General features: G+C 39.6%; 4 protein-coding genes across 4 annotated transcripts; 1 reads left to right on the top strand and 3 right to left on the bottom strand.

The window, feature by feature from the left end:
• Positions 1–31,053: 31,053 nt before the first annotated feature.
• On the bottom strand, positions 31,054–32,227 carry LOC109612631 (mucin-2-like). The gene is made up of 2 exons (XM_020036826.2): positions 31,856–32,227; positions 31,054–31,797 (listed from the first exon to the last, which is right to left on the bottom strand). Exons 1-2 carry the CDS (start codon positions 32,223–32,225, stop codon positions 31,193–31,195), a joined length of 975 nt encoding a protein of 324 aa, XP_019892385.2. The 5' UTR covers positions 32,226–32,227; the 3' UTR covers positions 31,054–31,192.
• Positions 32,228–36,288: 4,061 nt separating this feature from the next.
• On the bottom strand, positions 36,289–63,663 carry LOC101901695 (mucin-12-like). The gene is made up of 8 exons (XM_059127559.1): positions 63,366–63,663; positions 63,160–63,306; positions 47,161–63,099; positions 46,443–47,098; positions 43,705–44,095; positions 43,071–43,640; positions 37,497–38,039; positions 36,289–37,436 (listed from the first exon to the last, which is right to left on the bottom strand). The coding sequence occupies exons 1-8, from the start codon at positions 63,661–63,663 to the stop codon at positions 36,289–36,291; spliced, it is 19,692 nt and encodes a 6,563-aa protein (XP_058983542.1).
• On the bottom strand, positions 42,949–44,211 carry LOC105262532 (integumentary mucin C.1-like). The gene is made up of 2 exons (XM_011297809.3): positions 43,705–44,211; positions 42,949–43,640 (listed from the first exon to the last, which is right to left on the bottom strand). The coding sequence occupies exons 1-2, from the start codon at positions 44,063–44,065 to the stop codon at positions 43,054–43,056; spliced, it is 948 nt and encodes a 315-aa protein (XP_011296111.2). The 5' UTR covers positions 44,066–44,211; the 3' UTR covers positions 42,949–43,053.
• Positions 63,664–67,614: 3,951 nt separating the features above from the next.
• Positions 67,615–71,654, top strand: LOC109613014 (uncharacterized). The gene is made up of 3 exons (XM_020037578.2): positions 67,615–67,850; positions 67,912–68,061; positions 71,064–71,654. The coding sequence occupies exons 1-3, from the start codon at positions 67,679–67,681 to the stop codon at positions 71,567–71,569; spliced, it is 828 nt and encodes a 275-aa protein (XP_019893137.2). The 5' UTR covers positions 67,615–67,678; the 3' UTR covers positions 71,570–71,654.
• Positions 71,655–71,859: the final 205 nt, after the last annotated feature.

The raw sequence follows: 71,859 nt of genomic DNA, 5'->3' as shown, positions 1-71,859 counted from the left end.
ATACCCATAAATTTGATAAGTTCTCCATAATTTAAATCACGTAAAAGCAATCCAATCAACTCTTTACTCTAGCTACGATTATTTAATTCCTTTCACCCCAGTTTAATGTTGTAACTAATCAGCCAAGAACAACAAACAAGACAACATCATCGAAACAGAAGCAACATACGATTGGCACCACAGAAATTAGGTCATTGTCTCGAGGAGGCATTGAAAAATGAGAAAAACAAAAACACAACGAAGTTGCTGTCACAGATTTCAAAGTGATCAACAGAACCAAAATGAGGTTATTATGACAACAGAGAACCAAGAACAACAACTGCAAGCAGCAGCAGTAGCATCAAAACAAGCCACACTAGCAGCAGAAGCTACAGCAACCAGTCTACAATCCAGCTTAAGACTTTACGGCTTAAACCACAAAACTTATTACGGATTGGTGTAAGGCCTTACGTCGTTGCTGTTGTCATACAATTGCTTACATATGTTGGTTGGTTGGCTGGTCGGTCGGTCGGCCTGTCGGTAGGTTGGTTGGTTGTTCAGTAGATCTTCCAGCTATGAATGGTTAAATAATTGACCCGCTTTTTATATGCAGTTCTGTAGAAAGACAACTTCTTTTACTACAGCGACAGTAGTATAAAAAGGGGCATCTTCGTTTGTTATGAAATGAGCGGGGTAAAAAAGTGATTTGGAAAGGAAATTGGCCAAAGGATCAACTGGTTTTTGCCATCATTAAAATATGGAGCAAACGTGAAGGAAATGCTAATAATAACTGGCGGGAAAATGTGCAACTTAGTTTCCATTGATTAAAATTAATTGCATAACATTAAAATATGTGTATGGGATGTTGATATCCTCATAAAAAAGGGGGAAATTTGACTTGGGAAGATACTAAAGGATGGTATGGGAGTATGGTGAGATGTAAAAATCGACAAAAACAAGCAATAATTATAAAAGGGATTTTATTGACCGATCTAGATTGTTTCAAAAGTCTCTGTATATAATATGCATCGCTGTTGTGGTTCTAAGTTCCGAACGGAACCATAAACTTGGCGGTTTTAAAATTATTTTCGGCGATAAAAGGCCTTGGTTTCTATACCAATAAGTTCGACGGACGGATTTGCTGAAAGACCAACTATTGTTTCTTGGCAAATATTCTAAAAAACTTTAATAAAATGCCTGCTCTAAAGATCAATGAAAAAATATTTCAAAATCAATTAAATATATTCTTAAAGCAATAGTGGCTAAAATCTAAAGAAAAGTGGCTAAAATCATCAAAATACCGAACATAGGGGAGTACCGTTATATGGGGGATATACGATATTGTAGACCTATATAGAAAATTCAGTTTCAGGGGTAAAGTGCTCACAAAGAACTCCGTGTGTGGATTTTCAGACAAATCGATTGGAAAATGTGGCCAAAATCATCAAAATACTGAATATCTCGGGGTACCGTTATATGGGAGCTATACGTTATCGTTAACCTATATAGAGAATTCTCTGTCGGGGGGTAAAGTGCTCAAAAAGAACCCCTTGTGACTATTCCGTTAAAAAATATGGCTAAAAACATCAAAATTCCGAATATCGGGGGTACCGTTATATGAGGGCTATACGATATCGTGGACCTATATAGATAATTCTCTGCCGAGGTATAAAGTACCCACAAGGAACTCCTTGTGTGGATTTTCAGACAATTCCGATGAAAAATGTGGGTAAAATCATAAAAATACCGAATATCGGGGGTACCGTTATATGGGGGATATACGATATCGTGGACCTGTATAGACAATTCTCTCTCAGGGGGTAAAGTACTCACAAGGAACTACTTGTGTGGATTTTAAGACAATTCCATTGAAAAATGTGGCTAAAATCATCAAAATACCGAATACCGAATGGGGGTACCGTTATATGGGGGCTATACGATATTGTGGACCTATATAGATAATTCTCTGCCGAGGTATAAAGTACCCACAAGGAACTACTTGTGTGGATTTTCAGACAATTCCATTGAAAAATGTGGCTAAAATCATCAAAATTCCGAATATCGGGGGTACCGTTATATGGGGGCTATACGATATCGTGGACCCATATAGCCCATCTTCGAACTTGACCTGCCTGCAGACAAAAGAGAGATCTGTGCATAATTTTAGCTTCCTATCATAATTCGTTTAGACTGTAGCGTGATTACAACAGACGGACAGACGGACAGACGGACGGACAGACGGACAGACGGACGGACGGACAGGACTAAATCGTCTTAGAATTTTACGCTGATCAAGGAAATATATACTTTGTTGGGTCCAAAATGATTATTTCGATGAGTTACAAACGGAATGACGAACTTAATATACCCCCCATACTTTTTTTGGTGGAGGGTATAAAAAAAACCTTTAAAAACTCCGTGTATGTTACTCTGAAAAACCCTTCGTTTGAAAAGGGGTTTGAAATCCATTAAAAAATCCACGTCGTTTCTTATGCGGATTCTTTAAAAATCTATGAAAAATAATTCTATGGAAAGGTTCTTGAAAATAAATCTATAAAAATCTAATATTTTTGTTTTAAATGATCTTGAAAAAAATTTATATGCCGGTGCTATTGGGATTATTGACAAATAATCTTATCAAAACAATCAAATATCAAATTCTTTAGAGAGGTCCCTGAAATTCCAAACTTTTCGTTTTAAGGTCCTTGCAAAAAACATTTTTAGAAAAGTCCTGTAAAAAAATTGTTATAAAGGCTTTTTAAAAAATCATACAAAACGTCCTGGACAAAAATCTGTTAAAAATCCCGTCCCGTTGCTATGAAGATCCTAGAAAAATAAACTTGAACAATTTTAAGAAGGACTTTAAAAAAAATTCAAATTCCGAGAGACATGTTTTGCTTTTTCTAAAAAAATAAAATTTAAAAAAGTAAAATTTTTCTTCAAAAAATCTTTCGAAAGGCCTTTAAACTCTGCAATTAAAGAAGCAGCTAAGTTCGGCCAGGCCGTACTTTTAATACCCTCCGCCATTGGGAAGAAACTTTTAAATTTTTAAAAAACTTCCGGAAACTATCACTTAAACGAAAACTGTTATATGGAGACTATAGGAAGACGTGGACCTGCTTGAGAAATTTTTTGTCATAGGCTGTAGTACCCATTACGACCATCGCTAAAATCATCAATATACCGAATATCGAGATGTATCGTTATATTGAATTTTAAATACAAATTTTAAATTTGTTACAATTCCAGTGAATAATGTCGCACAAATCATAAAAACACCGTGTATCGGACGAGGACCTGCATACAAAAAATTTTGTCATAGGCTGTAGCACTCACTACGAACTTTAAATACCAAAAATGAAGCAGTTTCAGTGAATAATGTCGCTAAAATCATTAAAATACCAAATATCGGGAGGATCGTCTTAGAATATTACGCTGATCCAGAATATATATACTTTGTAGGGTCTATTATAAATATTTCGGGAGGGGGGGGTTATGATAAAAAATTCTAAAATCACTGAAGATTACTTTTATAAATCCAATTTTTTTTTAAATTTATTAAAAAAAATCTATAATAAAATTTTTCTGAAGATAATTAAACAAATAAAGTCCAGATTTATTATTCACGCCTATTTCTCTGAAGATTTTTGAAAGAAATCTTTAAGATATCCCAAATTGTTCTTGTAGGATTAATGGAAAAAAATGTAAAAAACTGCTCTGAAAATCTTTGGGAAAACATATTTCTAGAGTTCAAATGAAAAGGCAATCATAAAACATACGCCTATTACTCGAAGGTCTTTGAAAAAAAAAAAAAAAAAAAAACAAAAAACAAGTAGTTTTTGCAAAGAAAATCTCAAAAATATCGGTTTTTGTTGCTCTGAGGCCCTTGTCAAGGACTTATTCACTATTAAATAATTTAAATAAATCTATGACTTGGAGTTCCTAAAATTTAATGAACAACACTTTTTGAACAGTTTGATCTCGAAACATCTCTTCCAATAAAAAATATCCACAAAAAAGTCCATAAAAGAATTGCAAAAATACCATAGAATTTCTTATTAAGCTCATTCTCAACTACTTTGCTATCTAAGCCACAAGTCAGTCAGCCAATCGCCTTTGATGTACGCCTTGTCGAATGGACGATGTCAAGTTCTCAAGTGATACAAAGAAATATAATGTCGTATCGAACATAAATTTTAAAGCCATGGTAAATGTCTCCATTAAAATGTATGGAAGATAACGACAACGACAGCAACAATGTTAATTTATATTTTGCCAATGACATTAAAAAATGTTGCCAAGTGATACGAAATGAAAAGATTTAACAAACAATTTCGATGCCAGTTTTCCATCCTGTGTTTCCATCCAGCGTTTGAAAGAAAAGTCAACACAGAGATAGGGAACCAGTTTGTTGTTTTTCTCCCAGCCATAAACTATGGAAAAAAAGGCCGGCCTGGACAAATGTTGGGAGTCGTAAGAGGAAGACAAAGACAAAAAATAAAACATTTAGAGCAGTTAGTTCGAAAGCATACGTTGTCGCAAAGAAACGTTTACAAGAAAAGAAGAGATATTCAAGTGAATTATTTTTTTTAAACCATGGTTTAATTAAGATAGGAGAATAATTAAGATTAGATGGAGGGAAAATGAAGCTTCATTAAGACCTAATTTGAAATATGAGAGGAAAAAAATAGTTTGAAAGGGGAAAAATTAATTAAGTGGAGAGGCAAAGCTGGTCTCACGGGAGTAACATTTTGAGAAAATGTATGACATTAAATACCTTACAAATCGAACAGAATAATTCAAAATATGGTCATTTGCAAGAAATTATATGTAGGACCCTTGAAATGAGCCGACACTTCTTTATCGCCAGTGGCCTTTTTTGTCCTGGATCTCAGCGTTTTCTTCTCTTCTCAGACGATTTTTTTAAACCATTTCCTTATCCATCTATAAACCATCTCCTTATCGTCGTGGCACTTCCTTGTCATAATTCATATATTTCCTTGTATTTTTTTCTAGTTCAGTTACCGCTCTTCGTAAATTATCCAGTATTTATCTCAACAACACTCTTAAAGTGAATTCATTTAGAAACCAGTTAATTCGTGTAACATGTTTGACAGAAACATTGCTCACTAATGTTGGCAAATTACAAAGCCAAATGTTACCTAAAGTTGGTAATGAAAAAAACAACTGGTGGGCTGGCAGGTTGGGAAGTAAAATGTTACACATTTTAATGAACCAAGAAGAAAATCTTGTTGTGTATGGGGAAAAACAGAAGTATTAATTAAAGAAACTGACGGAAACAGTGACATAATAGGTACAGCAAATTGGAATAAATGGGTTTTATTGCAGCCACTGTATAGGGAGTGCGGCTGAATTGAAGATTTTCATTGGAAAATATCCAATTTAGAGAAGCTGGACCGGTTTTGAGTAGAGGAACGGGGTTTCAGCACAAAAAGTTAAAGAAGTGGTAAAATTTGTAGATTCCTGCTACAAAATGAACAAAGCTTATGTATGCTCCCTTTCCTAGAATGTAAAACACCCTTGGGCGCCATTTTCAAATAAGATGTTTTTATACTCCTAACCATATCGTAGACATCATTTAATACGACCCAAACGTGCCTAATTGAAATAACTGTTTTAGACCCTAGATCCCTTTGGACCAAATCTGTTTCAGGTCCAAAGGAGTATCCGATTTGATCCAAACTTGGTACATCGTAATATTATTATCAAACTAAGATCGAGTTCGGAGATAGGCAAAATCGGTTATCTCCTTCTGGTATCCCCCTCTCCCAACAAAAGGTCGAAATTTTCCAAAAAAAAAAAAAACAAGTTAAAAAACAGGCCCGGCCGAACTTTAAATACCCTCCACCATTTGGAATGAATTTGGAAATTTTCAAAAAATAAAATCCTTAAAAAATTCTGTTTAAATTTTAAAAATACCGAATATAGCCGTTTTATTGGGGTCTATACGACGTGGACCTACAAAGGCATTGTTTGTCATAAGTCATTACCATATTCAAATTCGATAACTTGGAATATACGGTGAATAATGTAGCTAAAATCACCAAAATATCGTATATAGGGAGGTACCTTTATGTCGGAGCTGTATGAAGACCTGGACCAGCCAGACAATTTTCTGTCAGAGGCTGTAACATCCATTACGAAGTTTAAATACGACATCTCAAACAATATCGGTGGGTACTGTACCTAAACTCGTCAAGATACCGAATAAAGGGAGGTACTGATATATGGGGGCTATACGAAGACGTGGACCTGCACAGACAATTTTCTGTCTTAGGCTGTAGTATCCACTTCGAACTTCAAATACCTAATTTGAGCAATTCCGGTGAATAATGTCGCTAAAATCATCAAAATGCCGAATATTGGGAGGTACCGTTATATGGGGGCTATACGAAGACGTGGACCTGCACAGACAATTTTCTGTCTTAGGCTGTAGTATCCACTTCGAACTTCAAATACCTAATTTAAAACAATTCCGGTGAATAATGTCGCTAAAATCATCAAAATACCGAATATCGGGAGGTACCTTTATACTCTACTGAAACTCTACTGAAAAAATAAACATGTGTGCAAAATATTAGCCTTCTATTTCAATTCGTTCGAAAGATTACAACAGACAGACAGACGGGCATGGCTAATTCGATTTAGAATTTTACGCTGATCAAGAATATATATACTTTGTTGGTTCTGACATGAGTATTTCGAGGAGTTACAAACGGAATGACAAAGTTAATATACCCTCCATAGTATGGTGGAGGGTATAAATATATCAGTCGGTTTTGCCGCCAGATGTATACCCTTAGCCTATGCCAGTTTATTAAAATAAGTTTTGACTTACATTAAGATAATTTAAAATGTTGACCATTTGTGGAGGAGATACCGCGTGAGGCATATTGGACCAAGGCATTCCACTCCATCTAATACTGCTTAAAATATTCTGACTGTCGACAATTTAAAGAAAATCGGAAATATATAACCAAGTTTTTGGGAATCTTGAATCTGTTATGGGGGAGGTACCAGACGGGGTAGACCGATATATCCCATCTCCGGTTCGACCTCAAACATCAGATCTTATATTGATGGAAGTATTGATATGTACCATGTCTGAATGGAATCGGATATTAATTTCGCGTTTTATGAACTTTAGGGATACTCAAAATTTTGAACCTTTGTGGGGGAGGTACCAGAAGGGAGGTAGATGTTGAGTTGGTAGAAATGATGGGATGTGTGAAATATGAAGACAATTGGACTCTTACTTCACATGTTATAAGAGTTAAAATTATTCAAAATTTTGACCCTTTGTGGGGGAGGTATTGGATGGAGTGGACCTATATATCCAATCTTCACACCTTGGACCTTTAGTTATTAAAAATATTGTGATATGTGTAATTTGAAGAGAACCGGATGATTATTTCGGTTTTTATGAGAGTCTTGGTTATTCAAAACTTTGACCCTTTGTGGGGGATGTACCAGAAGGAATGGTCTGATCTCTACCAAATTTATAACATATCTTGTGTTAATAGAAATATTGTGATGTACCAAGTCCGAATGGAATCGGATGATAATTTCGTGCTTTATAAGCTTCATAAATATATTCAAAATTTTGACCTTTTGTAGAGGAGGTACCAGAAGGAGTTGACCGATGTATTCCACCTTTACACCAAGTCCAATTATCTTTGTCTCATATAAAATGTAGAAAGTAGTCGCTATAGTCCAAACCTGGCGCGACACAATAGTTATGTCGTATTTATTTGAGCCCGATACGAAATGAGCAATATTGGCCCATGGCTTCAGAAGAAGTCAACAGAAGTCAAAATATATTGAAATAATCGAACAAAAAATCTTGTTTTTATACCCTCCATCATTCTATGGACGGTATATAAGCTTTGTCATTCCGTTCGTAACTCCTCGAAATATTCATTCTAGACCCAAAAAAGCATATATATTCCTAATTAGCATAAAATTCTAAGATGATCTAGCGATGCCCGTCTGTCCGTCAGTTTGTCTGTCTGTTGTAATCACGCTATCTTTCGAGGCAGGCTCATGTCGTATAGCCCCCAAATAACGGTGACTCCTGAAAATCGGTATTTTCATGATTTTAGCGACATTATTTTCCGGAATTATTTAAAATTTCATATTTAAATTTCGTAACGTGTACTACAGTCTACGACAAAAATTTTTGTATGCAGGTCCACGTCTTCGTATTGCCCCATATAACGGTACCTCCCGATATTCGGTATTTTGATAATTTCAGCAACATTATTCACCGGAATCTTTTAAAATTTCGTATGGGAAGATCTGAATGAATACTACAACCTAGAGCAAAAAAAATCGTATGCAGGGGTACGTTTTCGTATAGGCGGTACCCACCGATATTCGGTATTTTCATGATTTTGGTGACATTAATTACCGGAATTATTTCGAATTTCGTATTTGAAGTTCGTAATTAGTACTACAGCCTATGACAAATGTTTTTGTATGCAGTCCACGTCTACGTATAGGCCCCATATAACGGTATCTCCCGATATTCGGTACTTTAATGATTTTGGAAACATTATTCACAGGAATCCTTTCAAATTTCGTACTTGTATTTCCTAATGGGTACTACAATCTATGGCAAAAAAATTTTTTTTGCAGGTCCACGTCTTCGTATAGCCCCCATATGCCGGTAGCTACCTATACTCGGTATTTTCATGATTTTTGCGACATTCACCGTAGTTGTAACAAATTTCGTATTTTTTATTCGTAATGGCTGTAGTACAGCTTGTGACTAAAAAATTCGTATACAGGTCCACGTCTTCGTATAGTCCATATGTAACGGTTTTCATTTAAGTGGTAGTTTTCGATTTTTTTTTTTTGAAAATGTTCAAGTTCCTTCCAAATGGTGGAAGGTATTAAAAGTTCGACCCAGCCGAACTTAGCTTCTTTTTCACTTGTTTAGCTTGTCAACAATTTTTATCCATTGGGCGCCACTACGATTTTATCACTTTTAACTACTACGTCTTCTTTCAAAATTAAAGAACTTTGTGAGTTTTGTTGGAAACTACATCCCAGACCTCGAATTATAAATATGTCTTTCATCCTTTGGCTTTTGAATTGAGAATTTTTATGGAAAAACACCCAATTTAGCCGGGCAAAATTAACAATTTCCAATCGAAAACCTAAATTGGCAGGGTTGGATTTTCAAATTTGAAATTTTAATTTGGTATATATTAAATATACAAACATACAAGTTTATCTAAAGTTCTTCTTCTTGCACTAGATTTTAAAATTGGTAAAAATGTTACTTGTCTTTTTTTTGGTTTGCTCATAATTTTGTTTGCCATCCCGATGTGGCCATAACATATCGGGAGCAATTTTCCAGCCGCAGCAACGGGAAATTGTTATAGTATGCCAGCCATGTTTGAACAATAATGTGTAAACATGAAACCAAAATTGGCCAAAAATTCAATAGCCGTTGGTGGCTCACAAGAGCCATAATTCAACATCGGCCATTGGAAGTAGATCATAAATGGGCAACACGAAACGGTATGACGTTAAAGGCGCGAATCGATGGAAATCTCTTGTTTTGTTTCTTTTTATTTTTGCTTCAGACCAGTTCCAGGGGGAATGAATCTGTGAAGCTGAGGCAAAATAAACATGTTGGCTGTCTACCGGGCCAGGCAAGTTCAAGAAATTGCTGCATTTTGTTATAATTTTCTTTACATATGTTACACTTAGGCTCTGCTCTGCTCGCAGTTTCAGATGCTGTTGGGAAGGTTTGTTGCAAGTTTTGGTTTTTTTTTTCGTTACAACTTCCATGAGGCCGAAGATTTGCAAGTGAATGGCGAACATATTTTGCCTTGATTTTCACGATCAATCACCTCTTGCATTTGTTTGGTTTTTCTTTAAAGACATTTTCATTATTTTCGTTATTTTTGTTACATGTTGGACGGAGGTGTTTTTTTTTTTCTTTTCATTTGGTTAATGGAGGAGCTTGTAGAGTTTCTTTGTTGGGCGTTTTTTTTTTTTTTTTTTTTGTAAAATAGTCGTTGTCCATGGTACGGAATGATGATCGGCTATTAGTTGCAAAAACATATTGATTGACAATTGTCGCTATGGCTTCATCAATGTCCAATGTCATTGATATTTAATCCATGGATCAATGATCCCTTATTGGGTATCGGCATGTGATTTGGATGTGTTTTTTTGTCGGGTATTTTAAGTACCAATGACATTTGGTTGGACTTTGAATTGGTATTTGATTTAAATTATTGTTGTTATCAGGAAAATAAAGAAAATCCAGTAGATAATGAAGGAAGAGATAAAAATAGGAACATCTGTATTAGCGTTTTGAATGATTACATCGTTAAGTTACTTAAATAAGGGGACTAAGTTCCGTCCTCTTCCACATTTTTTGAAATTTTCGGATTAAAATTTCTTGAAATCTGCACATTTTTGATGTATAGTTTTATTGGCAATATTATTGATAACAAAACGAAGATTATTTGGGTTATACATTTTGACCCTCAAACTGGTCAGCAAAAGAGCTATTTTTGGCCCTTTTTTGAATACCTGGTTAAATACTCCCTTTAGACGGGATCGAAGCAAGACAAAATATTATACAAAATAATTTTTTCACAAAAATCTGCTATACAGGGTGAGATAAAACAAGTTAAAAATCAGTGAGGCCGGGCCGAACTTTGAATACCCTCCACCATTTGGAAAAATTTTGTTAAATTTTGTTTAAATTCTGTTAACATTTTAAAAATACCGAATATAGCAGTTGTATTGGGGTCTGTACGACATGGACCTACATAGGTATTGTTTGTCATAAGCCATTACCATATTCAAATTCGAAACTTGAAATAAACGGTGAATAATGCAGCTAAAATGATCAAAATATCGTATATAGGGAGATACCTTTATATCGGAGCTGTGCGAAGACCTGGATCAGTATAGACAATTTTCTGTCACAGGCTAAAGCATCCATTACGAACTTCAAATACGACATCTCAAACAATTTCGGTAGGTATTGTACCTAAAATCGTCAAAATGCCGAATATAGGGAGGTACTGATATATGGGGCCTATACGAAGACCTGGATCTGCATAGACAGTTTTCTGTCCCAGACTGTAGTTTCCATTATGAACTCTAAATACGTAATTTGAAACAATTCCGTTAAATAATGACGTTAAAATCATCAAAATACCGAATATTGGGAGGTACCGTTATATGGGGCCTCTACGAAGACGTAGATCTGCAGAGACAATTTTCTGTCATAGGCTATAGTATCCATTACGAACTTCAAATACCAAATTTGAAACATTTCCGGTTAATAATGTCGCTAAAATCATCAAAATACCGAATATAGGGAGGTACCGTTATAGGGGGGCTATACAAAGACGTGGGCCTGCACAGACAATTTTCTGTCATAGGCTATAGTATCCATTTCGAACTTCAAATGCCAAATTTGAAGCAATTCTGGTGAATAATGTCGGTAAAATCATCAAAATACCGAATATTTGGAAGTACCGTTATATGGGGGCTATAAGAAAACGGCCCATTTACGAACTTAACCTGCCTACTGGAAAAATAAACATGTGGGCAGAATTTTAACCTTCTATCCCAATTAATTCGAAAGAAAGAAATTAATTCGTGATTACTACAGACAAACGGGCAGACAGACAGAGAGACAGACGGACATCGCTAAATCGACTTAGAATTTTACGCTGATCAAGAATATATATACTTTGTTGGGTCTGACATGGGTATTTCGAGGAGTTACAAACGGAATACCAAAGTTAATATACCCTCCATAGTATGGTGGAGGGTATAAAAACTGCAACGAAGTCAAGCGCCATAATTTTGAAATTATTTTTAAATTTTATTGAATGAAAGCAAAAAAAAAAAAATCCGGAAATAGCATCAAATTGTAGAATAAGTTAAGATTTGTTTGAATTGGTCACCTTTGGTACGAATTATGGCTTTCAAGCGGCCAATGAAACCGTCACACGCTGCCCGAATGTTGCTCTGCGATATTTTGGTCCAATCCCTGCGAAGCGATCGACACTTTGGTATTTTTTAGTGCCAACCTTGCTTTCCAAAATACTCCAGAGACAATAGTCCAACGGATTGGTATCCGGAGATTTTGGTTGCCATTGTGTGTTGGAAATGAAGCGAGGAACCTCATTTTGTAACCATTCTTGGATGGCGCGTGCTGAGAGCGATGGAATGTCCAAGGTCTGCAGCCAAAATGTTTGCGTGCCCAAGACTTTAATACATCTCCAGGATATTTTCGCGATAATATTCGGCATTTATTCTGCCACGGACGATTAATACGAGCGTAGAGTGACCATCGGCTGTTATGGCGGCCCACACCATCACCATGGCCGGCGCTTGAGTTCTGATGGCCAACAGAAGGTGCACATTTTCTGCTGATCTCTTTGGCAAGTAAACACGATCATTTTGTTTGTTTGCAAACTGCTGGACAACGAATGTTTTCTCATCGGAGAAAATCAAATTCGGCAGTTCACCACTTTCGGCCAAAGCAGTTTGGTGAGAATTTTGCAGAAAAAAAGTTATTCGTGATGGAATTCAAGCGTGGTTGATTGGGGTCAGAATAAATGCCGAGTATTACCGCGAAAATATTCTGGAGGTTGGACAGACCTTGGACATTCCAAAAGGACTTAGTACGCGCCCACAGAATGGTTACAAAATGAGGGGTTTCGCATCATTTCCAGCGCACAATGGCCACCAAAATCTCTGGATATCAATTCGTTAGACTATTGTGTCTGGAGTATTTTGGAAAGCAAGATTGGCATTAAAAAATCACAAAGTGTTGATCACCTCAGGCAAGCTGTTCTCCGGCATTGGACCAAAATACCGCAGAGCAACATTCGGGCAGCATGGCCGCTTGAAAGTCATAATTCGTTCCAAAAGTGTAGGGAGTTTTTATATACCATACCAGCCAAAATTATCCTCCTTTTTTATCAGTAATATTGCCGACGACAATAAAGAGGGGTCAAACTTCCTCCTCTATTTCAATTAATTTCCGATTTAGACTTCCAAATCTCCAATACACGTGTCTTCTATTTTTATAATCTACCAGGTTTTTCTGAAATTAGTGAGATAAACGATTTTTCGCACAATTTAAATAAATTTCTAGATAATTCTAATATTTTCACCAACTCATATTCAACCTCGATTTTCTTTTCAAAATTTCCCTACATTATTCAAATAAAATAAAGCAAAATTATTCTAATAACATATTTCAATTTCTGTTGTTGTAGAACAATTGTGGTTGACATATTTTCCATCATCAACGGCAGCGTCACCACCATTCTCCCCGTCATCTCTTTCATCATCATCATCACAATTATCATGGGCAATACAATAAACCGACGAAAGTCTCGCAACAACTTTTCCTCATCGTTTACCCCCTCCCTGTTTGGGGGGAAACAATCGTTGGAACGTAAGGGGCACAAACAACGTTATGAACTGCGCTCGAAGACATTACCGGCACGCAATCGCAAAACAAAAACCAACAAATCAGCCAAGAATGCAGCACAGACATTGCCAAATCACCGGCTGCACTATGGAGTAGCATCAGATCTAGAGCCCGGGGGAGCTAACCCAGCAACGACTCCTCCTCCCCCAAATGGAGAAACCTCCAGGGTATTATTTCTATTATATTTGATACATCGTACATGGAACGTGATAACCGATACGAAAAGCAAAAGGTGAGTTGTGGTGGCGCCAAACTTCATTGGCCTCTAATGTTCTTTTCCTTTTTTTATGGTTTTGCTGTAGTTCTTCTTCGTCACACGCCAAAGTCTCGGAGAAACCCTCTAATCATGATTCGTTTTACGAAACTGAAAGTAATTTTTCATTGTCACTCAGTGATTTGTATGAGGGGGGTGTTGGTGGGGGTGGAGGTGCTGCCACCACCATGGGAGCCACTGACTCCCAATGCTGTTCACAATATTCTCTATGCAGCTGCAGTTCCTGCTACAATGCTGTTGATAAAAATCCAACAGATCTCGATAATTTGGCAGTGCAGAATGTCTACAATTCCATTGATGAAGAATATTCACAGGACTCCATTGCGGAGAAGAGGGGATCAATATTTAAAAGGTAAGTGAAATGTTTCGTTAAAACTGAATGATTTTTAGAGCTCCATAATTGTCATCGTTAAATATTAACAATTTTGAGTTGCCAACAGAGAGTAATTTGATATATAAATTGCCATGCGAACTAATTTTATGAATTTTTCGACATTTTTGGCTCTTCCGTCAAAAAAAAAAGCTTCTCGCACCATTCGAATTTGTTGGTATATTTACCGTAATATCGGATAAAGATGTAAGTAGCGAAGCTGCATAAAAATTTGAACTGATCTCGATAACATATGACAGAGGTATTTTCAAGCAGTATCTATATTATGCATGTGGGGGACTTAAACACCAAATCGGATAAATCATACAGGGTGAAATAAAAAAAAAACTGAGACAAAGTCAAACGCCATAATTTTTAATTGTTATACCCTCCACCATAGTATGGAGGGTATATTAAGTTTGTCATTCCGTTTGTAACACCTCGAAATATACATTTTAGACCCCACAAAGTATATATATTCTTGATCGGCATAAAATTCTATGTCGATTTATCAACGTCCGTCCGTCTGTCCGTCTGTGGAAATCACTCTAGCTTCAGAACGAAATGAAGTAGGTTGATAAAATTTTACTCAAATGTGTATTATGTCTGCAGGACTTTTGGTATTGAAAATGGGCCATGTAGGTCCACGTCTTCGTATAGCCCCCATATAACGGTACCCACGATATTCGGTATTCTGATGATTTTAGCGACTTTATTTAGCGGAATTGTTTCAAATTTGGTATTTGAAGTTCGTAATACACTACAGCATACGACACTACACTACAGCATAAAACAGAAAATGGGCCATGTAGGTCCACTTCTTCGTACAGCTCCCATATAACGGTACCCCCCGATATTCGGTATTCTGATGATTTTAGCGACATTATTTACCGGAATTGTTTGAAATTTGGTGTTTGAAGTTCGTAATGGATTCTATAGCATATGTCTGTGGAAGTCCACGTTTTACAACTCCCATGATTCCTCCCTATATTCGGAATTTCGATGATTTTAGCTACATTACAGATTTTTTTTTCAAGTTTCGCATTTGACTATTGTAATAGCTTGTGACAAAAGTTGCCTATGCAGGTCCACGTCGTCGTACAGACACAATTATACGGCTAAGTTTTTTAAGATTTTAACAGAATTTTAAACGGATTTTATTTTTCTGAAAATTGCCCAAAATACCAAATGGTGGAGGGTATTCAAAGTTCGGCCCGGCCGAACTTACAGCTTTTTTACTTGTTTATACTATATTGTTACATGTTTGTTTTTTGCTTGTTGTTCATATTCGTAACATCGTTGCATTTAATTAGAAATATCTTTAGCGTTATGCCATATTTCACTTTGTTTATTTTTTTATCGTTCAATACACGTGTTATTTTTCATTACACTATACTCCAAAGATATTCTTTGTAGTTTATACAATTGTGAATAGCGCCTAAAAGAATGTTGTAAAATTCTAAATGTAAATATGGTTAAACTTCGTACCCTTTGTATACAAAATTTCAAAAATTAGCCAATTTTTGGCAATCTTACTCTAAAAGATCCTATCAACTGAAATAAGTAATTACAATTTGGCGACAAAACAAAAAAAAAAAAACCAGTAAGGAAAGCTCAAAAGTCGGGCGGGGCCGACTATATGATACCCCACACCACTATGCATATTTAGTAGAGCTCTCGTAAAAAGGTTTATACAGGGCATTTCAGAGCTCTATGAGATATTTGGTACAAAATCAAAATCTATCTAATTCTATCGTGCATTTTACGAACTGTAGCTATCTCTGAACCGGGTTTCTCCAAATTTTACGTATTCTTCTTCTTCTTCTAGACTGGTGATTTGGGCTGATATTGACCATTTTGTGCACATTTAACCCGAAATCGGATGAAGATATATATGAGAGATATATCCAAATCTGAACCGATTTCGATAAAATTTAAAACAGCTATTCCTGTGCTCCATCTAATACCTGGTACCAAATATCACGGTTGTGGAGTGAATATTACGAATGTATGGGACTAAAATTCTAAATCGGATGAAACATATATATGGTTGCTATATTTATATCTGAACCGATTTTCACTAAATTTGATATACTTGCTTCTAGGCTGAATTTGGTCCGATGTACTAAAATTCAGTCCATTTGGACTTATATCGGCCATTTGGTGCACAATTAACCCGAAATCGGATGAAGATATATATGGGAGCTATATCCAAATCTGAACCGATTTCGATAAAATTACAAACATCTATTTCTGGGCTGCATCTTATATCTGGTACCAAATATCATTCTTGTGGAGTGCATATTACGAATGTGAGAGGCTTAAACACCAAATCGGATGAAAGATATATATGGGAGCTATAGCTATATCTGAACCGATTTTCTCCAAATTTGATATACTTGCTTCTAGGCCGAACTCGGTTGGGTGTGCCAAAATTCAGGTAATTTGGACTGATAGTGGATATTTGGTGCACATTTAACCCGAAATCGGATGAAGATATATATGGGAGCTATAGCTGTTTCTGAACCGATTTTCTACAAATTTGTTGTATTTGCTTTAAGGCTAATCTCGGTCACATGTGCCAAAATTCGGGCCATTTGGGCTGATATTGGCCATTTGGTGGTCAATTAACCCGAAATCGGATGAAGATATATATGGGAGCTATATCCAAATCTGAACCGATTTCAATAAAATTTAAAACAGCTATTTCTGTGCTCCATCTAATACCTGGTACCAAATATCACGGTTGTGGAGTGCATAGTAGGAATGTGAGGAACTTAAAGATCAAATCGGATGAAAGATATATATGGGAGCTATAGCTATATCTGAACCGATTTTCTCCAAATTTGATATACTTGCTTCTAGGCCGAACTCGGTTGGGTGTGCCAAAATTCAGGTAATTTGGACTGATAGTGGATATTTGGTGCACATTTAACCCGAAATCGGATGAAGATATATATGGGAGCTATATCTAACTTTGATCCGATTCTCACCAATTTGAAAATATTGTTTAGAAAATTTCATCTCAATCGGATAATAAATGCGACCTGCATTTTGTTCACATGAATACATGGACAGACGGACGGACGGACGGACGGACGGACGGACGGACGGACGGACGGACGGACGGACAGACGGACGGACGGACGGACGGACAGACGGACGGACATGCATAAATCGACTCAGAAAGTGATTCTATGAAGGTTCTCAAAAGTAACTATGGGTCTATCTCGTTTCCTTCTCCATGTTACAAACAAATGCACAAAGACATGATACCCTTACCACTATGTGGTGTAGGGTATAAAAAACAGTAAAATAAGTTGAAAGGGTATTTAGGGTATATATTAAATCTACTTTTCCACTTTTTTCTTTTGTCCGGTGTTGGTATTGAACTCACATCATAATGATTTAACGCGCGTTTATAATTTGGAAGATTTGTCATTTACTTATATATTTATCTTTGCAATTTATTTATAAAAAAAATTTATTTTTTTAAACAAGGATGGATAACTTAGAAAAAGAAGAATTGATTGAGGAAATATAAGATTTAACAGAATTTGCTGTGGACCATTTAGATATGGAAGATCAGGAAGATTTGGAAATTATCCTTACATTATTTATTATATATTACATTATTACATTATATTTGCTACAGGAAAATTTTTGGAGCTCCTTGACATATTGTGAGCGCAATGTGTGTATTTATACCCTACACCACATAGTGGTAAGGGTATTATGTCTTTGTGCATTTGTTTGTAACATGGAGAAGGAAACGAGATAGACCCATAGTTACTTTTGAGAACCTTCATAGAATCACTTTCTGAGTCGATTTATGCATGTCCGTCCGTCTGTCTGTCCGTCCGTCCGTCCGTCTGTCCATGTATTCTTGTGAACAAAATGCAGGTCGCATTTATTATCCGATTGAGATGAAATTTTCCAAACAATATTTTTTTGGCCCAAGGACGAACCCTATTGAAATTGGTGAGAATCGGATCAAATTTAGATATAGCTCCCATATATATCTTCATCCGATTTCGGGTTAAATGTGCACCAAATGTCCACTATCAGTCCAAATTACCTGAATTTTGGCACACCCAACCGAGTTCGGCCTAGAAGCAAGTATATCAAATTTGGAGAAAATCGGTTCAGATATAGCTATAGCTCCCATATATATCTTTCATCCGATTTGATCTTTAAGTCCCTAACATTCCTACTATGCACTCCACAACCGTGATATTTGGTACCAGGTATTAGATGGAGCACAGGAATAGCTGTTTTAAATTTTATCGAAATCGGTTCAGATTTGAATATAGCTCCCATATATATCTTCATCCGATTTAGGGTTAAATGTGCACTAAATGGTCAATATCAGCCCAAATCACCTGAATTTTCGTACATAAGACCGAATTCAGTCTAGAAGCTAATACGTAAAATTTGGAGAACCCCGGTTCAGAGATAGCTATAGAATTAGATAGAATTAGATAGATTTTGATTTTGTACCAAATATCTCATAGAGCTCTGAAATGCACTGTATAAACCTTTTTACGAGAGCTCTACTAAATATGCATAGTGGTGTAGGGTATCATATAGTCGGCCCCGCCCGACTTTTGAGCTTTCCTTACTGGTTTTTATACATTCCTCTGAATTATTCATATCCACCTCCTTTAATTCCTTGCAGATTTCAAATAAGGCATTTGATCTTTTAACCCTATCTGCATAATGAGGGTGTGAAGTGTTGTATAAAAATTCATATTGTTGATACTTCGTTATCAACAACTCCACTAACTTCTGGGTCCACATTAATTTATTAATTTTTTTAACACACACCTTAGGAATTAAAATTACAATCACAATTATACAATTTTTTCTGAATAAATCAAAACTCACTTGTTCGGCCGCCATTGTCTTCAATTTGCCTGTTGAAAAACGAAAACATGTGAAGCAACACATAAATAACACGAAACACAAGAAAGAGAAATGTCAAAAGTTCGCACCTCAAACTTTCGATCGAGCCTGCTGGTCTACCCCGCAAGCACCTTACATTCTCTTACCTTCAACCTTAGGAAGGCAAAGCGTGGGCACGCGCGTTAGGACGCTTAATGTAATGTGCCTCCAAATGTGAATAACTCATTATTTGGTATCTACTGATTATGCTCATATAGCTCCCAAATTTTAGCTGGAATCAAACACTGTTACTCTTTGCTGTATTACTCTGATCGACACAAATATTCTTGGTGTTATATTTGCAAAAAAGGCATTTAACTCCTTTACAATTCTGTGTATCTAGTTTATTAAAAATTGCTAGTGCCTCAGATATCACATCTCAGGTACATGTTTATGTATCCAAGTTTTCAACCACGTCATATTGTGAGTTATTAGTATAAAAAAGTTGTTACTATGGCACACATCAGATGTCGCTGTACATTATTATGGTTGTGAACTTAACTATGTATTTAAATAGCAAAGACAAACTCCGTATGTTATTGTGAATGGTACAACAGAGACATTTGACGTTTGGTGGTCAATTGAAACATTTTTCACACTAGTCGTTATAGCCAATACATCAACTATGACGACATGTAAAGGTGAATATAAAATAATATTCTTTCAGGATAACTTTGTGCAATCTAAACCAGTAAGTCTTAAAGTCGGGCAGAGCCGACTTTATGATACCCTATGCCACAATGCATATTTAGTAGAACTCTCGTAAAAGAAAGGTTTATATTGCAATTTCTGAGCTCTATGACATATCTGGTACAAAATTTCATAATGGTAGAGTGCATATTCCGAAAGTTAGAAATTTAAAAACCAAATCGGATGAAACATATATTTGAGCAAATTTGAAATTTTTCCTTCTATGCTAAACTCGGTTGAATTTCGAAAATTCACTCCATTTGGGCTAATATTAGCTATTTGGTGCACAACAAACCTGAAATCGAATAATGATATATATGGAGGCTATATCCAACTCTGAGCCGATCTCCATAAAATTGAAATTGGCTATTGGCTGCATCTGATATCTGGTACCAAATATTATTCTTGTATCATGGACCAAATTTGAAGTACTCATTTCTATACTAAATTCGGTCTGAAGAACCTAAATTCACATTAGCCATTTGGTGCACAAGAAACCTCAAATCGGATGAAGATATATATGGGAGCTATATCCAAATCGGAACCGATCTTGATAACATTTGAATCATGAATTGCTAGGCTGTATCTGATATCTGGTGCAAAATATCAGTCTCGTGGAGTGCATATTACGTATGTGAGGGAATTGGATGAAACATATATATGAGAGCTATAGCTATATCTGAACCGATTTTCACGAAATTTGAAGCACATGCTTGTAGGCTGAATTCGGTCAGATGTAGCAAAATTCATACCATTCGGACTGATATTAGCCATTTGGTGCAGAAGAAACCTAAAATCGGATGATGACATATATGGGAGCTATAGCCATATCTCTACCGATTTTCACCAAATTTGAAGCACATGCTTGTAGGCTGAATTCGGTCGGATGTAGCAAATTTCACACCATTTGGACTAATATTATTTGGTGCACAAGAAACCTAAAATCGGATGAAGATATATATGGGAGCTATGTCTAAATTGGGACCGCTTTTCACCAATTTCAATAGGGTTCGTCCTTGAGCCAAATAAATGTTATTTAGAAAATTTCATCTCAATCGAATAATAAATGCGACCTGCATTTTGTTTTCAAAAATACATGGACAGACGGACGGACATGCATAAGTCGACTCAAAACGTGATTCTATGCTGATCACCAAAAGGAACTATGGGTCTATCTCGTTTTCTTCTCCATGTGTGTAGGGTATATGTGGTGTAGGGTATAAAAATATCTAAAATATATAAAAGGCTGAATCCCATTAGGGATCATAATCCTTATGGGAATTATCATAATCCTTTTGAAACCCATATTCTTAATTTTAGGTATACATATCATCTGTAGAGGAACTAAAAAAAATACAGTCGTTTATATTTACATTTTTATTCAAATATTTTATGTAAACGATTCATGTGACGAATCACCATGGCCACCATTATAATTATATCTCGAAGAGTATTGGGTCTTATAATTATTATTTCTATAAACAAATTTATATTTTTGTGTATCAGAACTGTATTCCCCCTGTGAGGGTCTTCTATAGGAACTGGAGTAGCTGGGGTAACTAGGACTGTAAGACTGCTGCTGATAGGAACTTTGAACTTTGGTTTTCTTGCGGTAACTTGGTGGAGCTGCAACGTAAGTTGATAGCTCTTCATAGAGTTCTTTTGGGGCTGGCTTTTTATATGAACTGTCATAGGTTGGAGCAACTTCGTAGGTTTTGATTTCATCTTTGTAGGATTGTTTGTGATACGATGTTGGATAACTGGTAGCATGAGCATAGTAGGTCTCTTTTGTTTTATAAGAGTTACTTTGAGAGCTTTGGACATAGGATCCACTGTAGGTTGGTGCCTTGGTATATGCTTTTTGAGGTTCCCTTTTGTAGGAGTCAGGATTTGTTGGAGTGTATTCTTTTTCGGTTTTCTTTTGATATGACTTCTCACAATTTGAACTGTATTCGGGCTTGGGGGTTGGTTTCTCTTCCGGTTTGTATGGATCACCATAAGAGGCAGGAGCAGCATAAGAGCTTTCCTTTGCATTTCCATAATTATTTGAAGGATACTCCTTTTCAGGCTTCTTTTTGTATGAATTATCATTGTTGGGAGGGTAAGCTGGCTTGGGTGTCGATTTCTCCTCAGGGCTATATGAATAACCATAAGATGATGAGCCACTGCCATATTCCTTCTCGGGTTTCATTTTATATGAATTTTCATAACTCGAACTATATTCCGCTTTGGGAGCTGGTTTCTCTTCAGCCTTATATGAACCATAAGATGAGGGGCCACTATATGATGAACTACCATAAGCTGGTGAGGCATATTCCTTTTCAGGTTTCTTGTTATATGAATTATCATAGTTCGGAGTATACTCCGGTTTGGGAGTAGATATCTCTTCCGCTTTATATGATCCATAATTAGGGGCTGGGCTATAGGATTTCTCATAATCTGTTTTATATGAATCATCCTTACTTGCCGGTTTACTATACGATTTTTCATATTCCTTGGCAGGTTGATAACCCGAATCCTCCTTATATTTCTTATCATTTCCATATTCTCCTGAACTGTCCTTTTTATTTTCATTCCCTTGCTGGCCATAGGGTATAATTTTATTATCCTTGACAATATATACCGGTCGTTGAACTGGTATTGTCACAGTTCCATTGCAAGCAGGAACAGGAATAACATTTACATCACCAGGTGAACCGGAACCAGGCGGTGGCTGTGAGCCGGGTATATCTTCGCCATCACCAGCAGCTCCGCCTTCCGAAGAGTCTTCTGGTAATGGTGGCAATGGTGGTGGTGAGCCTGGATTAGCAGTTGTAGATGTGGTTGTTGAAGTCGTTGTGGGGTTGTCGGTGTTCTCATCACTTCCATCGGTTGAATCATCTCCCTCTGCGGTTGTAGCTGAAGTACTTGTGGAAGTAGTGCTGGATGTTGAACGTTGAGTTGTGGTAGTGGTTGAGGAAGTTGTACCGTTACAGGGAGAGGGTATTAGAGGACATTCACCATAGAATAAAATAGACCAATCTGAAAATATAAGATATTAATAAGTTTTTATAAAGAAGTGAAGGCAAATTTCTTCACATATACAATTGAATACATAGAAAAAATCACTGATTCATACAGTAACATGTAAAAAAGAAGTAAGTTCGGCCGGTCCGAACTTTGAATACCATTTGGAACGAATTTGAAAATTTTCAAAAAAATAAAATCCGTTAAAAATTCTGTTAAAATCTCAAAAATACCGAATAAAGCCGTTGTATTGGGGTATATACGAAGACGTGAACCTGCATAGGCAACTGTTGTCATAAGCCTTTACAATATTCAAATACGAAACTTGAAAAATTTCCGGTGAATAATGTAGCTAAAACATCAAAATACCGAATATAGGGAGGTAGCACTATATTGGAGTTATACGAAGACCTGGACCTGCATTGACAATTTTCTGCCATAGAATGTAGTTCCCATTTCGAACTTTAAATACGAAATTTGTGCAATATTTTAGCTTTCTAAATTTATTCGTATAACATATTTTTTTCTCCTTGGTATGATTGCCATGGGCATTCGGTTCGTATACGTGTGAATATCCGAGAAAGTCGTGTAAAAATAAATAGGATTTTTTGTGTAAGTTTCGTCAAATGTTGGTTTTATTGTAATTTCAAGTTCTAGGCATATAACCGCATTAAAAATATTAGTTTTGATAAATTTTGGTATTATATCGGAGAAAAATATGGGGGCAATGCAATAAACTATCAAATTGTATTAGAACAAATTGACGGATTATTAGATAGTCTAGGACATTCGCCATTAAACAGTATTGACCAATCTGTAAAGAAGAAATATTGATAAAAGGATTGGTATAACTCAAAGACGAAATATATAAGCAGGACACAAAGGAAAAGGGTTTCAAATGTTGTTTTATGTACGTGTCCTTCTCAAAATTTGACCAGAAATCAATAATGTTAAAAATAACGACAAAGACTTCCTGGCCATAGATCGTAACTATTTTCCAGACTTATTAAAAGATAGTCATAAATTGTTTTCGGCTATAAATAAATTTTTGAATTTTTTTAAAATATGTTTGTAATAGTGATTTTTAGCAAAATTTTTTAAATATTTTTCTTCACGAAAATTTTGGATATTTTAGGATTTCATTTAAATTTAAAAAAAAAATACTTCCGGGTGGATTTTTAAACATTTATTGTTTGAAAAAAAAAAATCGCGGATGTTTCAGAATGTTTTCAAGACTATTCTGATGAAAAATACATATTTAACGATTTTCTGCCCAAATGTGGTGAATTTATTATGAAAGACTTCCTGGTACAAAATTAAGAATGAAACAAGTAAGCATAGGCTATAGTCGTGCGGGGCCGACCATGTGATACCCTACAACACCATAATATATCGGAAAACATCCTTAAGTCCAAATACATTTTAGTCGATTATTTGAAATAATGCTATACTGTCCTGCACATATGTTGTCTTTGATTTTTAACTGGGGCTATTTTCCTTATTTTTCCTTTCAAAACAATTTCACATAAAAGTTGTGGTCCATTTTTCCCGCTTACTATAAATGCTACACTTCTGCGCTCTCCTAACCCCAAACTTAATGTAAAATTCCGTGTCGATTTGTTTTTAATTGTGACCTATAGAGCCTCTTCAAGATCAGGAAAGTTTTAATATTTGGTCCATTTGATTCCCTAAATATATATCTTGAAAAACAATAGGCTTCAATTCTGACCCTAATCGTATCCACATGCTAAATTTCTTGAGAATTGTCATAATCCGTCCAGCCTTTCTTGAGTTAAAAGCGGACTAACTAAAATCCTCTACATTATACATGAGATTGTAGATATTTTGCTATATATACGATATCTTGGATATGAGAGACATTTTGGTCAGAAGGGACATTTTTGTGCATTTGTGATCTCGGCAGAATTAAAAATATTCGCAGTTTAGTGGAAAGTTTCTTATTTTTTTCATAAAAGTTATGGGCTATTTTAACCGCCAAATATTGTCCGATGACCATACAAAATGGTAGGCTGATGACCAGCCCTAAACTCTAGTTCCATGCTAAATTCCGCTTCGATTGGTCTATAATTGCGACCCGTGGGGCAACTGCAAAAGCAGGAAATTAAGTTTTTGCCCATTTCAACCACTAAATATTATGCGAACATCTCATAAAATAGGGTTGTAATCCGACCATCCCCCCACCTCCATGCTAAATTTCGTGAGGATCGGACCATAATTGCGACCTGTAAAGTGATTACAAATTAACATGAACAGACAAACAAACGGACGGACATACATAGGTAGATTGACTCAGTTCGGCGAGATAGGAAGACCCAATCAATATAATACCTTCAACACATAGAATTGTAGGGTATAAACATTGTGAACCTCTTAAGAATTTTATTTCAAAATTTTCATTTTCCCAAAAAAAAAAAAATCAAACAATTTCCCTCCAAATATTGGGAGATTTTTAAAATTCAAGGATTTTATACTAGAATATTTTTTTAAGATTTTCCTGGCAAAGATTGTTAGTCTGATGTCAATGTAGAACTTGCTAGTGAAACTTTCGGGCAAAAAAAAGGTTTTTGAATAATTATTATTTATTCTCGGTAAATCTTCACAGACATATATTTTGGATGGTTAACGAAATGTTTTAATACTTTCAGATTTCCTGATCAAAAATTGGGGATTTTTTCATAGACTACCTTATAAAAATCGTGTTATTTTAACAATCTTTTTTCAAAGAAATTTCTGCGGAAAACTAACTTTTTTTAAGAATAGGACTTTGTCCAAAAATTTTTAAATTTTCAAAAAGAACTATGTAGGACTTGCTTGCCAATAATTGTGGATTTTTTTGTAATTTTTCAAAGACTTTATGCAATAATCCTTTTCAACGTAAAGTTATTAAAAATTCTTTTTTTTCGGAACTGTGTTAGCATCTTTTTTCGGCATACTGTAGTATTTTGTTCTTGCAAAATTGTCAGGCTTAATCTCATTATTGTTGTTTTTATAAAACAACTTTTGTTTATTAGTAGAGAATGATGGTTATGTTTACCAGGGGGTAAGGCAGGGAATACCTAGGTTTAGGAATAAGAACTTTCTGGCCACAAATCGTTTAAAAAAATTATTGAAAATATTTGTTAATCTCTTTTAGACAAAACGTACTGTTTCTTAAGAATGGTACAGACGGTGGTCTGAACATTGAAATGTCTTAAATATTTTTCAAGGGATTCCTGGAAAAAATCCCATTTTTTAAAAATGATTTTTTTTTCAAGGACTTCGCTTATACGGATTTCTTTAAAAAAAACGAGAATTTAATTTTTTTAGTATTTTTTGTAGTAATATTGTTTTGTTGTAATATTGTTTATGGACGTAATTGAAAAAGATCCTTGCCAAATTCGTGAAATTTTCTTAAATACATTTTTTAAGGATTTTATAATAAATAAAATAAAAAAATCATGGACTTTCTGGAAAAAACATTCTAATTTTTTAAGAACTTATTTTTCCGATGACTTTGTATGTACGTATGCTTAAGAACTTCTTACCAAAAAATCGTAGATTACTAAGAACTTCATGCTATAATATTTTTTAACAAGTTCCTGGCAAAAATTGTAATTTCGGTGAGTTAAAAAAAGTTCGAAATTTCCATTAAAAATATTTTTTTAAAGCATTCTGACAGATTTTTTTTTGGTATATTCAACATTTTTGTAGGTACAAAGTTAGCTAAAGAAGCATCGTAAAAAATCAAAAATTCTCATCAAAATCTTCGTTACACAAATTTTAATTTGTATAAATATTAGTTTCGATTTTATCTAAATTTCCCTGTAATATGTCGATAATTTTACTTACATGTTGCCGATTGTATGGCGCGCTGAAAGAAGCACTCATTTTGAAATGTCTGCGTGGTACAGTTAATTCTGGCACAAATTGGTTTATAATCCAAAGGGCATGGACAGGGACCCACATTTATGATTTGCCAATCTACATAAAATTAAAAATAAGAAAATAAAATAAATAACTATTTTTTTAAGTTCCTCTTTTCTTGTGGAGAATGCTACACTTACTTCTTCCCGTGGCTTGTATATCATCATAAAAACTATCCAAACTGGAAAATTCTTGAAGATTACTATCATAGATGGCACAGATGGTTTGTTCATTTGAGGGGCAGGAAGTCGAAACACAGGTACCATTCGAGACAAATTGCCAATCTAAAAGGACAGAGAGGTTTTAGTTAATTTAATATTTGAATGACGTTTTACACGTAATTTTAGAGTCATATGTAAAGCGATTTATTTCTATATTCATCTATATTCAAAAAAAAAATTAAGCATACTTTTAGGCTCTTCCCGTCATTTTTCAACTCAAAAATGGGTAATATTATAAATTAATGGTAGTATGAGTATAGTATAAGTATATTTTATAATATTTTCTAGTATATAATAAATATATTATATAAAAATTGTTGAAGTTGCCTAAAAGTATGCCATAAAAATGCTAAATATAAAATGTGAACAAGTCACTTTACATTTGATTCGAACATGATGTGGTGTGAACCAGCAATAATGGGAATTTACAAAAGATTTGCTATGTTCCAGAACTGCAAGAATATACAAGTTTTTACTACTATAACCGATTTTTCCTTTAAGGAATCGAAAAAAAATATAAAACTGTTTTTTGACGTACTGGAGTAGAGCAATTATTCTCTGTTTTTTGAACTCACTTTCTTTTTTCTCACAAATATATTTTCGCATTTCACAAAGATTTGTAAAATTCTTTTGGACATTCTGATATGAGCCGCAAACCGGTTGATTGATATTGTTACAATATTTTGGGCAATATTTGTAGATGTCTTCTTTATTGGGTGGTGGCGGCGGATTGCAGTCACTTAGGCTGGTAACGTTTAGAACTGGAAATTAGAAAATGAAAGAAAACTGAATAATTTAATATCCATACAGCCAAATTACTACTAAATGGACTCTTGAACACAATTTGGGCGCCACCATTTCAAAAACAACTATGAATTCAAATTCTATGAATGAATTCAAATTATTTCATTTCTCAACTCATCACTTTGAACATAATTTTGTCCATCCAAAAACTTTAGTTCACTGTCCAACTTACCAAACTGCCCATCCCTTAGCTGCCTTCCATTGAAATCATTCAATTCACACTGGTTTTCAAATAGGAAATTTTCGAATCCATTTGTTCCGCACACTGGTTCCGTGCCCATTATACATTCTGGCTTTTTGGCACTTTTGTATTCCGATGGTGAGGATTCAGACTTATAGCTATCGCATGCTGTCAGGGCACCCTTGCAGCCACAAAGAAATAAAAGAATAAACCAAAACATGCTGCTCAACTCTTGGCTATAAAATGCCAACCTATTGCATACTCAATTTTGGTTTTATATATTCTGAAATTAAAAAAAAGAAATGCGTATTTATTCTTTGAAAATAATTATCTGCATGAAACGCATACATAAGGTTTGTGCTTCGGTTCAAACAAGGGATTGAAACGTGCATTTTCTAAATTAACTTAAAAACCACCACCACGACGACGAAGAAGAGTCTCATTCGTCTTGTATTACCATTCTTCTACGCTGTATTAAAGAAAAACAAAGAATTCCAAAATTAGTTATTGGTTTTATTTACAATTCTGTATAGCTAAGAAAAGATGACGAAACGTAAATGAATTCTTTAAAATGGAAAAAAATAATGCCAATAGATGTTGACAGCTTTGCCACTTGTGATGAGTAATCGAAAAAAACTCGTGACCTTTTTTTAGGATTTTTCCGGGGAAACCAGAATTTTTTCAAAATAACTTTTTAAAGAAAAATTTTTAAGAAATATTTTTTTTTAAATAGTTTTTATACCCTCCTCTATACTATGGAGGGTATATTAAGATTGTCATTCCCTTTGTAACTCCTCGAAATACTTATGTTAGACCCTTGATTCCTAATCAGCGCACAATTCTAAGTCTATTTAGCGATCTTCGTATGTATGCTTGTTGTAATCACGCAATCTTTCGAACGAATTGAGATTAAAAGCTAATATTTAGCACCTATGTATATTTTGTCAGTAGGAAGGTCAAGTCTGTAAATGGGCTATGTTGGTTCATGTTTTCGTATAGCCCCCATATAACTGTACCTGTCGATACTGGACTTGTTGACGATTTGTATCACATTTTTAAAATAATTTTTATATTATTGTTACTTAGAGTTTGTAATGGGTTCTAGCTCTTGTAGAAGAATATTGTCTATATAGGTCCCTACATAGACCCCACATAATGATACTTCCCGAAAGTCAGTGTTTTAGGTATTTAAGCCACATTTTTAAACGAATTGATACAAATTCGTTTCATAGATTTCATAATGGGATCTACCTCTTGAGGCAAAACATATTCTATAAAGGTTCACATTTTCGCATAGCCTCTATATAACTACTGTACCTCACGATATTCGGTATTCTGACGATTAAAGCCATATTTTCAAATGGAATTGTTTAAAACTCGGTACTTATGGTTTGTACTTATGATCTATCCCCTGTGGTAGATCATTGCACATACAGGTTCACGTTTTGTACCCCATGTTTCAGTTCTTTTCAAAAATCGGTATTTTCATGATTTTAGCCACATTTTTCAAGTTTGTAATAGGTTCTGTCAACTGTGGCAGAGAACTGCTGCAGTAGGCTTATAAATTATTATATCACTCATGAGTAGGTACCTCAGGGTTTTTGGATAATTTGGCGACTATAGCCTCATTTTTAATTTTTTTGGTATTTGAAACTTGCAGTAGATAACAACGATTGAGCTGGAAAACGGTAAAAGTCGTAAAAACGGTCGGTTTTTACGACTTTTTACCAACCGACTCAATGGCAAAAATCGAAGCGGACCCAATATTCAATCCCAATGTTTTTAAATTGAAAAGTTTTCTTTACCTCATGGGGGTGGGCATTAAAATTTCGGCCTGGTCTTTTGACAAATATAATAGCTTAAATTTTTAATACCTTTTAGTCCGCTAAAAGTACTAATTGTTCAAATTTTCAAAAACCCTGACCCTACACACCAACATTGACCTGCATGCAAAAATTCAAGATTTTTCCTTCAATCGTTTCCCAGGCGGGATTCCAACTCTATTCACTCACCCAATACCCAATTGAATACCACTTAGTACTTTTCGAACAATTATAGGACCACAGACACCAACAGTGACGTCTATATGATATTCAGAATTTCAACTCGAACAATTTTAGCACACATTTTCAATACTACTTTTATATTTTAACCGCAGATACCAACAGAGAAATCCATATCAAATTTCAGGATTTAAACTCTTTTCTTTCACCCAATGTCAAATTTGGTACTATTTAGTATTTTAAGTACAATTATAGTACACATTTTCAAAACCACCTCCACATCTCAATTGCATGTACCAATAGAGACATCTACATCAAATTCCAGAATTTCCGCTCAATTCCTTCGCCCAATACCAAATTTCGAACTTCGTACAATTATAGTACACATTTCCAAAATCATCACCATACCTCAATCTCAGATTTCAAAACAACCCTTATGACCAAATTTGAAGAATCCAATGCCAAATTTAGTACTTTTCGTAAAAATATAGGACACTTTTCCAAATCAGAATTATAGAAGAATTTAATTATATTTATATCCTTTCGACCACTACCAAATTTAATACCATTTAGTGCATTTAGCATAATTATGGTGCACATTTCCGAAACCACCAAATTTCAGATTTCAAGCAATATCTTTTCACCCAATATCAAATTGTACCAAATATAGTACAATTTTCGTGCACTTGTAATACATATTTCCAAAACCACCTCCTTATTACAAAACAACTATCAACAGGGACCCCAATACAAAATTTCAAATTTCCAGCTTCATCCGTTCACTCTAAGCCAAACTGTTTCAAATTTAGTACCTTTTAGCACAGTGCAAATATCAAACTTACTTTCCAATCTTGATTCTCATATCAAATTCCAAGTTTTTAGCTCTATCCGTTCACACCATACCAAATGGTACCATTATAGAAGTTATGTACCATTTCATTCCAATTCTAGTTCATTCCGTTTGTTCGATAAAGAAAATTTCATTTTTAGTACAAAATATTTTTCGTACCCTTTAGGCATAAATTTAAAAAACCCAGCATTATTACACGGCTACGCACCAATATTGCAAAGATTCCAGCTTCGGCCGTTCCTTTGGTTTTCAGTTAGCCTATCAGCTATTTCACATCGTTTTTTACAAATTATTGAGTTGATTATTGAATCTTTATTTATTTTGAATTTTTTGTTAATTAAAATCTGAGGAAAAGGTAGTAAAGGGGATTCAAATAAAATTATTAAATAATCCGGATTTTTTTCTGAAAATTAAATTTTTCGGTTACAAAACGTTCTTAAAGCGGCGCATTGTTGAAAACATTTCCTTCGGCATAGATACCATAATCGTTGCCAACATTATTACGATACGAAAGAACCGAACCATTTGGCAAACCTTTGAAGGGTGAACTCTGGAGGGCACTCAAGAATTGAGCGAAATAGAAGGCAGATGAAGGATCGAATTGTGATTCAGGTGGGGTTAAGATTTCATTCAATGCTCCAACAGCAAAGCTTGGATCAGAGGTGTTATTTTCAAGTAGGGAATCGTCAGTTGTTGGGTCGGTGCTGGCCTCTGGAGTTGTGGGTTCAGGTGTTGTGACTTCAGGGGTGGTCACTTCTGGGGTTGTGACCTCTGGGGTTGTATCCTCGGGAGTTGCGGTTTCATCTGTGGAAGGCTCAGGAGTTGTGGTCTCAGGAGTGGTTACCTCGGGAGTTGTGGTTTCCTCTGTTGTAGGCTCAGGAGTTGTGGTCTCAGGCGTAGTTACCTCAGGGGTTGTGACTTCAGGGGTTGTAGCTGGAGCCTCAGTAACTTCCGGGGTGCTAGGAGTTATTACAGGCGCAGCTGTAGAGCTTGTCTCTGGCGGAGGCACATGACAGAAACCAGTCGAAATTTGTATCCACGCTGGAATGGAATAAAAATTAGTCAAATAATCCTTTTGAAAGTTCTTAGTGGATCCTACTTATGCCCGTTCTATAGGTTTCCTCTTGCACAGCACAGGGACTGCTGAAGGTTTTAGTTTCCACCAAATTTGTAGCACACACAGGATCAAATGTCGTTGGGCAGGCATTATGCACAGCCGGTGGACACGGACCGGTACAGTAAAACGTAAAGGCATAACCATTTTTATTGTAATCCAAAAATTGTTGTAAATTGTAAAAGGTTTTATAATATCCATTTAGAACACCACACACGGGACCGGATGGATGGAAGCCACCATGAGGTCGATATAAAAACGATGAAGGATGTTGAGAGGTTGCCCATGGGACAATTGTGGCCCGGGAAGACAATGCCATTAGACAAATAACCGATATTAGAAATATGGCCTTCATAATTGTTGTTTAATTATTGTTGCTGGGTAGTTACTGTAGTCTCATCATCGAATAGCTGCCGTATTTAAATGCCAGGCAAAATATCAAGTTATGTAATACATTCCATTCATAAATAGTTAAGAATTGAGTAACTTTTATTTTGTAGAAGTGGATTTGTAACCTTTGTTTGTTATGCAGGCAAATTTCTTCGAAGTGACTTTGTGTTGCTTTTTTTCGTTACATGCCACGTATTCAGTAGGTTCCATTGATCGTGTGGCTTGACGTTTTTTTTTTGGGTTCCGTATTCGAATATGAATTCCTTGGTTTCGTTTTGCAGGAAATTGTGCACATCATCATATTTTGGTTTTTCTATACTCAAATAAGAATTCGTTTTTGAATGTTTGGAATTTTGGTAGCCTTATTCCGGATGTTCAACAAGCCACCACCAACAATAAAAAATTCATATTTATTTTTAAATTCAATTTTTTTATTTTATTAATTTCTCACGTTCTGACAATAACACATGTCGTAAAACCTTGTAGAGGCTTTCATAATTAGATCACGCATATAAATTGCTTTTTAAATTATTAATAATACTTTAGAGTAATGAAAAAAACATGTCAAAATAGGTCGAGTTTGGCCGAGTCGATCTTTTGATACCCTACAGCATGAGGGAATATATCCCATGAGGGAATATATCCCATGAGGGATAATATTCGTCAATATGTTCGTATTTACCTATTCCAATTTATTTTTAGTTTTTATACCCTACACCACAAGGTGGTCAGAGTATTATGTCTTTGTGCATTTGTGTGTAACAGGCAAAAGGAAACGAGATAGGCCCATAGTTCCTTTTGATGATCTGCATAGAATCACATCCTGAGTCGATTTATGCATGTCCGTCCGTCCGTCTGTCCATGCATTTTTGTAAACAAAGTACAGTTCGCATTTATTGTCCTATCCAGATGAAATTTTGCACAAATAATTTGTTTGACCAAGGACGAACCCTATTGAAATTGGAAATAATCGGTAAAAATTTAGATATAGCTCCCATATATATCTTCGTCCGATTTGCTTTTTATTGTGCACCAAACGTGTAATATCTGCCAGAATAGTATGGAATTTTGCACGTACGATCAAATTAGGCTTGAAAATAAGTATGCCAAATTTGATTCGGTTCAGATATAGCTATAGCTCCCATATATATTGTTCATCCGATTTATTATTTTTGTCCTCCGTAGCCGTAATATGCACTCTGTAACAACAATATTTGGGGAAATATATCAAATATAGTCCAGAAATATATTTGCTAAATTTTATCGAGATCGGTTCAGATTTGGATATAGCTCCCATATATAAGTTCGTCCGATTTACCTTTGATTGTGCACCAAACGTCTAATATTTGCCCAAATGGGATGAAATTTGGCACTTACGACCGAATTGAGTCTAGAAGCTAGTATGTCAAATTTGCTGAAGATCGGTTTAGATATAGCTATAGCTCCCATATATAGTGTTCATCCGATTTGTTATATTTGTTACCCACAGCCGTAATATGCACTCCGTAACAACGATATTCAGGGAAATATATCAAATAAAGCTCAGAAATATCTTTGCCAAATTTTATCTAGATCGGTTTCGATTTGGATATAGCTCCCATATATATTTTTATCCGATTTAAAATTAATTGTGCACCAAATAGGCAATAGAAGTCCGAATTTAAAAGATACAAATGCTTCGGCATATTTAGTCCTTTGAATTTTAAATTATAATTATAATCATAGCGTGTATTATTGAGTTCTCCAATAAAAACTTTTAATTATTATGCGGAGCTCTACTAAATTAGCAAAGTGGTGTAGGGTATCATAAAGTCAGCCCCGCCCGACTTTAAGACTTTCTTTACTGTTTTTTTTTTTCGAGAATGTCTTAAAAACCCTGTAAATATAGAAAATGGGGTACCACCGATATATGGGGGTGCCTCTCAGAGTGCTTTACTGTTCAATTCTAAATTTAAAACAATTCCATTAAAACCAGTAAGGAAAGATCTTGCGGGGCCGACTATATGATACCCTAAACCACTGTGCATATTTGGTAGAGCTTCCGTAACAAAAGAGTTTATTTGAAGTGGATCATACAACCTGTCAGCATTTGACCTTAGAGCAGGTATAATTTGATTTCAGAGGAAACTAATATATGGGGGACATATCCAATTCTTAATCTATTTTGACGGATACACTTTAGTCTTCCATACCAAATAACATTGCTATAGAGTGCATGATATCACTTCGAGAAGGATTATATTATCCAAATCTTAGCCTATCGTAATAAAAATGGGCAAAGGTATTTCCGAGCTCTATAACATATCTGGGACCAAATATCATTCTTGTGGAGTGCATATTACGAATCTGAGGGACTTAAAATTGAATGATACATATATATGGGAACTATAGCTATATCTGAACCGATTTTCACCAAATTTGATGTACTTGCTTCTAAACTGAAGTGCCAAAATTCAGGTCATTTGGACTGATATTGACCGTTTGGTGCACAATTAACCCAAAATAGGTTGAAGATATATACGGGAGCTATATCTAAATTTGGACCGATTCTCGCCAATAAGCTACGTCCATGGGTCAAATCGGATAATATATGTGACCTGCATTTTGTTCACAAAAACACACGAACAGACGGACGGAATGACATGGTGTAGGGTATAAAAACAGAACGCAATTGAAACATGACTAGATTCCCTCAGACAGGTGACCTAAGTGCTATGTGCGAGCATCATTGCAAGTATGACAGTTATGGGATAATATGACCATCTCCCGCCCATATTCGAAGACGGGCCATATAAGAAGGACTAAGGGACCTGTTTACTTTCGTATATCCCCAGCCTTATGTCCACATATAAACGTTTTAAGACCCTATGGGTATATAAACGGTTTAAAACCCTATAAATTATCTGACCGTTTCAGTATATATGGAGTTAATTTTGTTTTGTGAAGCATTAAATCGAAAAAGGTGGAAAAATTGGACGAACAAAAAAAAATTAGAAAATATTTCCGCGTTTTTGTAGCAACATTAATTCATAAATTTTCTGATATAAAATGGAAACATGGAAATTACATATATGTCGGCCTCGTTCGACTTTAAGGCTTTCTTTACTTGTTAATTTGGTGACTTATAGTCAATTTTTTGGTAGAATATTTTTTCTTTTGAGATTTTTTGCCTTAAAATAATTTTATGTTACTTTCATGCATTAAATCGATAAAAGGTTGAAAAAAATTTAATAAAAAAAAATAGAAATAAAATATTTTCTCGTTATTTTTTTTTCCAGCAACGTTGATGTCAATATTTTCTTGATATATAATGGAAGAAGAGTTGTTTTTTATTTGAGTTCTAGTGAAATTAGATTAGGAATATTTTTGTCTTTTACGTCATGCTTTTAAAATGATGTTTTGTAGGAGAAGTTGTCACAAACTCACATTAAGTGCGGATTTAACCCGGATTTAAAATGAATTCTTGGCGCTTAGGTAGGATTTAGACTTTTTATGGCAAATATTTATGGCAAATATTGTGTCTTGCTACAATACCGTTTTAAGGAAGTATTGAAGCATTATTTTCAAAAAGGTGTTCGAGGGTTAAAATTTCCGAACAAAATAATTCTTGTATTGTTATCTGTAAAATTTACAAAGACACTTTCAAAACACCGATACACGTGTCTTCTATTTTTAGCTTTACTTTCATAATCTACTGCACTTTTCCTTAAATTATTTTTTGTGTTGCACAGTGTTATATAGGGGCAATATGACCGATCAAACTCAAAAAAAGAAAAAAAAAGACTGACGGAAGTTCTCTTTGCATCTCGATCGATTCCTGGTTGCAACCTCTTGGCCAAGAAGCCAAGTTCAAACGCCAAAAACATTACTGATCCCAAAAAAAGTCCCAACATTTTGCATGCTGAATAAATTAAAGTTTATTTTATAGAATATATAAATAATTAAATAATTTCGACAGGGACTAAACATAAGAGAAAGAGAGGGAGAGTATTTCCATGAGTATCCTTAATCGCTACATTCTCCACGAATTATTGTAGACACTGTGGATTATTGTAGACACTACCTTCCGAATAAATGCCATATTTGTTGTTGACATTATTTCGGTAGGAAAAGACGGGAGTACCGTTGCTGCCCGGATTTGACTGAACGGCACTAAGCCACTGGGCAAATAATGCGGGAAGTGATGGCGTTGAGGGTGTAGCTTTAGTAGTTTCTTCGCTTGGAAGTACTTCATTAAATGGCAGAGCCGCTAGCTTGAAACCTAGTCTAAATCCAGATTCATTTTCAATTGTAGTATCTTCTGGTGGTGCTGTTTCGGTAGTTGTGGTGTCATCTGGAATGGTTGAGGTTTCAGTGGTGGAGACTTCTTCCGTTGTTGTTGTTTCTAGTGTGGTGGTCTCAGTGGTTGAGACTTCTTCTGTTGTTGATTCCACGGTGGTGGTGTCAGCGTTTGAGAGCTCTTCTGTTGTTGTTTCAAGGGTGGTGGTGTCAGTAGTTGAGGCTTCTTCCGTTGTTGTTGTTTCTAGGGTGGTAGTCTCAGTGGTTGAGACTTCTTCCGTTGTTGTTTCTAGGGTGGTGGTTTCAGTCGTTGTTACTTCTGGAGTTGTGACTTCAGGAGTTGTAACTTCTGGAGTTGTGACTTCTGGCGTTGTGACTTCTGGAGTTGTGACTTCTGGAGTTGTGACTTCTGGAGTTGTGACTTCTGGAGTTGTGACTTCTGGAGTTGTGACTTCTGGAGTTGTGACTTCTGGAGTTGTGACTTCTGGAGTTGTGACTTCTGGAGTTGTGACTTCTGGAGTTGTGACTTCTGGAGTTGTAACTTCTGGAGTTGTAACTTCTGGAGTTGTAACTTCTGGAGTTGTGACTTCTGGAGTTGTGACTTCTGGAGTTGTGACCTCAGGAGTTGTAACTTCTGGAGTTGTGACTTCTGGCGTTGTGACTTCTGGAGTTGTGACTTCTGGAGTTGTGACTTCTGGAGTTGTGACTTCGGGAGTAGTGACTTCTGGGGTGGTGACCTCTGTTGTTTCAGTTGTAGTGGGGGGTTCTGTGACCGATGGCTCAGTTGTTGTTACCTCTGGTGGGTATACTTGGGGTGTCGTGTATTTTGTAGTTGTATACGGCTTGTAAGTTGAGCTAGTTGCCGCGTAGCAAGGACCCTTTGCTACTTGTATCCAAGCTGGCGAAAATAAAAAGATTAGAATCAAGACAATATAAAAGTTCCAATTTCTTTACTTACTTACGCCCGTTTGGGCAGATTCCTGAGCCAACAGGCAATAATTATTGAAAGTTTTTGTGACCAACAGATTTGTGGCACACACTGGATCATATATCTTTGGACAGCCAGCAACAGGTGGCCGAACACTTGGACATGGGCCATTACAATGGAATTTATAGCCCAGACCATTTCTAACAGCATCCAAAAATGCTTGTAAACTGGGAAATGTTCGATAGTAACCATTTAAAACACCGCACACTGGTCCTGTGGGCTGGGAGCTGTAACCCGGTGCCCCAGGCTGGTAGCTATAACCTGGCGCCCCAGGCTGAGAGCCATAACCCGGTCGAAACACTGATGCCCCAGGCTGGGGTCCATAACCCGGTCGAAACACTGTTCCCCCAGTCTGGGAGCCATAACCCGGTCGATACGCTGGTGCCCCAGGTTGTGAACCATAACCCGATCGAAACGAATACGTATTATAAGAATATGGATAATTGGAATAACTTGAAGCTTGACTGTAGGCCACACTTGTTGCACTTGCTGGCAATGCTCCAAGGCAAATGGCTACAAGTAAGAGTATGACTTTCATGATTAGTTTGTTGTTGTTGTTGCAAAATGCTACTGTACCCTGACACTTGAAATTTCGTGGTATTTAAATACTAAACGAAAGAAACGTGCCTTATGCAAGAGTTTAATTTGACTGGATTTTGAACTCAATGTATTTCAAATTAGGCAATTCCAAAACTATTGGTTTTGAACCCCACCAGACATATGTATGCACATCGCCATGTCGTCTTCTGCTGCTTTGTGGGTGGCAGCGGGAATGAGTGGCTTTCTTTGTTTTTGCTATCTGAATTCTAAGCTGTGGTTTTCAAAGAACTGAGTGTTAGTTTCATTTGGACAAACTAAAAATAAAAAAACAGTTCCGTTGAAAACTTTACGAATTTTGGATTCTTTTTCCATCCATGGAGGAATGTAGGAAATGAGAATATGACCACTCAATGTGGCAGATCAAACAAAATTAGTTTTGCTGAAATCTGCCAAATGGCGCCCAAACAAGGACAGAGCCTTTAGTAAGGATAATCATAAGGCTCGTAACATTGTGCAATACAAAACCAGTAAAGAAAGTCCTAAAGTCTGGCGGGACCGATTTTATGATACCCTACACCACTTTCCTAATTTAGTTGAGCTCCACTTAATAATTAAAAGTTTTTATGGGAGAATTCAATCATACACGCTATGATTATAATTATAATTTAAAATTCAAAGGACTAAATATGCCGAAGCATTTGTATCTTTTAAATTCGGACTTGTATTGCCTTGGTGCACAATTAATTTGAAATCAGATAAATATATATATGGGACCTATATCCAAATCTGAACCGATCTCGATAAAATTTAGCAAAGGTATTTCTGAGCTGCATGTGATATATTTCCCCAAATATTGTTGTTACAGAGTGCATATTACGGCTGCGGAAGACAAAAATAACAAATCGGATGCACAATATATATGGGAGCTATAGCTATATCTGAGCCGTTTCGATCAAATTTGGCATACTTATTTTCAGGCCTAATTTGGTTGTATGTGCAAAATTCCATACTATTCGGGCTGATATTACACGTTTGGTGCACAATAAAAGCAAATCGGACGAAGATATATATGGGAGCTATATCTAAATTTTTACAGATTATCTCCAATTTCAATAGGGTTTGTCCTTGGGCCAAACAAATGTTGTTTGCAAAATTTCATCTCAATCGGATAATAAAATAATAATAAATGGACGGACGGACGGACAGACGGACTGACTGCATAAATCAACTCAGAAAGTGATTCTATGCAGATCATAAAAAAGAACTATGGGTCTATCTCGTTTCCTTCTGCCTGTTACAAACAAATGCACAAAGACATAATACCCTGACCACCTTGTGGTGTAGGGTATAAAAATAATTACGGGAAAAATCTAGCAGATTATGAAGGTAGAGCTAAAGACAAGATACGTTTATCGCGGTTATGAAAAGGTAACTTTTTCACACTTTTGTAAAATTTCGGATTAAGATTCCAATCCGTCCATTTTAAGTATATAGTGTCTTCGGCAATATTGCAGAGAAATATGTAAGGGATATTTCGGTTAACAATTTTAACCTTCAGGCGAGTCAACAAAGAGATCTTTTTGGTCCTTTTTTAAATATGGTTAAGAACTCCCTTAAAAGGTGATTGTGGTAAGATAAAATATTCAAGAATATCATTTGTTATAAAATTCTGTAATAGGTCCTGAAAAACATATGGAGGCTACATCTGACCTAAATTCCAGGAATTCTTATATTTTTATACCCTACCCCACATAGTGGTAAGGGTATTATGTCTTTGTGCATTTGTTTGTAACATGGAGAAGAAAACGAGATAGACCCATATTTCCTTTTGGTGATCAGCATAGAATCAAATTTTGAGTCGATTTATGCATGTCCGTCCGTCCGTCCGTCTGTCCATGTATTTTTGTAAACAAAATACATGTCGCATTTATTATTCGATTGAGATAAAATTCACAAAATGCAGGTCGCATTTATTATTGAGATGAAATTCTCTAAATAACATTTGTTTGGCTCAAGGACAAACCCTATTGAAATTGGTGAAAATCGGTCCAAGTTTAGATATAGCTCCCATATATATCTTCATTCGATTTTAGGTTTCTTGTGCACCAAATGGCTAATATCAGTCCAATGGTGTGGATTTTGCTACATCCGACCGAATTCAGCATACAATCATGTGCTGAAAATCAAAAACTGAGAATCGGTTCAGATATAGCTTTAGCTCCCAAATATATGTTTCATCCGATTTGGTGTTTAAGTCCCTCACATTCGTAATATGTACTCCACGAGACTGATATTTTGCACCAGATATCAGATGCAGCCTAGCAATTCATGATTCAAATTTTATAAAATTTTATAAGTCGACAAAGAAAATTAATTTTAGTTTCCAGCCGCTTTTCAAAAAAAATAGTTGAATCAATGTTCCAAAAAAAAAAAAAGAATTATTCATTTTTTTTGGATCGAATTTTCTTTGGACTTTTTTCGAGTTGTCGCCTGAAATTAACATAAAATTCCTTTTTAGGTACTAAAAGTCTTAGTTTTTGATTTTTATACCCTACACCACAGGGTTGTCTGGGTATTATGTCTTTGTGCATTTCTTTGTAACATGGAGAAGGAGGCGAGATAGACCCATGCTAAAGGTCATATTTATTGCCCGATTCAGATGAAATTTTGCACAAATAATGTGTTTGACCAAAGGACGAACCCTAATGAAATTGGAGATAATCGGTGAAAATTTAGATATAGTTCCCATATATATATCTTCGTCCGATTTGCCCTGTATTGTGCACCAAACGTGTAGTATGGAATTTTACACATACAACCAAATTAGAACTGAAAATAAATATGTCATTTTTTTTTCGAAATCGGCTCTGATATAGCTATAGCTCCCATATCTCATCTCATTCTTCATCCGTTGTGTTATTTTTGTGCTCCTCGGCCGTAATATGTACTCTATAACAACTATATTTGGGGAAATATATCAAATACAGATCAAAAAAAAGCTTCGTTAAATTTTATCGAGATCGGTTCAGATTTGGATATAGCTCCCATATATATGTTTATCATATATATCTTCGTCCGATTTACGTTTTATTGTGCACCAACCGTGTAATATCAGTGCCAATGAAATCGTCACAAACTGCCCGAATGTTACTCTGAGATATTTTGGCCCATTCCTGGCGAAGGGCTTGCTTGAGGTGATCGACATTTTGGTATTTTTTAGTGTCAACATTGCTTTTCAAAATATTCCGAACACAATAGTCCAACGGATTGGTATCCGGAGATTTTAGTGGCCATTGTGAGCTGGAAATGAAGCGAGAAATCTCATTTTGTAATCATTCTTGGGTGGCGCGTGCTGAATGCGATGGTGCTGAGTCCTGTTGGAATGTCCAAGGTCTGCGGCCAAAATGTTTGGGTGCCCAAGGCTTTAACACACCCTCCAGAAATATTCCCAATAGCATTTGGCTTTTATTCCGATGCCACGGTCGATTAATACGTGCGGAGAGCGATTATCGGCTGTTAAGGCTGCCCACACCATCACCATGGCCGGCGCTTGAGTTCTGGTGGCTAACCGAAGGTGCACATTTTCAGCTGACATTTTTGGCAAGTGAACACGATCGTTTTGGTCTCTTTAGCTCTTTTGAGTCGATTTTCTTTCTGTTGCGGTGTAAGTTCTTGCCCTTTTTGGAATTTCAATGGTTTTACCCCAAGCTCATTTTTCAATATTTGACGAATGGAATATTGCGATATGTTCAGCTCACGAGCCATTTTTCGGCCACTGCGACGCGGGTCTCGATCAAATCGTTTCTTTACTTTTCGAACCATTTCTGCTGATGTTCCTGTTTTCTTCCGTCCACTTCCTTGATGTAGGGCTACGCTACCAGTATCACGGTAACGAGCAATGTACGAGACATAAAAGATTGATTCACATTTAAATGCTGGAGTGCTCCAACGATAGCCACTTCTGGTTTTCCAGCCAAATTTAAAGAAATCACACTATTTCGCTTGAATTCCATCACGAATAACCTGTTTTCTGGAAAATTCTCACCAAAATGCTTTTGTACGCTTGTAAAAAATATAATGAGCTGTCACTGGAATAATTATAACAGCTGTCGGACGAATGGCTTAGAAATGACAGCAGTCTGAAGTTGGTTACAGTTTTTTCATCTCACCCTGTATGGCCTTCAGGTCGATGTTTGGTTCCCTACACTGAGTATCAAATTCACAACCTTCTTTTTTCTGGCAGATCACACACTCTATCTACCGCTGTTACTAATTACTTGATAATAAGAAAAATAAGGTTCTTTTATTTCTAATTTTTCAAGAAATCGACAACTATTCCATTTTTTTTTAAATATTTTATGGTATAGAAGGGCTTTCTAAGGTCTTCTTTGGAGTAGAAGAGCTTTAAGAGGTCTTCTATTGAATGGAAGAGATTTTAGGGATCTTCTGTAGAATAGATGAGCTTGTAAAGTCCCTCTATAGAATAGAAGAGCTTGTAAAGACTTTCTATGGCTCATAAGAGCTCTTAAAGATCTTCTATGGAAAAGAAGATCTTTTAAATGTGTCCTGAAGAATAGAAGAAATTTTAAAGCTCTTCTACTCCAAAGAAGTCCTTAAAAAGCCCTTCTATACCAGAAAATATATAAAATAAGTTTTTTATGGATTGGAATAGTTGGTTAATTCTTGAAAAATTAGAAATAGAAGAACCTTAATTTTTCTTCTTTAAATAAATATTAAATATCAAAGCTTATAAATACTTCAATAGACCTTCTAAAAGTCTTCTATGGAATATCAAAGCTTTCAGTGGTCTTCTATAAATTAACAGAGCTTTAAAAACAGAAGTAAACTATAAAAGCTTTCAGTATATATATTTTTTTAATTTTTTATTTTGATATTTCGATATTTAATATATTTTTATTTTATATTTTAATTAAAATTTATTGAATTTCATTATCGGATCGTAGGGGTAAGGGGTTGTGTTCGGCTTTTACTGGTTATTTTTACAAGGTTCACTATTGAAGACATTGCCCTCAGCATAAATGGCATAGTTGTTGTCGACATTATTCCTGTATGAAATGACGGTGCCAGATGGTACAGGTGATGCCAACAGTGAAGCTGGGAAGGAATTCAATGATCCACCGCCTGGGACATTCTTTTCTTCTGCAGGGGTTTCATTGAATTCATTTAATGCGGCAAAAGAAAAAATTGGAGGTGTTGAACTCTCACTTTCTGGAGTTGTAGTTTCTGAGTTTTCGTCAGTTGTGGTCTCGGGGGTTGAAGGTTCTAGTGTTGTGGTTTCGGGCGTTGAGGCTTCTGTAGTTGTTGATTCGGCCGTTGTCTCTTCTGGTGTTGTGGATTCAGAGGTTGTGGACTCTGTGGCTTCTGTAGTTGTGGTTTCTGTAGTTGTGGGTTCTGGAGTTGTGGACTCCGGTGTTGTGGGCTCAGGAGTTGTGGGCTCAGGAGTTGTTACCTCAGCAGCTGTGGTTGGTGTTGTTCTCGTAGAGCTGGGTACATAAGGGACGGCTGTTGTGCTGCTCCCCACCGAACAAGGACCATTCGATATTTTGACCCAAGCTATTGGAAAAATTTAAATTAATCGAAATATTCTTTTAAAATCCCCTCATTCTCCAACACTTACTTATTCCAGTTCTTTGAATTTCCTCGGCCAAGGCGCAGGGACTACTGAATGTTTTAGTTGTTACCAAATTTGTGGCACACACCGGATCATAGACGGTCGAGCAGGGATTGTGGGTGGGTGGACAGGGTCCATTGCAATGGAATGTGAAGCTATAACCATTTTTGACGGTATCCAAGAATTCCTGCAAACTTGAAAATGTCTTATAGAACCCGTTTAAAACACCGCATACCGGCTGTGGCCTTGGGAATGGAAATGGCGAGGGTCGGTATGGTGTATGGGGATAACTGAGTGGAAAACTAAATGGCTGAGCCTTGGCCAATGCCACCAAGCAAATTGCTACCAGGATGTAAATGACCTTCATGATTTGCTTTGTTGTTCTTGTTAAATGTAACTGTGCCCTTTTGCAGAATTTGAGGCGTTATTTATTTGCTTTAGCTGAAGCAGGTATTCCCTACACACATTTCCAATACGACTTGATTGTGGTGTCAAATTCCATGGCTACTCTTCAATTGAGCCAATTTCACGTACTAAGGCCTTTGTAATGCGTTTGGCAAATTATGGTGTTCCGCATTGGATTATCAGTCTTCTTTGTTTTTGTAATTGAAAGCCAGCAAAACGTGAGTTTTTTTGTTGTTGCGAAATTTTATACTTATGTTTGTAGAGGCCGTGTTGTAATTGGGCATATGCCCAGCTTAAATGACAGAAACAGAACAACGTGTCAAATTTGAATATTTTACGTCGCAAGCCTTTTCGACTAGGGCCAAAGTATATTGGCCATGAGAATATATGTTGTAATAATAAAATTCAGAAGTCCCTTGGCTGATCCAGAGAAAGCCTTTGAGAGGTCTACAGCAAAACTTTTCTAGAATACGAATTCTTTAAAGGAAAGGGCCTAATAGATGGCGGCTTGTGGATCATATCTAAAATCGGACACCTTTTAGTAATGTTCTCTACAATACAATATCGTTCAAAGGTGTTATGTATTGAGCAAAGCCTCATAAAAGCTTCCTCTGTAAAAGTATTAATTATTTTTTTTTAAATCAAGAAACAGAATATTTTATAAAAATGGCATTCAAATAGCTTCACTACAAAATAAAAGAGCCTTATATTTTCTTCTACAGAATAGCTCTTTAATCTATATTATAATATATAAAAAAGCTTTACAAGAGTAACTTTGCAAAACTCTATTAAAATATAGAAAAGCCTTACAAACAAGGAATTTCTATTCTTATCTATACAATAGCTTATAAAAATATTGTAATCTACAGAGGAACTTTGAAAGCTTATATTTTCTCTAGAAGAGCGTGAAAAGCTCTTCTATTCTATAGAAGAGCGTTAAAAGCTCTTCTCTTCTATAGAATAGCGTTAAAAGCTCTTCTCTTCTATAGAATAGCATTAAAAGCTCTTATCTTCTATAGAAGAGCTTGCAAAGCTCTTCTCTTGTAAAGAAGAGCGTAAATTGCTCTTCTTTTTCATAAAAGAGCTTGCAAAGCTCTCCTCATTTTTATAGAAGATCGTGAAAAACTCTTCTCTTTTATAGAAGAGCATGAAAAGCTCTTCTCATTTATAGAAGAACTTGTAAAGCTTCTCTTTTTTATGAATGAACTTGTAAAGCTTTTTTTTTTTCTATAGAAGAGCTTGTAAACCTCTTCTCTTCTACAGAAAAGTTTTGAAAGCACTTCTTTTATTTAGAAGAGCTTGTAAAGCAGATTTCTTGTATAGAAGAGCTTGTAAATCTCTTCTCTTCTATAACAGAGCTTCTAAAGCTCTTCTCTTCTATAGAAGAGCTTGTACGGCTCCAAAAGAGCTTTTTAAAATCTTCCCTTGTCTTGTAAAGTTCTTATCTTCTATAGAAGACCTTGTTAAGCTCTTCTCTTCTATAGAAGAGCTTTTAAAACTCTTCTCTTCTATAAAAGAGCTTTTAAAGAAGAGCTTGTAATTATCTTCTTTTCTACAGAAGAGGTTTGAAAGCTCTTATTTTCTTTAGAAGAGCTTGTAAAGCTCTTTTCTTCTATAGAAGAGCTTGTAAGGCTCTTCTATAGAAAAGAAGAGCCTGTGAGGCTCTTCTATAGAAAAGAAGAGCTTGAAAGGCTCTTATCTTCTATAGAAGAATTTGTAAAGACACTCTTGCTATGGAAGAGCTTCTGAAGCTCATATTTTTATGGAAACTCTGCTTTTCTATAGAAGAGTTTGTTAGATCTAATTTCCAACTTGTAAAGCTTTATAGAAGAGCTTGTAAATCTCCATCTATAGGCCTAATTCAGAAATTATTAGAATTGCTCGTAAAACTCTTGTGTGGAATAGAAGAACTGTCAAAGATCTTCTATGGAATAGAGAAGCTTTCATTCTTCTATAAAGTTATAGAGCTTTTATATGTCATATTTTGATGAGAAAAGTTTTCAGGGATTTCCTATGTAACAGAGGAACTTTTAAATATCGTTTATAAAACAGAAGTGCATACAAAGTTCTGTTATGGCAAAGAGGAGCTTTCAAAGCTATTCAATGTAGTTGTAATAGCTTACAAGTGTCTTGTATAGATACGCTTTTAAAAAACTTACCTGGAACAGAGAAACTTTATTGGACTCCTATAGAATATAGAATCTTAAATGGTATCCTATAGCAGCTTTCAATGGTCTTCTATAAAATTGAGTTCACAGTCTTTTCAAATTAAAAAAAAAACACAATTTTTAATTTTCGAATATTTTTTTTCTTATAAATTTATTGTAAACCTAAATTTATTGTCGCTTTCTTGAATGCCTACTTTTAAAAAGCTCAAAGAGCTTGGACAAATTCGATGCATGGGGTTTTCGTTTGGCACTATCGGTGGCTGCTCTCGCAGACGCTATCACAATATGGTTGTTGACATCTCCTTCGATGTAGGACCCGTATTTATTGCCTACATTATGTCTAAACGCTACCCGGGGAGAGGGCGTAAGTTTGGACAGCAGTTGCTGGATGGGATAAGGATAAGAAAGTAAACTAGCTGGCGTAGTGGTGCTAGGTTTCGGCGAAGCCGTATCTGGGGGGCAATACGGTCTTGGCGTTGTTGTGTGGATACAGGGCGGCTGCGGAACACCTGTGGACACACTCACTGGAGCTGTGGCTGTTTGTGCACCGGAACCTGACTCAAAGTCAGAGTCGGTCATTGCTGTTGTTGTTTCCGGTGCAATTGTGGGCAAAATGACATTAAAACCAAATGACATCAGCGGAGCAAGAGAGACTGGGAAGAACATTGTTCCTGTTTCAGAAGCTACACCCGAATCGGTCGGAAGATCGGGCTCCGTTGTTGAAAAACTGGAGCGAGTAGTTTCAAAATCACTTGTTGAGTCCTTAGGAGGTGTTGTCACCGACTCGGAAACTGAAGCCGGTGTTGTCAGCTCAGTAGAGCGATCTTCTATTGAAGTAAAGAGAGAACATTAGAGTAGCTTTATATATGGAAAACATTTCTTTGACTACCTGAAGTCGTTGTTTCCGACTCCAAAGAACCATAAGTTTGTGTGGTCTCAAAGCCAGGGCCTGGAGTGGTATCAGAACCATCACTTGGTGTGTTATCAGAACCATCAGTTGGTGTAGTTTCAGAGCCAGGGCCTGGAGTGGTATTAGAACCGTCACTTGGTGTGGTGTCAGATCCATCAGTTGGCGTAGTTTCAGAGTCAGGGCCAGGAGTGGTATCAGAGCCATCAGCTGGTGTAGTTTCAGAGCCAGGGCCTGGAGTGGTATCAGAACCGTCACTTGGTGTGGTGCAAGAGCCATCAGTTGGTGTAGTTTCAGAGCCAGGGCTTGGTGTGGTGTCGGAACCATCAGTTGGTGTGGTCTCAGCGCCATTCGTTGGTGTAGTTTCAGAACCAGGGCCTGGAGTGGTGTCAGAACCATCAGTTGGTGTAGTTTCAAAGCCTTCAGTTGGTGTGGTTTCAGAGCCAGGGCTTGTTGTGGTATCAGAACCATCACTTGGTGTGGTGTCAGAGCCCTCGGTTGGTGTAGTTTCAGAGCCAGGGCTTGGTGTGGTATTAGAACCATCACTTGGTGTAGTTTCAGAGCCATCAGTTGGTGTAGTTGCAGAGCCAGGGCCAGGAGTGGTATCAGAACCATCACTTGGTGTGGTGTCAGAGCCATCAGTTGGTGTAGTTTCAGAGCCAGGGCCAGGAGTGGTATCAGAACCATCACTTGGTGTGGTGTCAGAGCCATCAGTTGGTGTAGTTTCAGAGCCAGGGCTTGGTGTGGTGTCAGAGCCATCAGTTGGCGTAGTTTCAGAGCCAGGGCTAGGAGTGGTATCAGAACCATCACTTGGTGTGGTGTCAGAGCCATCACTTGGTGTAGTTGCAGAGCCAGCGCCTGGAGTGGTATTAGAATCGTCACTTGGTGTGGTGTCAGATCCCTCAGTTGGCGTAGTTGCAGAGCCAGGGCCAGGAGTGGTATCAGAACCATCACTTGGAGTGGTGTCAGAGCCCTCGGTTGGTGTAGTTTCAGAGCCAGGGCTTGGTGTGGTATTAGAACCATCACTTGGTGTAGTTTCAGAGCCATCAGTTGGTGTAGTTGCAGAGCCAGGGCCAGGAGTGGTATCAGAACCATCACTTGGTGTGGTGTCAGAGCCATCAGTTGGTGTAGTTTCAGAGCCAGGGCTTGGTGTGGTGTCAGAGCCATCAGTTGGCGTAATTTCAGAGCCAGGGCTAGGAGTGGTATCAGAACCATCACTTGGTGTGGTGTCAGAGCCATCACTTGGTGTAGTTGCAGAGCCAGCGCCTGGAGTGGTATCAGAACCGTCACTTGGTGTGGTGTCAGAGCCCTCAGTTGGTGTAGTTTCAGAGCCAGGGCCTGGAGTGGTATCAGAACCATCACTTGGTGTGGTGTCAGAGCCCTCATTTGGTGTAGTTTCAGAGCCAGGGCCTGGAGTGGTATCAGAACCGTCACTTGGTGTGGTCTCAGAGCCCTCAGTTGGTGTAGTTTCAGAGCCAGGGCTTGGTGTGGTGTCAGAGCCATCAGTTGGCGTAGTTTCAGAGCCAGGGCTAGGAGTGGTATCAGAACCATCACTTGGTGTGGTGTCAGAGCCATCAGTTGGTGTAGTTTCAGAGCCAGGGCCAGGAGTGGTATCAGAACCATCACTTGGTGTGGTGTCAGAGCCATCAGTTGGTGTAGTTTCAGAGCCAGGGCTTGGTGTGGTGTCAGAGCCATCAGTTGGCGTAGTTTCAGAGCCAGGGCTAGGAGTGGTATCAGAACCATCACTTGGTGTGGTGTCAGAGCCATCACTTGGTGTAGTTGCAGAGCCAGCGCCTGGAGTGGTATTAGAATCGTCACTTGGTGTGGTGTCAGATCCCTCAGTTGGCGTAGTTGCAGAGCCAGGGCCAGGAGTGGTATCAGAACCATCACTTGGAGTGGTGTCAGAGCCCTCGGTTGGTGTAGTTTCAGAGCCAGGGCTTGGTGTGGTATTAGAACCATCACTTGGTGTAGTTTCAGAGCCATCAGTTGGTGTAGTTGCAGAGCCAGGGCCAGGAGTGGTATCAGAACCATCACTTGGTGTGGTGTCAGAGACATCAGTTGGTGTAGTTTCAGAGCCAGGGCTTGGTGTGGCGTCAGAGCCATCAGTTGGCGTAGTTTCAGAGCCAGGGCTAGGAGTGGTATCAGAACCATCACTTGGTGTGGTGTCAGAGCCATCACTTGGTGTAGTTGCAGAGCCAGCGCCTGGAGTGGTATTAGAATCGTCACTTGGTGTGGTGTCAGAGCCCTCAGTTGGTGTAGTTTCAGAGCCAGGGCCTGGAGTGGTATCAGAACCATCACTTGGTGTGGTGTCAGAGCCCTCAGTTGGTGTAGTTTCAGAGCCAGGGCCTGGAGTGGTATCAGAACCGTCACTTGGTGTGGTCTCAGAGCCCTCAGTTGGTGTAGTTTCAGAGCCAGGGCCTGGAGTGGTATCAGAACCGTCACTTGGTGTGGTGTCAGAGCCCTCAGTTGGTGTAGTTTCAGAGCCAGGGCCTGGAGTGGTATCAGAACCATTACTTGGTGTGGTGTCAGAGCCCTCAGTTGGTGTAGTTTCAGAGCCAGGGCCTGGAGTGGTATCAGAACCGTCACTTGGTGTGGTCTCAGAGCCCTCAGTTGGTGTAGTTTCAGAGCCAGGGCCTGGAGTGGAATCAGAACCATCACTTGGTGTGGTGTCAGAACCATCAGTTGGTGTAGTTTCAAAGCCTTCAGTTGGTGTGGTTTCAGAGCCAGGGCTTGGTGTGGTATCAGAACCATCACTTGGTGTGGTGTCAGAGCCCTCGGTTGGTGTAGTTTCAGAGCCAGGGCTTGGTGTGGTATTAGAACCATCACTTGGTGTAGTTTTAGAGCCATCAGTTGGTGTAGTTGCAGAGCCAGGGCCAGGTGTGGTATCAGAACCATCACTTGGTGTGGTGTCAGAGCTATCAGTTGGTGTAGTTTCAGAGCCAGGGCTTGGTGTGGTGTCAGAGCCATCACTTGGTGTAGTTGCAGAGCCAGCGCCTGGAGTGGTGTCAGAATCGTCACTTGGTGTGGTGTCAGATCCCTCAGTTGGCGTAGTTGCAGAGCCAGGGCCAGGAGTGGTATCAGAACCATCACTTGGTGTGGTGTCAGAGCCATCACTTGGTGTAGTTGCAGAGCCAGCGCCTGGAGTGGTATCAGAATCGTCAGTTGGTGTGGTGTCAGATCCCTCAGTTGGTGTAGTTTCAGAGCCAGGGCCTGGAGTGGTATCAGAACCATCACTTGGTGAGGTTTCAGAGCTCTCAGTTGCTGTAGTTTCAGAGCCGGGATCTGGAGTGGTATCAGAACCATCACTTGGTGTGGTGTCAGAGCCCTCAGTTGGTGTAGTTTCAGAGCCAGGGCCTGGAGTGGTATCAGAACCATCACTTGGTGAGGTTTCAGAGCTCTCAGTTGCTGTAGTTTCAGAGCCAGGATCTGGAGTGGTATCAGAACCATCACTTGGTGTGGTGTCAGAGCCATCAGTTGGAGTAGTTTCAGAGCCAGGGCCTGGAGTGGTATCAGAACCATCACTTGGTGAGGTTTCAGAGCTCTCAGTTGCTGTAGTTTCAGAGCCAGGATCTGGAGTGGTATCAGAACCATCACTTGGTGTGGTGTCAGAGCCCTCAGTTGGTGTAGTTTCAGAGCCAGGGCCTGGAGGGGTACCAGAACCATCACTTGGTGTGGTGTCAGAGCCCTTAGTTGGCGTAGGGCTTGGTGTGGTATAAGAACCATCAGTTGGTGTAGTTTCAGAGCCATCAGTTGGTGTAGTTTCAGAGCCCGGGCTTGGTGTGGTATCAGAACCATCACTTGGTGTTGTCTCAGAGCCATCAGTTGGCGTAGTTTCAGAGCCAGGGCTTGGTGTGATATCAGAACCATCACTTGGTGTAGTTTCAGAGCCCGGGCTTGGTGTGGTATCAGAACCATCACTTGGTGTTGTCTCAGAGCCATCAGTTGGCGTAGTTTCAGAGCCAGGGCTTGGTGTGGTATCAGAACCATCAGTTTGTGTAGTTTCAGAGCCAGGGCCTGGAATGGTATCAGAACCATCACTTGGTGTGGTGTCAGAGCCATCACTTGGTGTAGTTGCAGAGCCAGCGCCGGGAGTGGTATCAGAATCGTCACTTGGTGTGGTGTCAGATCCCTCAGTTGGTGTAGTTTCAGAGCCAGGGCCTGGAGTGGTATCAGAACCGTCACCTGGTGTGGTGTCAGAGCCCTCAGTTGGCGTAGTTTCAGAGCCAGGGCCTGGGGTGGTATCAGAACCATCACTTGGTGTGGTGTCAGAGTCCTCAGTTGGCGTAGTTTCAGAGCCAGGGCCTGGAGTGGTATCAGAATCATCACTTGGTGTAGTTTCAGAGCCAGGGCCAGGGCTTGGTGTGGTATCAGAACCATCAGTTGGTGTAGTTTCAGAGCCAGGGCCTGGAGTGGTATCAGAACCATCACTTGGCGTAGTTTCAGAGCCAGGGCCTGGAGTGGTATCAGAATCATCACTTGGTGTTGTCTCAGATCCATCAGTTGGTGTAGTTTCAGAGCCAGGGCCTGGAGTGGTATCAGAACCGTCACCTGGCGTGGTGTCGGAGCCATCAGTTGGTGTAGTTTCAGAGCCATCAGTTGGCGTAGTTTCAGAGCCAGGGCTTGGTGTGGTATCAGAACCATCAGTTGGTGTAGTTTCAGAGCCAGGGCCTGGAGTGGTATCAGAACCGTCACCTGGTGTGGTGTCAGAGCCCTCAGTTGGCGTAGTTGCAGAGCCAGGGCCAGGGCCAGGAGTGGTATCAGAACCATCACTTGGTGTTGTCTCAGAGCCATCAGTTGGTGTAGTTTCAGAGCCAGGGCCTGGAGTGGTATCAGAACCGTCACCTGGTGTGGTGTCAGAGCCCTCATTTGGCGTAGTTGCAGAGCCAGGGCCAGGGCCAGGAGTGGTATCAGAACCATCACTTGGTGTTGTCTCAGAGCCATCAGTTGGTGTAGTTTCAGAGCCAGGGCCTGGAGTGTTATCAGAACCATCAGTTGGTGTGGTGTAAGAGCCATCAGTTGGTGTAGTTTCAGAGACCTCAGTTGGCGTAGTTTCAGTGCCAGGGCTTGGTGTGGTATCAGAACCATCAGTTGGTGTAGTTTCAGAGCCAGGGCCTGGAGTGGTATCAGAACCATCACTTGGTGTGCTGTCAGAGCCCTCAGTTGGCGTAGTTTCAGAGCCACGGCTTGGTGTGGTATCAGAACCATCAGTTGGTGTAGTTTCAGAGCCAGGGCCTGGAGTGGTATCAGAACCGTCACTTGGTGTGGTGTCAGAGCTCTCAATTGGCGTAGTTTCAGAGCCAGGGCTTGGTGTGGTATCAGAACCATCAGTTGGTGTAGTTTCAGAACCAGGGCCTGGAGTGGTATCAGAACCATCACTTGGTGTGGTGTCAGAGTCCTCAGTTGGCGTAGTTTCAGAGCCAGGGCCTGGAGTGGTATCAGAACCATCACTTGGTGTTGTCTCAGAGCCATCAGTTGATGTAGTTTCAGAGCCAGGGCTTGGTGTGATGTCAGAGTCCTCAGTTGGCGTAGTTTCAGAGCCAGGGCCTGGAGTGGTATCAGAACCATCACTTGGTGTGGTATCAGAACCATCAGTTGGTGTAGTTTCAGAACCAGGGCCTGGAGTGGTATCAGAACCATCACTTGGTGTGGTGTCAGAGTCCTCAGTTGGAGTAGTTGCAGAGCCAGGGCCAGGAGTGGTATCAGAACCACCACTTGGTGTGGGGTCAGAGCCATCAGTTGGTGTAGTTTCAGTGCCAGGGCTTGGTGTGGTATCAGAACCATCAGTTGGTGTAGTTTCAGAGCCAGGGCCAGGAGTGGTATCAGAACCATCACTAGGTGTGGTAGCAGAACCATCAGTTGGTGTAGTTTCAGAGCCAGGACTTGGAGTGGTATCAGAACCGTCACTTGGTGAGGTGTCAGAGCCCTCAGTTGGCGTAGTTTCAGAGCCAGGGCCTGGAGTGGTATCAGAACCATCACTTGGTGTGGTCGCAGAACCATCACTTGGCGAAGTTTCAGAGCCAGGGCCTGGAGTGGTATCAGAACCATCACTTGGTGTAGTTTCAGAGCCAGGGCCTGGAGTGGTATCAGAACCGTCACCTGGCGTGGTGTCAGAGCCCTCAGTTGGAGTAGTTGCAGAGCCAGGGCCAGGAGTGGTATCAGAACCATCACTTGGTGTGGTATCAGAGCCATCAGTTGGTGTAGTTTCAGTGCCAGGGCTTGGTGTGGTATCAGAACCATCAGTTGGTGTAGTTTCAGAGCCAGGGCCAGGAGTGGTATCAGAACCATCACTAGGTGTGGTAGCAGAACCATCAGTTGGTGTAGTTTCAGAGCCAGGACCTGGAGTGGTATCAGAACCGTCACTTGGTGTGGTGTCAGAGCCCTCAGTTGGCGTAGTTTCAGAGCCAGGGCCTGGAGTGGTATCAGAACCATCACTTGGTGTGGTCTCAGAACCATCACTTGGCGAAGTTTCAGAGCCAGGGCCTGGAGTGGTATCAGAACCATCACTTGGTGTAGTTTCAGAGCCAGGGCCTGGAGTGGTATCAGAACCATCAGTTGGTGTGGTGTCAGAGCCCTCAGTTGGAGTAGTTGCAGAGCCAGGGCCAGGAGTGGTATCAGAACCATCACTTGGTGTGGTATCAGAGCCATCAGTTGGTGTAGTTTCAGTGCCAGGGCTTGGTGTGGTATCAGAACCATCAGTTGGTGTAGTTTCAGAGCCAGGGCCAGGAGTGGTATCAGAACCATCACTAGGTGTGGTAGCAGAACCATCAGTTGGTGTAGTTTCAGAGCCAGGACCTGGAGTGGTATCAGAACCGTCACTTGGTGTTGTGTCAGAGCCATCACTTGATGTAGTTTCAGAGCCAGGGCTTGGTGTGGTATCGGAACCATCACTTGGTGTGGTCTCAGAACCATCACTTGGCGTAGTTTCAGAGCCAGGGCTTGGTGTGGTATCAGAACCATCACTTGGTGTAGTTTCAGAGCCAGGGCCTGGAGTGGTATCAGAACCGTCACCTGGCGTGGTGTCAGAGCCCTCAGTTGGAGTAGTTGCAGAGCCAGGGCCAGGAGTGGTATCAGAACCATCACTTGGTGTGGTATCAGAGCCATCAGTTGGTGTTGTTTCAGTGCCAGGGCTTGGTGTGGTATCAGAACCATCAGTTGGTGTAGTTTCAGAGCCAGGGCCAGGAGTGGTATCAGAACCATCACTAGGTGTGGTAGCAGAACCATCAGTTGGTGTAGTTTCAGAGCCAGGACCTGGAGTGGTATCAGAACCGTCACTTGGTGTGGTGTCAGAGCCCTCAGTTGGCGTAGTTTCAGAGCCAGGGCCTGGAGTGGTATCAGAACCATCTCTTGGTGTGGTCTCAGAACCATCACTTGGCGAAGTTTCAGAGCCAGGGCCTGGAGTGGTATCAGAACCATCACTTGGTGTAGTTTCAGAGCCAGGGCCTGGAGTGGTATCAGAACCGTCACCTGGCGTGGTGTCAGAGCCCTCAGTTGGAGTAGTTGCAGAGCCAGGGCCAGGAGTGGTATCAGAACCATCACTTGGTGTGGTATCAGAGCCATCAGTTGGTGTAGTTTCAGTGCCAGGGCTTGGTGTGGTATCAGAACCATCAGTTGGTGTAGTTTCAGAGCCAGGGCCAGGAGTGGTATCAGAACCATCACTAGGTGTGGTAGCAGAACCATCAGTTGGTGTAGTTTCAGAGCCAGGACCTTGAGTGGTATCAGAACCGTCACTTGGTGTGGTGTCAGAGCCCTCAGTCGACGTAGTTTCAGAGCCAGGGCCTGGAGTGGTATCAGAACCATCACTTGGTGTGGTCTCAGAACTATCACTTGGCGTAGTTTCAGAGCCAGGGCTTGGTGTGGTATCAGAACCATCAGTTGGTGTAGTTTCAGAGCCAGGGCCTGGAGTGGTATCAGAACCGTCACTTGGTGTTGTCTCAGAGCCATCAGTTGGCGTAGTTTCAGAGCCAGGGATTGGTGTGGTATCAGAACCATCAGTTAGTGTGGTGTCAGAGCCCTCACTTGGCGTAGTTTCAGAGCCAGGGCCTGGAGTGGTATCGGAACCATCACTTGGCGTAGTTTCAGAGCCAGGGCTTGGTGTGGTATCAGAACCATCAGTTGGCGTAGTTTCAGAGCCAGGGCCTGGAGTGGTATCAGAACCATCACCTGGTGTGGTCTCAGAACCATCACTTGGTGTAGTTTCAGAGCCAGGGCCTGGAGTGGTATCAGAACCGTCACCTGGTGTGGTGTCAGAGCCCTCAGTTGGAGTAGTTGCAGAGCCAGGGCCAGGAGTGGTATCAGAACCATCACTAGGTGTGGTAGCAGAACCATCAGTTGGTGTAGTTTCAGAGCCAGGACCTGGAGTGGTATCAGAACCGTCACTTGGTGTTGTGTCAGAGCCATCAGTTGATGTAGTTTCAGAGCCAAGGCTTGGTGTGGTATCGGAACCATCACTTGGTGTGGTGTCAGAGTCCTCAGTTGGCGTAGTTTCAGAGCCAGGGCCTGGAGTGGTATCGGAACCATCACTTGGTGTAGTTTCAGAGTCAGGGCCTGGAGTGGTATCAGAACCGTCACCTGGTGTGGTGTCAGAGCCCTCAGTTGGTGTAGTTGCAGAGCCAGGGCCAGTAGTGGTATCAGAACCATCACTTGGTGTGGTGTTAGAGCCATCAGTTGGTGTAGTTTCAGTGCCAGGGCTTGGTGTGGTATCAGAACCATCACTAGGTGTGGTAGCAGAACCATCACTTGGCGTAGTTTCAGAGCCAGGTCCTGGAGTGGTATCAGAACCATCAGTTGCTGTAGTTTCAGAGCCAGGATCTGGAGTGGTATCAGAACCATCACTTGGTGTGGTGTCAGAGCCATCAGTTGGAGTAGTTTCAGAGCCAGGGCCTGGAGTGGTATCAGAACCATCACTTGGTGAGGTTTCAGAGCTCTCAGTTGCTGTAGTTTCAGAGCCAGGATCTGGAGTGGTATCAGAACCATCACTTGGTGTGGTGTCAGAGCCCTCAGTTGGTGTAGTTTCAGAGCCAGGGCCTGGAGGGGTACCAGAACCGTCACTTGGTGTTGTGTCAGAGCCATCAGTTGGTGTAGTTTCAGAGCCAGGGCCTGGAGTAGTATCGGAACCATCACTTGGTGTGGTGTCAGAGCCCTCAGTTGGAGTAGTTGCAGAGCCAGGGCCAGGAGTGGTATCAGAACCATTACTTGGTGTGGTGTCAGAGCCATCAGTTGGTGTAGTTTCAGTGCCAGGGCTTGTTGTGGCATCAGAACCATCAGTTGGAGTAGTTTCAGAGCCAGGGCCAGGAGTGGTATCAGAACCATCACTTGGTGTGGTGTCAGAGCCATCAGTTGGTGTAGTTTCAGTGCCAGGGCTTGTTGTGGCATCAGAACCATCAGTTGGTGTAGTTTCAGAGCCAGGGTCAGGAGTGGTATCAGAACCATCACTTGGTGTGGTATCAGAGCCATCAGTTGGTGTAGTTTCAGAGCCAGGGCTTGGTGTGGTATCAGAACCATCAGTTGGTGTAGTTTCAGAGCCAGGACCTGGAGTGGTATCAGAACCGTCACTTGGTGTGGTGTCAGAGCCCTCAGTTGGCGTAGTTTCAGAGCCAGGGCCTGGAGTGGTATCAGAGCCAGGGCCTGGAGTGGTATCAGAACCATCACTTGGTGTAGTTTCAGAGCCAGGGCCTGGAGTGGTATCAGAACCATCACTTGGTGCTGTCCCTGAACCATCAGTTGATGTAGTTTCAGGGCCAGGGCTTGGTGTGGTATCAGAACCGTCACCTGGTGTGGTGTCAGAGCCATCAGTTGGTGTAGTTTCAGAGTCAGGGCCTGGAGTGGTATCAGAACCGTCACTAGGTGTGGTGTCAGAGCTCTCAATTGGCGTAGTTTCAGAGCCAGGGCTTGGTGTGGTATCAGAACCGTCACCTGGTGTGGTGTCAGAGCCATCAGTTGGTGTAGTTTCAGAGTCAGGGCCTGGAGTGGTACCAGAACCGTCACTAGGTGTGGTGTCAGAGCTCTCAATTGGCGTAGTTTCAGAGCCAGGGCCTGCAGTGGTATCAGAACCATCACTTGGTGTGGTCTCAGAACCATCACTTGGCGTAGTTTCAGAGCCAGGGCCTGGAGTGGTATCAGAACCATCACTTGGTGTGGTTTCAGAGCCAGGACCTGGAGTGGTATCAGAACCGTCACTTGGTGTGGTGTCAGAGTCCTCAGTTGGCGTAGTTTCAGAGCCAGGGCCTGGAGTGGTATCAGAACCATCACTTGGTGTGGTCTCAGAACCATCACTTGGCGTAGTTTCAGAGCCAGGGCCTGGAGTGGTATCAGAACCATCAGTTGGTGTGGTGTCAGAGACATCAGTTGGTGTAGTTTCAGAGCCAGGGCCTGGAGTGGTATAAGAACCATCAGTTTGTGTGGTGTCAGAGCCCTCAGTTGGCGTAGTTTTAGAGCCAGGGCTTGGTGTGGTGTCAGAACCATCAGTTGGTGTAGTTTCAGAGTCAGGGCCTGGAGTGGTATCAGAACCATCATTTGGTGTGGTGTCAGAGCCATCAGTTGGTGTAGTTTCAGAGCCAGGACCTGGAGTGGTATCGGAACCGTCACTTGGTGTTGTGTCAGAGTCCTCAGTTGGCGTAGTTTCAGAGCCAGGGCCTGGAGTGGTATCAGAATCATCACTTGGTGTAGTTTCGGAGTCAGGGCCTGGAGTGGTATCAGAACCATCACTTGGTGTTGTCTCAGAGCCATCAGTTGATGTAGTTTCAGAGCCAGGGCTTGGTGTGGTATCAGAACCGTCACCTGGTGTGGTGTCAGAGCCCTCAGTTGGAGTAGTTGCAGAGCCAGGGCCGGGAGTGGTGTCAGAGCCATCAGTTGGTGTAGTTTCAGTGCCAGGGCTTGTTGTGGCATCAGAACCATCAGTTGGTGTAGTTTCAGAGCCAGGACCTGGAGTGGTATCAGACCCGTCACTTGGTGTGGTGTCAGAGCCCTCAGTTGGCGTAGTTTCAGAGCCAGGGCCTGGAGTGGTATCAGAACCATCACTTGGTGTGGTCTCAGAACCATCAGTTGGTGTAGTTTCAGAGCCACGGTCTGGAGTGGTATCAGAACCGTCACTTGGTGTTGTGTCAGAGACATCAGTTGGTGTAGTTTCAGAGCCAGGGCCTGGAGTGGTATCGGAACCGTCACTTGGTGTTGTGTCAGAGTCCTCAGTTGGCGTAGTTTCAGAGCCAGGGCCTGGAGTGGTATCAGAATCATCACTTGGTGTAGTTTCGGAGTCAGGGCCTGGAGTGGTATCAGAACCATCACTTGGTGTTGTCTCAGAGCCATCAGTTGATGTAGTTTCAGAGCCAGGGCTTGGTGTGGTATCAGAACCGTCACCTGGTGTGGTGTCAGAGCCCTCAGTTGGAGTAGTTGCAGAGCCAGGGCCAGGAGTGGTGTCAGAGCCATCAGTTGGTGTAGTTTCAGTGCCAGGGCTTGTTGTGGCATCAGAACCATCAGTTGGTGTAGTTTCAGAGCCAGGACCTGGAGTGGTATCAGACCCGTCACTTGGTGTGGTGTCAGAGCCCTCAGTTGGCGTAGTTTCAGAGCCAGGGCCTGGAGTGGTATCAGAGCCAGGGCCTGGAGTGGTATCAGAACCATCACTTGGCGTAGTTTCAGAGCCATCAGTTGATGTAGTTTCAGAGCCAGGGCTTGGTGTGGTATCAGAACCGTCACCTGGTGTGGTGTCAGAGCCATCAGTTGGTGTAGTTTCAGAGTCAGGGCCTGGAGAACCATCACTTGGCGTAGTTTCAGAGCCAGGGCCTGGAGTGGTATCAGAACCATCACTTGGCGTAGTTTCAGAGCCAGGGCCTGGAGTGGTATCAGAACCATCACTTGGCGTAGTTTCAGAGCCAGGGCCTGGAGTGGTATCAGAACCATCACTTGGCGTAGTTTCAGAGCCAGGGCTTGGTGTGGTATCAGAACCATCGGTTGGCGTAGTTTCAGAGCCAGGGCCTGGAGTGGTATCAGAACCATCACTTGGCGTAGTTTCAGAGCCAGGGCCTGGAGTGGTATCAGAACCATCACTTGGTGTGGTCTCAGAACCATCACTTGGCGTAGTTTCAGAGCCAGGGCCTGGAGTGGTATCAGAACCATCACTTGGTGTGGTCTCAGAACCATCACTTGGCGTAGTTTCAGAGCCAGGGCCTGGAGTGGTATCAGAACCATCACTTGGTGTTGTCTCAGAGCCATCAGTTGGCGTAGTTTCAGAACCATCACTTGGTGTGGTCTCAGAACCATCACTTGGCGTTGTTTCAGAACCAGGGCCTGGAGTGGTATCAGAGCCATCAGTTGGCGTAGTTTCAGAGCCAGGGCTTGGTGTGGTATCAGAACCATCAGTTGGTGTAGTTTCAGAGCCAGGACCTGGAGTGGTATCAGAACCGTCACTTGGTGTGGTGTCAGAGCCCTCAGTTGGCGTAGTTTCAAAGCCAGGGCTTGGTGTGGTATCAGAACCATCAGTTGGTGTGGTGTCAGAGCCATCAGTTGGTGTAGTTTCAGAGCCAGGGCCTGGAGTGGTATCAGAGCCATCACTTGGCGTAGTTTCAGAGCCAGGGCCTGGAGTGGTATCAGAACCATCAGTTGGTGTGGTGTCAGAGCCATCAGTTGGTGTAGTTTCAGAGCCAGGGCTTGGTGTGGTATCAGAACCATCAGTGGGTGTAGTTTCAGAACCAGGGCCTGGAGTGGTATCAGAGCCATCACTTGGCGTAGTTTCAGAGCCAGGGCCTGGAGTGGTATCAGAACCATCAGTTGGTGTGGTGTCAGAGCCATCAGTTGGTGTAGTTTCAGAGCCAGGGCCTTGAGTGGTGTCAGAATCACCACTTGGTGTAGTTTCAGTGGCAGGGCCTGGAGTGGTATCAGAACCGTCACTTGGTGTGGTGTCAGAGCTCTCAGTTGGCGTAGTTTCAGAGCCAGGGCTTGGTGTGGTATCAGAACCATCAGTTGGTGTAGTTTCAGAGCCAGGGCCTGGAGTGGTATCAGAACCATCACTTTGTGTGGTGTCAGAGCTCTCAATTGGCGTAGTTTCAGAGCCAGGGCTTGGTGTGGTATCAGAACCATCAGTTGGTGTAGTTTCAGAGCCAGGGCCTGGAGTGGTATCAGAACCATCACTTGGCGTAGTTTCAGAGCCAGGGCCTGGAGTGGTTTCAGAACCATCACTTGGCGTAGTTTCAGAGCCAGAACCTGGAGTGGTATCAGAACCATCACTTGGTGTGGTCTCAGAACCATCACTTGGCGTAGTTTCAGAGCCAGGGCCTGGAGTGGTATCAGAACCATCAGTTGGTGTGGTGTCAGAGACATCAGTTGGTGTAGTTTCAGAGCCAGGGCTTGGTGTGGTGTCAGAACCATCAGTTGGTGTAGTTTCAGAGTCAGGGCCTGGAGTGGTATCAGAACCATCATTTGGTGTGGTGTCAGAGCCATCAGTTGGTGTAGTTTCAGAGCCAGGACCTGGAGTGGTATCAGAACCATTACTTGGTGTGGTGTCAGAGCCATCAGTTGGTGTAGTTTCAGAGCCAGGGCCTGGAGTGGTATCAGAACCATCACTTGGTGTGGTGTCGGGGCTCTCAGTTGGCGTAGTTTCAGAGCCAGGGCTTGGAGTGGTATAAGAACCATCACTTGGTGTAGTTTCAGAGCCATCAGTTGGTGTAGTTTCAGAGCCAGGGCCTGGAGTGGTATCAGAACCGTCTCTTGGTGTGGTGTCAGAGCCTGGAGTGGTATCAGAAACATCACTTGGTGTGGTGTCAGAGCCATCACTTGGTGTAGTTTCAGAGCCAGGGCCTGGAGTGGTATCAGAACCATCACTTGGTGTTGTGTCAGAGCCAGGGCCTTGAGTGGTATCAGAACCATCACTTGGTGTTGTCTCAGAGCCATCAGTTGGCGTAGTTTCAGAGCCAGGGCTTGGTGTGGTATCAGAACCATCACGTGGTGTTGTCTCAGAGCCATCAGTTGGCGTAGTTTCAGAGCCAGGGCTTGGTGTGGTATCAGAACCATCACTTGGTGTGGTTTCAGAGCCATCAGTTGGTGTAGTTGGAGTAGTTTCAGAGCCAGGGCCTGGAGTGGTATCAGAACCATCACTTGGTGTTGTGTCAGAGCCAGGGTCTTGAGTGGTATAAGAACCATCACTTGGTGTAGTTTCAGAGCCATCAGTTGGAGTAGTTTCAGAGCCAGGGCCTGGAGTGGTATCAGAACCGTCTCTTGGTGTGGTGTCAGAGCCTGGAGTGGTATCAGAAACATCACTTGCTGTGGTGTCAGAGCCATCACTTGGTGTAGTTTCAGAGCCAGGGCTTGGTGTGGTATCAGAACCATCAGTTGGTGTGGTGTCAGAACCATCAGTTGGTGTAGTTTCAGAGCCAGGGCCTGGAGTGGTATCAGAAACATAACTTGGTGTGGTGTCAGAGCCGTCAGTATGTGTATTTTCAGAGCCAGGGCCTGGAGTGGTATCAGAACTATCAGTTGGCGTAGTATTAGGGCCATCAGTTGGTGTAGTTTCAGAGTTTTTAGTTGGTGTTGTCTCATCTGTTGTTGAAGAGGGTGTTGACTCTGTGCCACTCGTCGAGCCTGTTTCACCTGGGATTATCACACCACCTCCGGCTACGCCTGAATCAAAAACTGTGGTGGTTGTTTCTAATGTGGCATCTGCTGTTGTTGACTCTGTTAATGGCAAACTTGTAATAGCTGTTCCACCAGAATCAAAATCAGATGTTGTCGCCAATGTTGTGGTTGTCATTCCATTGGTTGCTGTTGAAGATGTGGGTGTTGACTCAGGCTCACTTGTTGCACCTGTTGATCCTGTTATGGCTTCTCCATCTCCTGCTGCACCTGAATCGTAGTCATCGATTGTTGTCTCCGTTTGGGAGGTTTTGGGAGATGATATCTCTGTTGATGCTGAGGTCGTTGACTCCGTGCCGTCTGTAGCGTATGTTGAGCCGGTTATGCCTTCTCCATCTCCTGCTGCACCTGAATCGTAGTCATCGATTGTTGTCTCCGTGTGGGAGGTGGAGAGAGATGATTCCTCAGTTGATGCTGAGGACGTTGACTCCGTGCCGTCTGTAGCGTATGTTGAGCCGGTTATGCCTTCTCCATCTCCTGCTGCACCTGAATCGTAGTCATCGATTGTTGTCTCCGTTTGGGAGGTGGAGAGAAATGATTCCTCAGTTGATGCTGAGGTCGTTGACTCCGTGCCGTCGGTAGCGTATGTTGAGCCGGTTATGCCTTCTCCATCTCCTGCTGCACCTGAATCGTAGTCATCGATTGTTGTCTCCGTGTGGGAGGTGGAGAGAGATGCTTCCTCAGTTGATGCTGAGGTCGTTGACTCCGTACCGTCTGTAGCGTATGTCGAGCCGGTTATGCCTTCTCCATCTCCTGCTGCACCTGAATCGTAGTCATCGATTGTTGTCTCCGTTTGGGAGGTGGAGAGAGATGATTCCTCAGTTGATGCTGCGGTCGTTGACTCCGTACCGTCTGTAGCGTATATCGAGCCGGTTATGCCTTCTCCATCTCCTGCTGCACCTGAATCGTAATCATCTATTGTTGTCTCCCATGTGGAAGTCTCTGTTGTTTCCGTTTGGATGGTGGAAAAAGATGATACCTCTGTTGATGCTAAGGTCGTTGACTCCGCTCCGTCTGTAACATATGTTGACCCCGTTATGGCTTCACCCTCGCCAGCTGCACCCGAATCGTAATCATCTGTTGTTGTATCCAAAGTGGGATTTGTTACTGCCTCGGTTGTATCCCAAATTCGAGTTGTGAAGTCTGAGAAAGGTGTGGTCTCCGAATTTGGGGTCGTCTTATCAGAAGTTATCTGTAACTCTGTCGTTGTGTCTATCACCGTGGTTGTGAGTAAAGGTGTAGAGGCCGTTGTCGTTATGTCGGAGATATCGTGATGACAGGGACCAGCTGAGACCACAATCCATTCTGGAAAATAGAAAATTGAATTTTAATGCATTTCAGAAATAGTACTAATTGATGGCTTACCCTTTCCCGTGAGATACTCATCCTTACGCAGATCACAAGTATTCCTAAATGTTTTCGTTGACTTCCCATCAAAGGCACAGATCAGTTCAATGGATGAACAGGCTGTAACCGCTGGAGGACAGGGTCCATTGCAGAAAAATCTGAAAGCTAATTGAGATCAAGAGACATGAAATGAAATTCCCAGAAAAAAAATCCCAAATGACTACCATAACCGCGTCTAACTGCTTCCAAGAAATGATTGAGGCTTGCAAACGTTTTGAAGGCACCATTCAAAATACCACACACCGGTGCCATTCCAATTGCCGTGGTTGGCTTCTGAGTTGGTCTATTGTGTGGCATATAGGCATATGGATAGCCATACCAGGGAAGACTGCTGGGTGGTGGCAGTGGCGGCAAAAACGGTGGATACGGCTGGACTTTGTAGCCATAGAAACGACCCGAATGGCCAAATGTCAATCTCAGAAAGGGTACTAGCCAGGCTAGTAGAAATATTAGAATCCTCATGACACGACGATATTGTTATTGTTATTTTCAATTCGATAATGAGACGCGCTAATTAAATTTTATAGTATTTAAATGAAACAACTGAGAACGATATTTGAGCCAGCCGCACACACATACACACACACTCACTAAAATTAGACAATGACTAGTGTTGGAGGGATGTGGGTCGTTTCCATTACATATATGGAAAATATATATATTAATTACAATTTCGATGTTTCATAATGTACGTGATCCGAGTGTGCTGAGAGAAATTATTCTGTCGTTTATAAAAAAAGACAAAAAGTGGATTCCTTGAACGCGGAAATGATTGAAATTTCATGCGACACATCATTGCTCTGAACTGAACGGTGAATAACTTTGTTCTCTGCCAGTGATGAGCTTTTTGTAATGGCTTGCATATTTTAGGTATTTTGAATATTTTTGGGATGGGGAACTTGATACGTTATATGGGTCATAGAACTTAGGCTTTGCAATTGTTATTGTTTTCCTTTGCCATTTTTTTTTCTTAATTCGATGGGGTGGAACATTTACGCGTAAATATATTAAGATGGGTTCAAGGACGTTGTAGAATTCGTAATTTAAGTTCCATAAACTTAAATCTTTCGGTTTAGGCATTTTTATTGAAAATCTCTTGGAATATAATAAGTGAATTTAATCGTTGTACTTATTCTATTAAAAATTACAATACATACTAATTTGCAGATCAGCATCAGATATGCCTTATTTTTCTTTAAGTCCTTGTAAATAAGACAAAAACTCCGCTAGAGCCTTATGTAATTCATAGCTTCTGTGAACTAGGGGGAAGTTTGTAAACTTTTCATATTCGCCCGAATAAATATTTTGCCAGATTTGAAGAGGTAGTTAAGTTCATATCAAGCATGTAATTTGATTGGGCGCCATTAAAGAAATATATTTTGATTTATTTTATCTATCGGCCTTTCTTTCGATTTACCTATTCTATTTGCTCATCTATATTTAGGAATATCGATTTACATATCTATCTGGATATTTGATTGGGCGCCATACATTGTTGCGGAAACGCGATTTTGATGAACTTCTTTGTTTAGGCGCTAGTGTATGTCGCCGTATCTATCAGCGAGGTGAATGAATTTCCTTCGATTTTAATGGATTTTTCTGAAGAATCATCCTCCCCATCTTCAGGTTGTGCCGGGGAAATATAAATCCCCAGCAGGTAATTTTCATCAGGACACGGCAGTTGATTGTAGGACAGCTATATAATTCCATAATAATTGCGTACGTGTCCATTGAAATAATTTCCCTTAACATAGGCAGTAGTAAAGGTGTTATTCACATTGTTGTGGAATCGCGATTTTGGTGGACTAACAACGGGTTCGGACTGGCCAATCGTTAACAGGTGGTCCCATGGGGCTAGCGGGGAAGTTTGAGAATCCTAGCAGAATAGCAGTAAGATTGGCCGGGTCGAACTTCAACTACCCTCTACCATTTAGAAAAAATTTGAAAATTTTCAAAAAAAAATCATTAAAAAATACTTGTAAAATCATAAAAATATCGAATATAGGGAGGGAATATAGCGAAGACGGGGACCAGTATAGACAAATGTTGTCATAGGCCAATACAATTTTTAAATGCGAAAATAAGAAATGTCCCAAAATTATCAAAATACCGAATATAAGAAAGTACCGTTATATAAGGGAGGTACGGTACGGTTACCTCAACCTATAGAACGCATTACGAAGTGCAAATACGAAATTTGAAACAATTTATGTGATGAAAGTCGCTACAATTATCAAAATGCCGAATATTGGGCGGTACCATTATATGGGGCTATACCAAAACGTGAACCTACATACCATACCATACCACCATCTTCAATACCAAAAGTCCTGCAGGCATAACAAACATTTGAGTTTGCCCGGTCTCGAACTATCCTATATTGAAGGTCCCACAGATTTGGAGGAAAGTTTTCGTGAACTCCTCACATTCGCCGGAAAAAATGGGTATAAAATTGGAAATTTGATTGGGCGGCACTAGAAAAAAAATCTGTCGATCTATATTCCATAAATCCATCTATTTATTTATCAATTTATTGAAATATTTGATTATCTATCTGGAAATTTGATTGGGCGCCACTACATGCAATGTTGTGAAAACGCTATTTAGGTGGAACAACTACCAATTTGATTTGCTCAGCACCGGTAGAGCCGGTGCTGATATACAGGCTCTTATGGAATAAATGTTTTGCCAGATTTGTAATGTATGTCAATTGATATTAAACTTTAAAATTTGATTGGGCGCCACTAGAGAATAATGTTTCCAATTATCTATCCAAATATTTCTACCGATTTATCTCTATATCTTTCGATTTCTTTATATTAACCGAATATTGTATGGAATTTCGGATTTAACATGAAAATTTGATTGGGAGCCACTATAGCATAATGTTTTCAATCATCGACTTGTGAAATAACTACCAGTTCGACCATCGTATACAGACTCCCATGAAAAAAATGTTATGCCAGCCTTGGGAATGTAAGTGAACTAGAATTAAAATTGATTGGGCGCCAATATGAAATAATGTTTCCAATTATCGATCTTTATTACCAATGTATATTTATATATTTCTATCTATTTAAATCTCCATCTATTGAGTTATTAATATTAACCCAATATTTTATACAATTTCGTATTAAACATGGAAATTTGATTGGGCTCCACTATAGCATAGGGGTTTCAATTATAGATCTATATTTATCCGTCTACCTATTCATATAATTATTGATTTAACTATTTGTTTGTGTATCTATCTACCGATTTATCTATCTATCTTTGTGACATTTGATTGGGCGCCACCATAGACAACATTTGAATTCAATATCTTTCTATTAACTTATCTCTCTATAGATATATCTATCAATAAATTTATCTATCTATATATTCATCTATCTATCTCTCTACCTTTTATTATATAGATCTATGAATCAATCTAGTTTTTTACCATCAGAATATTTTTTTCTGCTCAACTCTTGCCTTTTGATCTTTCCTTAGAAAATATCAAAAATAATTTGTCGTCCGAAATTTATGTCTTTTTTACCCTTCCCTTCAGATCAATCACACTTGCCTTGAGCTTCTCTACTCATCGATTCCGACTCCTGATGCAAAATGCATTTATTGGAAAATTTGCAGAATTTAAAACCACAAAGTGGATCGTAATTTCCGGCCAACCTGTCACTTGGTTCGAGTATTCGTACAATTCCTCAAAATTCCAATCTAAAAAAGTTAGGCTTTTAATCATAAACGTCCAACAAAATCTAGGCTTCTCCTCACATACGCCAGACCCTAGCTCTAATATTACATAAAATGTTGGCTCTGAGACCACACCTATTGATGCCTCTAAGACCACTTTCCTATAGAGAATATTATCCAAATATTTTTTCGATAGAAGCCAATATCTTTGTATAAAAATTCTTGGTCATCTCCTACCCACCTTAATATTCATATTTCAAATACACACAATTTTCGTTGTTTTTGTAATAAGAACCCCATCCATGGTTTCATTTGTTTGTTTTGCATTTTGTAATTTAATATTTAAACAATGACCAAACCTTTTAGTTCATATTTGACAAAAAATTACAAAGCGCATTGGATTTTTTTGGTTTGTTTTGCCACTGAAAAAAAACCCACAAAGAAAATGCAATGACCTGTGATCACGTTCTAAGAGAAGAGTAACCCACTGTGTGTGTGGTATTCCCTAGGCAGCATTACGCAATGTTGGCATACCTAACATGTACTTCGTGGGGACTTCCTTCTGTTTGGGGGAGAGAACATTGAATAACTGTCTGTCATTACAAGAAACGCAATTTCCCTTTTTTTGGCGAAAACAAAAACAAATTTTCTCAATAATAATTTAGCCAAGCGTAAGAAGAAGTTTAGTCGTAGATTTCACTTGGAACTGAAGGGATTCTTGGTGTTGGATAATTTCTCCTTTTAAAATAAAAAAAGTAGCAACAATTTCCCGTAGTTATAATTTACAATGTTGAAGGTAGTGTTACCATTACTTGTGCTTCTTGGCTCCACTTCGGTCCATTCGAAACCCTTTAACTTGGACGATTGTGGTCCTCAGGTGTGTGCCTCGTATGGTGGGGAGAAAAGGGTTTTTACTAATATGTGTGAACTTTTAAACGAAATCGAAACAACGGGTGTTGGTATGTATGGAGCAATCAAGATTTGGTTGGAAGGTTGTGATTAAAAGCCGTACTTTCTTAGATTGGAATTTTGAGGAGTTAAACGAATGCTCGGATCAAGTGAGAGCTTGCACGAAGGAATACGATCCAGTTTGTGGTTTTGCAGGTTTCGAATTTCGCACATTCCCCAATGAATGCATAATGGACCAGGAGTCGGAGGAGACAGGAATTGGTGAGTAGGAAAGCTCGAGGCAAGTGTGATGGATGAGCAGAGATATTTTGTAAAAAAGTGAAAAACAAAATATTTTGGAAAAAATTATTAAAATTACATTTATATTTGAAAGGGAAGATAGACAGATAGATAAGTAGATAGAGAGGAGGATAGATAAATAGATGGATAGATATATTGGTATGTTCATAGATAGATTGATGATATTTTATAGTGGCGCCCAATAAATTTCCCAGAGAGATACATAAATATATAAATATATTAGAAAACAAATAGGTATATAAATCGATAGATGTAGATCGACAGAAAGATACTTAGTTTTAATATTCGATGGATAGAAAAATATATCGATAATAGGAAACATTCCACTGTGGCGCCCAATCAAATGTCCATGTTTAATACGAAATTGCATACTATTTCTGGTTAATATAAATAAATCGATAGATAGAGAGATAGATCGCTAGAAATATTTATGGATAGATAATAAGGAGATAATTCGAAATATTATCCTAAAGTGGCGCCCAATCAAATTTCCAAGTTTAATAGGAAATTAATAATATACATACAATATCCGGGTAACATAAATAAATGGACTGAGGAATAGAGATATGTATGTCTAACTGGATAGATAATAGAGATCGATAGATGAGAAATCATTCTACAGTGGCGCCCAACCAAAATTCTATATTTAGGAGGCAATGAAAACCCTTCAAGTATGACAAAACATTTATTTCGGCAAATGTAGATAATACAGGAACTTCCCTCCTAGCCCCATGGGAGCCTGTATACGATGACTCTACCGGTGCGAGGCTGAACTGGTAGTTGTTCCACTTAAATCGCATTTCCACAGCAATGTACGAGGTGAGATAAAAAAACTCCAACATAGTCAAGCTTCATAATGTTTACATTTTTTATTTTTTTAAATTTCATTGAATGAAAGCAATAAATGTAGGAAATCAAATCAAATTTTAGAGTAAATTTAGATTTCTTCGAATTTGGCACGAATTATGGCCTTCAAACGGCCAATGAAACCGTCACACGCTGCCCAAATGTTGCTCTGCGGTATTCTGGCTCATTCCCGGGGAAGCGCTTGCTTGAGGTGATCAACACTTTGGTATTTTTTAGTGCCAACCTTGATTTCCAAAATTCTCCACACATAATTGTCCAACGGATTGGTATTCGGAGATTTTGATGGCCATTGGGCGCTGGAAATGAAGCGAGGAACCTTATTTTCTAACCATTCTTGGGTGGCGCGTGCTGAGTGCGATGGTGCTGAGTCCTGTTGGAATATCCAAGCTCTGCAGGCAAAATATGTGCGGGCCCAATGCTTTAATATACCCTCCAGAATATTTTCGCGATAATATTCCGCATTTATTCTGATGCCATGGGCTATTAATATGAGCGGAGAGCAACCATCGGCTGTTTTGGGGGCCCACACCATCACCAAGGCCGGCGCTTGAGTTCTGGTGGCCAACCGAGTGTGGACATTTTCTGCTGACCTCTTTGGCAAGTAAAAACGATCATTTTGTTTGTTTACAAACTGCTGGACAACAAATGATTTCTCATCGGAGAAAACCAAATTCGGTTCAGCACTTTCGGCCAAGTGAAGCAACTCTTTAGCTCTTTTGAGTCGATTTTCTTTCTGTTGCAGTGCAAGTTCTTGCACGTTTTGGAATTTAAATGGCTTCACCCCGAGCTCATTTTTCAATATTTGCCGAATGAAATACTGGGATATGTTCAGCTCACGAGCCATTTTTCGGCCACTGCGATGCGGGTTTCGATCAAGTCGCTTCTTTACTTTTCGAACCATTTTTTGCTGATGTCGCTGTTTTCTTCCGTCCACTTCCTTGACGTTGGGCTACACTACCAGTATCACGGTAATGAGCGATGGTACGAGACACAAAAGATTTATTAACATTTAAATGCTGGAGTGCTCTAACGACAGCCACTTGAGGTTTTCCAGCCAAATACAAAGAAATCACACTATCACGCTTGAATTCCATCACGAATACCTTTTTTTCTGGAAAATTCTCACCAAAATGATTTTGGACGCTTGTAAACAATATTATGAGCTGTCACTGGAATAATTTTAACAGCTGTCGGGCGAGTGGCTTCGAAATGACAGCAGTCTGAAGTTGGTTGCAGTTTTTTTTATCTCACCCTATATAAAATAATTCCACAGATTTGTTTTTCTAGTGGCGCCCAACCAAATTTCCAATTTTCATACTCATTTATTATCCTCGTAAAGTCTGGAAAAATATTTATGCAGGCGATTAGGAAGGATTCAGAAAGTTTCCCCCTAACACTATCAAACCTCCAGTTTACGATGGTTCTACCGCTATACTAAATCATATTTCGACAAAAATGTATGTAGTGACGCCCAATCAAATTTCTAGATAAATAGAAAATCGATAGATAGAGATAGACATAACTGGATAGTTAATATAGATCATAAGATTCATAACTTTTTTCTCAAGTGGCGCCCAATCATATTTCCATATTTAATGCAAATTTACACTCAATATCCGGTTAATATATCAACAGAAATATGGATCGAATAATATTGGTCGATAGATGGAAGACCCATCATTCTACTGTGGAGCCTTACATAATTTACATGTTAATTATCCTTTTTACATCTCAAGTCTGCAAACTATTTAAGAAAACATTGATTCTGGTGAATGCGAGGTATTCACGAACTTCCCTCCTGATCCTATGGGAACTTCAGGCTACGATGGCTCTACCTGTGTTGGGAATCCCAACATGTTGTTTGGTCACAAAAATCACTTTAAGACAACCATGTATGTAGTGGCGCCCAATAAAATTTCCGGAGAGATATATAAATCGATAGATAAACAAATAGCTAGATAAATCTATAGATAGGGTAATATATTGAAAGACAGATAAATGGTTAGATGAAACGAAAATTTAAACCGAAACATTTTTCTCTAGTGGCGCCCAATCAAAATTACCATGTTTAATACCCATTTACTTTCCCCTTCAAGTCTGGCAAAACATTTACTCCGGCGAATGTGAAGAGTTCTCGAACTTCCCCCCTAGCCCCGTGGGACCTCCGGTCTACGATGGTACTACCGGTGTTGGCCAGTCCGAACCTGTTGTTAGTCCACCAAAATCGCGATTCCACAACAATGTGAATAACACGTTCAATGCTGCCTATGTTGAGGGAAATTATTTCAATGGACCCGTACACAATTATTATGGAATTATATTGCCGCCCTACAATCAACTGCCACTCCCAGATGATGATGATGATGTGTTTGGAGACATAGATTTCACCGGTGGTGATTATTTCCCAGACGATGATGTCGAAGGCGTACCCACAGAAGGTGAAGATGTGGAGGAGGATGATGATGATGAAGAAGAAGATTCTACAAATAAATCCATTAAAATCGGAGGAAATGCATTTACCTCGGTAGTAGATGCTGTGAAATATATTAGCGCTTTTACCAAGGAGTTGCTGTCATATTTACAAGGACTCAAGGGAAAATAAGGCATGCATCTGATGTTGGCCTGTGTAAATTATTATGTATTGTAAATTTTTATAATAGAATAAATAGAACGATTGAATGCACGAATTTCATTGAAAGACATTTTCATTAGAAATTCCTAAAACGAAAGATTAATAATCTATTTGGTTTAGGGATGTACGGACATCAGAACGGCGGACATTTCTCTTTAGACGTCAGACCTTCCTTTGTCATCTAGGATACCAACCAGGGTTGTTTGGTGAAGTTGTGCTATGCAATGGGAATTTATACACATAGAAATGAATTTCATTGC

The sequence above is a fragment of the Musca domestica genome, unplaced genomic scaffold (genome assembly GCF_030504385.1).
Source record: "Musca domestica strain aabys unplaced genomic scaffold, Musca_domestica.polishedcontigs.V.1.1 46, whole genome shotgun sequence".
Classification (NCBI taxonomy): domain Eukaryota; kingdom Metazoa; phylum Arthropoda; class Insecta; order Diptera; family Muscidae; genus Musca; species Musca domestica.
Note: the sequence above shows the minus strand (reverse complement) of the source record. Positions and strands in the feature narration are given on the sequence as shown.

Excerpts from the sequence above, each read along its gene's own strand:
- LOC109612631 (XM_020036826.2), bottom strand. The coding sequence starts at position 32,225 with ATGAAGGCCATATTTCTAATATCGGTTATTTGTCTAATGGCATTGTCT. Across the intron at positions 31,798-31,855 it reads AACCTATAGAACGGGCATAA|CGTGGATACAAATTTCGACT; the intron begins GTAGGATCCACT and ends ATTCCATTCCAG.
- LOC105262532 (XM_011297809.3), bottom strand. The coding sequence starts at position 44,065 with ATGAAGGTCATTTACATCCTGGTAGCAATTTGCTTGGTGGCATTGGCC. Across the intron at positions 43,641-43,704 it reads AATTCAAAGAACTGGAATAA|CTTGGGTCAAAATATCGAAT; the intron begins GTAAGTGTTGGA and ends TTTTTCCAATAG.
- LOC101901695 (XM_059127559.1), bottom strand. The coding sequence starts at position 63,663 with ATGAGGATTCTAATATTTCTACTAGCCTGGCTAGTACCCTTTCTGAGA. Across the intron at positions 47,099-47,160 it reads GTCGGAAACAACGACTTCAG|AAGATCGCTCTACTGAGCTG; the intron begins GTAGTCAAAGAA and ends TTACTTCAATAG. Across the intron at positions 44,096-46,442 it reads GGCATTCAAGAAAGCGACAA|TTACATTTAACAAGAACAAC; the intron begins TAAATTTAGGTT and ends AAAAGGGCACAG.
- LOC109613014 (XM_020037578.2), top strand. The coding sequence starts at position 67,679 with ATGTTGAAGGTAGTGTTACCATTACTTGTGCTTCTTGGCTCCACTTCG. Across the intron at positions 67,851-67,911 it reads AATCGAAACAACGGGTGTTG|ATTGGAATTTTGAGGAGTTA; the intron begins GTATGTATGGAG and ends GTACTTTCTTAG. Across the intron at positions 68,062-71,063 it reads GTCGGAGGAGACAGGAATTG|TCTGGCAAAACATTTACTCC; the intron begins GTGAGTAGGAAA and ends TTCCCCTTCAAG.